At 44.7% G+C, this 58,420-nt stretch overlaps 1 protein-coding gene across 2 annotated transcripts; it reads right to left on the bottom strand.

The window, feature by feature from the left end:
- Nucleotides 1–2,861: 2,861 nt before the first annotated feature.
- Nucleotides 2,862–39,126, bottom strand: LOC123772881 (murinoglobulin-1). 2 transcript variants are annotated; one of them, XR_011228184.1, is made up of 28 exons: nt 38,988–39,126; nt 36,291–36,472; nt 35,674–35,912; nt 34,291–34,407; nt 30,033–30,190; nt 27,174–27,270; nt 26,316–26,534; nt 25,640–25,783; nt 24,933–25,136; nt 24,033–24,212; nt 22,729–22,903; nt 22,140–22,328; nt 21,522–21,577; nt 19,127–19,193; nt 17,887–18,079; nt 17,388–17,616; nt 16,085–16,293; nt 14,964–15,046; nt 13,917–14,038; nt 13,312–13,462; nt 12,526–12,659; nt 12,149–12,253; nt 10,482–10,773; nt 9,983–10,134; nt 9,270–9,482; nt 4,848–5,249; nt 3,586–3,683; nt 2,862–3,544 (listed from the first exon to the last, which is right to left on the bottom strand). XR_011228184.1 is itself a non-coding variant. In XM_045766256.2 (27 exons), exons 1-27 carry the CDS (start codon nt 39,041–39,043, stop codon nt 3,648–3,650), a joined length of 4,404 nt encoding a protein of 1,467 aa, XP_045622212.2. In that variant the 5' UTR covers nt 39,044–39,126; the 3' UTR covers nt 2,862–3,647. The 2 variants fall into 2 exon arrangements, 1 of the variants encoding a protein (XP_045622212.2); XM_045766256.2 differs by having other exon boundaries at nt 2,862–3,683.
- Between the last annotated feature and the right edge of the window lie 19,294 nt (nt 39,127–58,420).

Here is a 58,420-nt window from a genome sequence, read left to right as displayed (position 1 = left end):
TCTGGCTGGCCCACTGGGCGGGCCCTAAGCCTCTGGCTGGCCCACTGGGCGGGCCCTAAGCCTCTGGCTGGCCCACTGGGCGGGCCCTAAGCCTCTGGCTGGCCCACTGGGCGGGCCCTAAGCCTCTGGCTGGCCCACTGTGCGGGCCCTAAGCCTCTGGCTGGCCCACTGGGCGGGCCCTAAGCCTCTGGCTGGCCCACTGGGCGGGCCCTAAGCCTCTGGCTGGCCCACTGGGCGGGCCCTAAGCCTCTGGCTGGCCCACTGGGCGGGCCCTAAGCCTCTGGCTGGCCCACTGGGCGGGCCCTAAGCCTCTGGCTGGCCCACTAAGTGTTGCTTGTTTCTGTTTTACTTGGGCGAAGTATGAGTATTTATGACTCGTATGGTCGCTTCAGTAAGATTTTGTCATATGTGTTTAACAACTTCTTCTGCTCTGTTGAATCTAAGTTGAAATCTTAATGGGTTTGTAACTGTGCACTGTGTTAGATAATGTTCCAGTGGTCTGTTGTGTAACTGTGCACTGTGTTAGATAATGTCCCAGTGGTCTGTTGTGTAACTGTGCACTGTGTTAGGTAATGTTCCAGTGGTCTGTTGTGTAACTGTGCACTGTGTTAGGTAATGTTCCAGTGGTCTGTTGTGTAACTGTGCACTGTGTTAGATAATGTCCCAGTGGTCTGTTGTGTAACTGTGCACTGTGTTAGATAATGTTCCAGTGGTCTGTTGTGTAACTGTGCACTGTGTTAGGTAATGTTCCAGTGGTCTGTTGTGTAACTGTGCACTGTGTTAGGTAATGTTCCAGTGGTCTGTTGTGTAACTGTGCACTGTGTTAGGTAATGTTCCAGTGGTCTGTTGTGTAACTGTGCACTGTGTTAGATAATGTCCCAGTGGTCTGTTGTGTAACTGTGCACTGTGTTAGGTAATGTTCCAGTGGTCTGTTGTGTAACTGTGCACTGTGTTAGATAATGTTCCAGTGGTCTGTTGTGTAACTGTGCACTGTGTTAGGTAATGTTCCAGTGGTCTGTTGTGTAACTGTGCACTGTGTTAGATAATGTCCCAGTGGTCTGTTGTGTAACTGTGCACTGTGTTAGATAATGTTCCAGTGGTCTGTTGTGGCTGTAACTGTGCACTGTGTTAGGTAATGTTTCAGTGGTCTGTTGTGTAACTGTGCACAGTGTTCTGTTGTGTAACTGTGCACTGTGTTAGATAATGTTCCAGTGGTCTGTTGTGGCTGTAACTGTGCACTGTGTTTGATAATGTTCCAGTGGTCTGTTGTGTAACTGTGCACTGTGTTAGATAATGTTCCAGTGGTCTGTTGTGGCTGTAACTGTGCACTGTGTTAGATAATGTTCCAGTGGTCTGTTGTGGTTGTAACTGTGCACTGTGTTAGATAATGTTCCAGTGGTCTGTCGGGCATTTCTCCACAGTGTTGACATTTCCTCTCATCTTCCGGAACCTGTAAGCCTATTTCCCATGCACATGGGTATCCAAGCCTGATGCGATGTAAGTGTACTTCTGTTGCTCTACTGCTCCCTTTCATCAAACTAAGTAGTTCATAGTTGGTTGAATTCTTGTACCAACCCGCAGATCCTGATGTTGCAACTGCTGTGTTGTGGTCACTGTACATCACCTGCATTGCTCTGTTTCTAATTACTTTCTTAATCTGTGATAGACTCTGTGGTATGTAAATGTCTACATTTCTTCTCTTAGTTGCAAGTTTTGCAGCTTCGTCTGCAATGTCATTTCCTACTATTCCCACATGACTTGGCACCCAGTTGATAAGTACCCGTCGGCCTTGTCGTTTGAGTGTTTGCATTAATGATATGACATTTGTGATCAGATGTATGTTATCACATATGTGTTCTTGTTGCAAGGTTTCAATGGCGGTTCTCGAATCTGTATGTATGATAACATGTTGTCGGTGTTCAGCAAGAGTATGTTCCAAAGCCTTTTGAATGGCTAGCATCTCTGTTTGTAAAGTCGAACACCCATTTGAGAGCCTCCATCTATTTACAGAGTTTCCTGCTTTAACTGCAGCTCCGGTTTCTTGTCCCTGCTGGTCTACTGATCCATCTGTGAAGTAAGTGAAGCTGTCGGATGCCATGGTTGCTTCTATATGCATCTGTGCAATGTTACGTAGCAGATGAGGATTTGTCTGGTTCTTTTTTCCTTCAATAGCCTGATCAACCAGGCTGTGACTCGTACGTCAGGCTGCTAGCAGCCGCGTCCAACAGCCTGGTTGATCAGTCCGGCAACCAGGAGGCCTGGTCGACGACCGGGCCGCGGGGACGCTAAGCCCCGGAAGCACCTCAAGGTAACCTCAAGGTAAGGTAGCCATAATCTTAAAGTCTGCTGGCGGAGATTCCCAAGGGGCTTGCATAACAAAGTCTGCATGTATGTCGTCGACACCCCTCTCAGTGACTGTGTTTGTTATATCGAATGTATTTTTTTTTTTTTTTTTGAGATATATACAAGAGTTGTTACATTGTTGTAGAGCCACTAGTACGCGTAGCGTTTCGGGCAAGTCCTTAATCCTATGGTCCCTGGAATACGATCCCCGCCGCGAAGAATCGTTTTTTCATCCAAGTACACATTTTACTGTTGCGTTAAACAGAGGCTATAGTTAAGGAATTGCGCCCAGTAAATCCTCCCCGGCCAGGATACGAACCCATGACATAGCGCTCGCGGAACGCCAGGCGAGTGTCTTACCACTGCACCACGGAGACTGCACTTAATGTATTAATGGTGTTTATCGCACAATGGGTCCACCTGTTGCTATTGGAGGCTCTTCTGTCCAGAGTAAAAACTGGCAGTAACACATTATTGGGAAAGACTCGTTGGGAAAATATCAATAATTATAAAATAAAGCATTTTTTTGTTTTATTATACATTTGTTTGCATGGCGAGGCATGAAGAAAACCATTAACTTAGTTGTTTTACTAAACAAATATAGAACTTGGCAGTAAAATAAATCACAGATCTTATGTCATGTCCCCAAAAAAATGTATTTGCTAATTAAAAATATAAATTTGGTTCTCTAAGGAACTTAAATTTTATTTTTATTTTGATATTTAATATGAGAATATATAGTCAATACAGTTTTTAATATAGATGCTTCCTATCCACTTTTAGCCAGCTGAGACATGGAACATTAATTAATATAGGAACCAGGTGATATCAGTTATAATATGTGAAATTAAATATGAGAAGCAGAGTAACTGGAGAGAGAGAGAGAAAGAGAGAGAGAGTAGAAACGCTAAGAGTTGTTGTTGTTGAGTTAGGGGCGACGACGATCGTGGGATCGGATGCGCCCTAAACGCTAAGAGTGTCGGGGGAGTGTGGGATCCTTTCTTGTTGTCTCCAGATGTGATAATGTAGACATCCTGTGATGTCAGTGTCACCTTTATGGCAGACAGTTTCCTCTCGGGTCAACGTAGGCTTGTCGACAATTGTCGTTTATCGACAAGCCTACGTTAACACGAGGGGCCATTGTCTGACGCAAAGGTGGCACTGACGTAACAGGAGGACGTTGTATCCGGGTGATCCGGATTCGTTGCATCCGGGTGATCCGGTAATTCGTTGCATCCGGATCCGTTGTACCCGGTCCAATCTATGCCCCGGCTTATACGGAGGCCACCTCAACCCTGACTGTTTTAGGAGCATTCATCCACAGGCGGCAGCGTGTAACTCTGAAACCATAACATTAATAACATTAATGTACATAACATTAATTATGGCGATACTGTAAACAAATCAAATTAGATCCTGCACCATGTGGGAGGAGCAATATTATGTATGGGATATAACTTCGGCAAATCAATCACGTTTGTCTGGTCATAATATCTTATCAGGATTTGTTTTCCTGCAATTAATATATGGAACGAAAATAACTTGCAGGTGATTTTACAGCTGCCATAAACAGCGCAGTTGATTATTTGAACCGTGGAAGTAATTCCTCTTTTTTCCTAAGAGTGGGCGTCCAGCAGCCCTGGACCCGGATTCACAAAGCAGTTACGCAAGCACTTACGAACCTGTACATTTTTTCTCAATCTTTGGCGGCATTGTTTACAATTATTAAACAGTTAATGAGCTCCAAAGCGCCAGGAAGCTGTTTATAACAATAACAACAGTTAATTGGGAAGTTATCATGCTTATAAACTGTTTAATAAATGTAAACAAAGCCGTCAAAGATTGAGGAAAGATGTACACGTTCGTAAGTACTTTCGTAACTGCTTTCGTGAATCTGGCCCCCGATTGTTGGTCTTGTTTGGACGAATTTAAGCGACTAGCTACAATTACAATTACTAATTAACAATAATACAAATTCAAACTTTTGCTTTGTATAATTTCTTGGAAACAAATTTCTCTAAAATAACGGTAAATTGCCAGTTTTTAAGAACGTTGTTTGCAATTGCCATGAGAGGAAGCCTATCTAGCCATTCTTATAAGGCTGTCGATTTGCATACATTCTTCAGATAATTTATAATATTAAATTGTGTCGTGGGACAGGAAGCCAGTGTGTATTCATACATTCATACACGTTAGGCTTTTATCGAGGTCTCTCCCCAAGGTCGAATTACTGACCCCGTAAGGCTCAAACCCCCACAACATTAGCATTTTGCCGGTATATAATACAAATTTGAAACATTTTAATACTGTGTTAATACCAAGAGCAGGAGACGGGAGACATCTCCCGTCACGCAGGGTGCAGTCGCACCTCCACAGATCTCCAGTATCAGCTCTTGATACTGGTAATGGCTCAAAAGTTCCACCACTTACGGGCTATTCATGCCCGTGCCACCTTTTGGGTGGCTTAATCTTCATCAATCAATCAAGAACAGGAGTTTACTCACCTTAGAGATCTGGAACTCTGGTTGGTAGTAGTCATAGAGACGCACTGAGCCAGGCTTCACATTCTCTACCTCGATTTCTCTAATCACACGGAACTTTATACACGTGCTATTGGCCGCTAATCCTTCAATGTAGAAAGCAACCTTGCTCCCATCTACATCATATCGCTTAACGTTGATGTCCTCTCTAACCACCTTCTTCAGATCTTCTTTCTCTGGGATGTAACCGGAGACGAGATCCACCTCAGTGACGGCCATGTTGGACCTGCCGTCGGGGAGACGGTAGGCGGCGCACACAGTGATGCGTTTAGTGACGCACTTGACATCTGGCGCCGTGATGGCGGTGACTGTCATGCTGAAGGCGTCACTAGCCTCGGCCTCAGGAATGTTGTAACGCAGAACACCCTGCAAGAATGGACTCGGCTTTAATATGCCTTGGTACATAAATCTAGGTCAGCCCAAGTGCCATGCTTTAAGAAATATAGGCATCTCAAGTGCCCCCCACTTCACCCCTCTGCAAATTACAAGAATTGTCAAATATAATCATATGTTGTGTTTTCTGTAAAGGTTACATATTTACTCCGACCTCATACCCATTCATCATTTTCGTGGTTTACCCAAAAGTGATTAATGTTAAAGCATTTGGGATTCGTGATTACGTTGTGAGAGAGAGAGAGAGAGAGAGAGAGAGAGAGAGAGAGAGAGAGAGAGAGAGAGAGAGAGAGAGAGAGAGAGAGAGAGAGAGAGAGCGAGAGAGAGAGCGAGAGAGAGAGAGAGAGAGAGAGAGAGAGAGAGAGAGAGAGAGAGAGAGAGAGAGAGAGAGAGAGAGAGAGAGAGAGAGAGAGAGAGAGAGAGAGAGAGCGAGAGAGAGAGCGAGAGAGAGAGAGAGAGAGAGAGAGAGAGAGAGAGAGAGAGAGAGAGAGAGAGAGAGAGAGAGAGAGAGAGAGAGAGAGAGAGAGAGCGAGAGTGAGAGAGAGAGAGAGAGAGAGAGAGAGAGAGAGAGAGAGAGAGAGAGAGCGAGAGAGAGAGAGAGAGAGAGAGACACGCCATTAAATTACGGGCTATTCATGCCCGTGCCACCTTTTGGGTGGCTTAATCTTCATCAATCAAAATCAAGAACAGGAGTTTACTCACCTTAGAGATCTGGATTTTTATTTTTACTCTATCTAATTATTTTTATATATCTATCTTCTATCTATCTATCTAAATATTTTTACTCTATCTAAAATCTAGAGATTTTTATTTGTACTCAACGCATTTTTTTCTTTTTACCCATTAGTTTTAAGCTTTAGTCATTAGTGTTTTTTCCCGCCGGAAACGCTTTGCGTAATAGTGGCTTTAGGCATTGTATGTACTAGCTCTACCTATAAAGCCAACAAACTTTGTAAAATCTCTTTATGTATGTACCTTTACCTAAATAACAATTATTATTATCATTATCACTAGAAAATAGGCCAGAGAACGTGCTTATACGAGTTCTTATAGAACCTTCCCTACACGGACGTCGCTAGCCATAAGGTAGTGGTCTATATCAAAAAGTTCTATATCGAAGGTAGTGGTCTATATCAAAAAGTTCTATATCGAAGGTAGTGTTCTGTATCAAAAAGTTCTATATCGAAGGTAGTGTTCTGTATCAAAAAGTTCTATATCGAAGGAAGTGTTCTGTATCAAAAAGTTCTATATCGAAGGTAGTGTTCTGTATCAAAAAGTTCTATATCGAAGGTAGTGTTCTATATCAAAAAGTTCTATATCGAAGGAAGTGTTCTGTATCAAAAAGTTCTATATCGAAGGTAGTGTTCTGTATCAAAAAGTTCTATATCGAAGGAAGTGTTCTGTATCAAAAAGTTCTATATCGAAGGAAGTGTTCTGTATCAAAAAGTTCTATATCGAAGGAAGTGTTCTGTATCAAAAAGTTCTATATCGAAGGTAGTGTTCTGTATCAAAAAGTTCTATATCGAAGGAAGTGTTCTATATCAAAAAGTTCTATATCGAAGGTAGTGGTCTATATCAAAAAGTTCTATATCGAAGGTAGTGGTCTATATCAAAAAGTTCTATATCGAAGGAAGTGTTCTGTATCAAAAAGTTCTATATCGAAGGAAGTGTTCTGTATCAAAAAGTTCTATATCGAAGGTAGTGTTCTGTATCAAAAAGTTCTATATCGAAGGAAGTGTTCTATATCAAAAAGTTCTATATCGAAGGAAGTGTTCTGTATCAAAAAGTTCTATATCGAAGGAAGTGTTCTGTATCAAAAAGTTCTATATCGAAGGAAGTGTTCTGTATCAAAAAGTTCTATATCGAAGGAAGTGTTCTGTATCAAAAAGTTCTATATCGAAGGAAGTGTTCTGTATCAAAAAGTTCTATATCGAAGGAAGTGTTCTGTATCAAAAAGTTCTATATCGAAGGAAGTGTTCTGTATCAAAAAGTTCTATATCGAAGGAAGTGTTCTGTATCAAAAAGTTCTATATCGAAGGAAGTGTTCTATATCAAAAAGTTCTATATCGAAGGTAGTGTTCTGTATCAAAAAGTTCTATATCGAAGGTAGTGGTCAAAAAGTTCTATATCGAAGGAAGTGTTCTATATCAAAAAGTTCTATATCGAAGGAAGTGTTCTGTATCAAAAAGTTCTATATCGAAGGAAGTGTTCTGTATCAAAAAGTTCTATATCGAAGGTAGTGGTCAAAAAGTTCTATATCGAAGGAAGTGTTCTGTATCAAAAAGTTCTATATCGAAGGAAGTGTTCTGTATCAAAAAGTTCTATATCGAAGGAAGTGTTCTGTATCAAAAAGTTCTATATCGAAGGAAGTGTTCTGTATCAAAAAGTTCTATATCGAAGGTAGTGGTCTATATCAAAAAGTTCTATATCGAAGGAAGTGTTCTATATCAAAAAGTTCTATATCGAAGGAAGTGTTCTATATCAAAAAGTTCTATATCGAAGGTAGTGTTCTATATCAAAAAGTTCTATATCGAAGGTAGTGTTCTGTATCAAAAAGTTCCTAATTTCATCCTAATAATTTCTTACCTAGTGCTTCAAACTCGTATTGTATCTTGTGTTACCCACGCCCCCAATATGTGTACCTAAACCATATAACTTCACCATTGTAATCATTGCAATTATCTTATATAATGCTTGTTATGGGGAATGCAAATTTTGCTACAATGTACCTTGAAATAATCCTCAAATTATGCTACAATGTACCTATTGATAAGCCTCAAATGTGACTACAATGAACCTATTAATTTTCTTCAAATTTTCTGACAATGTTCCTGTTAAAATTTTTAAATTTTGCTATACAAATTATCTACTTAAATTTATCTATTAGATTAAGGCTCTGCCCGAAATGCTATGCGTGTTGGTGGCTTTACAAGAATGTAAAATTATCAGTGCTATGTATTCTCATAAACTAAATGTACCTTCTTGCATATAAATAAATAAATAAATAAATATATAGCCATCCGATTGATAGATAATTGTGGCCATATATGCTATTAAAACGATTGGTTAGGCTCACCCAAAATTGTGATTGGTGATTGAAATTGGGGTGATTAGCTACTCATCCGAAACGGGTAACAGCAACGAATTATTTGAGTCTGTACGACACATGTCCTGATGTAATGTTATTGTATACAAGAATGTAATATTCTGACACCGATATTGTTGGAACACTAGGCGACGCGGCATAGATGATAACATGACATGGCTGGATACCAAACTATAAGCTGATTTAACGTTTAACTAATCCATTTAGTTGTAGACTAACCAATTGTAGCAAAATTGATATGAGTTGATTAATTTCGATTAATCAACTCATAATTTATTATTTAATTAATTTATTTGGCAGTGACACTGCCAAATAAACTCGCCATTCGGGGAAAAATTTTTACAAATCCATTAGAGGGGGGAGTAAAAATACGGATATTCATCAAGGGGAAAATATTCTAAATATGCAATAATATTTAGATTAATATGCCCGAAACGCTGTGTGTGTGTATGTGGCTTTAATAATAAAATAAATATATAAATAAATAAATGTCTATTCAGGTAAGGTACATACATACAAGAGATTTTACAAAAATTGATAGATTTATAGAGCTAGTATATACAATGCCTAAAACCAATATTACGCAAAGCATTTCGGGCATATTAATCTAAATATTATTGCATATTTAGAATATTTTCCATAAATATTTGCATATTTAGAATATTTCCCATAAATATTTGCATATTTAGAATATTTTTTTTATATGCGGAAAGTCCACAGAGAAATATGAAAGGAAGTTAACGTTTCGGTCTGTTAAAGTCTTTGTCAACATCAGACCCAATTTTTGATATTATTAACTTTGTTAATAGTTATATGGGATAACTATTTTTTTATATATTTAGAATATTTTAGAAATGTTTACAAGTGTTTATAAGCCCATATTTTACCTGTATGACGACACACCCTTGCCCGTCCAGGGCGAAGGAGACCTTAGTGGGGAGAGAAGGAAGCTTCACCAACTGCTGAAGGAGTTTATTGTCGTCGGTGACGGTGAAGGCGTGGCTCAGGCTGCTAGCTGTCACTGTTGCTACCACGTTCAAGGCTCCCTGGTACGAGTGGGTCTCGAACACGGCCAGAGCCTGGAGGGCCACCACTGTGTCCTGGGTGCCAGACAAGCTGTAAGTGCCTTGGGTACACAAGTGTTTCATTCTACTTTTTAGCAGCAACATTTCGTTTTAACCAATAACCGATCAAAACAGAACAACAACCACGATCACACACAGAGATCACACTAACGTGATGCATCAAATGAACAAATCCACAAGGGCCGTGACGAGGATTCGAACCTAAATTCGAAGAATTTACCCTGTCGTAGCTCAGTCGATTAAGGCAGTGTCTGGGATGCTCCCGGACGCAGGTTCGAATCCTCGTCACGGCCCTTGTGGATTTGTTCATAACAACCACAATGTTGACCAATTCACACACTAGAAAATGAAGGGACGACGACGTTTCGGTCCGTCCTGGACCATTTTCAAGTCGATTGTGATACAAGAATGATCCAGGACCGAAATGTCGTCGTCCCTTCACCTTCTAGTGTGTGAATTGGTCAACATACTTCAGCCACGTTATTGTGACTCCTCGCCTGCAACAACCAGAATACCTGTGTGGAATAGAAGCCTCCCTGACCGTTCCTCTGTGAGGTGATCCACTTGATGACCTTTAGGGCTTGTTGTCTGTGGCCCTCGGGGTCAAGGGTCATCATGGCTAGGACGGCATAGCCAGCCACCTCCACTGCTATGCCCCGACTCTGTCCTGTGGTCAGATACAAAACTACATAAGAACTCCTTGAGAGTGAAGACATTATACAATGTTAAGTTTGTTTTGGTTATATGGGATAACTATTTTAAAATTATGGAGAAACCCCTACGAACCTGTCCATCTTTTCTCAATCTTTGGCGGCTTTGTTTATAATTATTACACAGTTAATGAGCTCCGAAGCACCAGGAGGCTGTTTATAACAATAACAACAGTTGATTGGCAAGTTTTCATGCTTGTAAACTGTTTAATAAATGTAACCAAAGCCGTCAAAGATTGAGGAAAGATGTACACGTTCGTAAGTACTTGCGTAAATGCTTCGTGAATCTGGCCCGAAGTCATACCTGATCCCTTAGGCAGCTGCCAGTATGTAGAGTTCTTGGCCACAACCGCCTGGTCGAGCAGTTGCTGGAGGACAACCTCGGCCTCGGGCAGCTTGGCCAAGGCGAGAGCGTAGGCCTTGAGGGCCAGGGTGTAAGGGTCCAGCGACGTGTCGGTCACAAGACAGTGGGAGATCTGGCATTTCGTAGAGTTGCAGCGGTCTTCGTCAGCTGTGAGGGCCTCGCCGGCTTCCAGGAGCGATATAGCAACGTAGGCTGTGAGAGGAACAGCGCTCTTCCTCTCACCAATGCCCCCCTGGTTGATATACAAGAATACACTATACTCTATATTAAAGATGTGTATAGAAAATTTAAGATGTGTATAGAATACATTCTAATATTAGTATATTTTGGTAGCAGTCTTTCTTGTAAACATATGTTGCTGAATATGACCGAAAAAAGTAAGATTAATAATTCTAACACGATTTTTTTCACTGTTTCTTATGTTTTTCTTCACTGTCGGTGGTAATAAAAAGAATTGATATTTTTTATTACCACCGACAGTGAAGAAAAACATAAACATTGAAAAAATTCGTGTTAGAATTATTAATTATTTTTTAATTTTATTTATTTTATGAATTTTATTAATTCTGCTAGAATTTACCTCCTTAAAATTATCTGTTAGATTAAGGACCTGCCCGAAACGCTGCGCGTACTAGTGGCTTTACAAGATTGTAAATACTCTGCTATGTATTCTCACAAACCCAATGTACCTTCTTATATATAAATCAATAAATCAATAAATTATTCTTACTTTTTCGGTCATATTCAACAACAAAAGAATACATTCTATAAACATTTAATTTTCTTAGGTAAAAATGAAATACGAATCTATTGTATCTGAGCAGGGGCAGACTATGTATCAGTTTGAGTAATTAGTGATTGGCGTGGCCTTGATTAGGCTAGTTTGTGTTGGGATTCAGACCTGCCACTCAGTGTATATATATATATACACACAGTATACTATAGTCCTGCACAACGTTCAGGGCTAAAATATACTTCTAGTTGGCCAGTACTTAGGCTATTGTGGTGGGCTTAATTACCCACCAGCGGTTGATAGGCCTTAAACCCAACACCGAACCACGTAAAATATGCTATAATTAGATTAGCTATCATCATTTATGACCAATTTATGTTTTAAAGATAAATCAATTGTCAATAACTGTCCTAATTGCATCGTTCCGCTATCTTCAATAGCAATGGCGCGCGTTCAAACTCTCACAGCGACCAGAAACCTCACCCACACCCTGCCTAATGGCACGCGCTGAAACTCACAGCGACCAGAAGCCTCACATATACCCTGCCTAATGGCGCGCGTGCAAACTCTCACAGCGACCAGAAGCCTCACATATACCCTGCCTAATGGCGCGCGTGCAAACTCTCACAGCGACCAGGAACCTCACCCACACCCTGTCTAATGGCGCGCGGGAAACTCTCACAGCGACCAGAAGCCTCACATATACCCTGCCTAATGGCGCGCGTGCAAACTCTCACAGCGACCAGGAACCTCACCCACACCCTGTCTAATGGCGCGCGGGGAAACTCTCACAGCGACCAGGAACCTCACCCACAACCAGCCTAATGGCGGGCGCTGAAACTCTCACAGCGACCAGGAACCTCACCCACCCTACCTTCATGGCTTTGCTGAAGACTGTTCCAACAGACGAAAAGCAGCCGTCAAAACCTTGATGCTTCCTGAGCCAGCTGCTGGTCTTGTTCACACGCTTCTTGTCAATCTGTAGTGGTCAAAAATGGAGAAATATACAAAATTCAAAATTCAAAAATTCAAAATACACTCAATGACCGTTAGAAGTCTAACAACCGGAAATTATTTGTAAAATAAGTATATTTCGGTATAAACGAATGGAAAGGTTTTACTAAACTGTGTATATGCTGTAGGGATGAAAGATTGCTCTGTGTGCATGTTAAAAAACCTAAGAAAGAAAACCCAGATACAGTACACAGAACACCAATAAACACCACACTGATGAAGACACAGTATACTCACAAGGATAAACTCCTCGGCCTGAGCGAATGACTTCAGGACGAAGGCAGTAAGCCACGTAGACCCTGAGGCGTCAGCATTGCCGAAGGCGCTGAAGGAGCCGTCGTACCTAAGGTACAGCAGCTCCCTCTGGTACCCTACAGACATCAACAGAGACATCAGTGATGTTTACGTATTGTTCAAGTGAAGTACCGAGATTGATGGTAAGTCATTTGTTTCATTTTGATAAATGTAAATTAATGTTTACGGAAAGTTGAAACACCCTTGAAAGCGTTCCTTGTAGGCCAGAGGAGATGATTCAGAGCTGCTGGTGTCAGCAGACGTCTCCCAGCGTCAGCAGACGTTTGCTAGCTTCAGCAGACGTCTGCCGGGGTTAGCAGACGTCTGCCAGTATCAGCTGACGTCTGCCGGTGTTAGCTGACGCCTGCCGGCGTCAGCAGAGGTCTGCCGTGTTCCAGCATAACAATCAAGGGTACCTTTGACTTGAACAGTTTACAAGCATGAAAACTTCCCACTCAATTGTTATTATTGTTATAAACAGCCTCCTGGTGCTTCGGGGCTCATTAACTGTTTAATAATTGTAAACAAAGCCGCCAAAGATTGAGGAAAGATGTACAGGTTCGTAAGTGCTTGCGTAACTGCTTCGTGAATCCAGGACCTTTGTAAACAAAGTACAGGTCGAGTATTTCAAAATTACAGCCTCGCTCCTGTGCCACTACGGGCTCACCATAGCCCGTGCTACTTGGAACTTTTTGTTCCTGAATGTTGAACAACAACAACATGGATTACCTGTCTTCATGAAAGAGAGGAGCTTGGCGGTACTCTCCGGGGTGGCTTGTCTAGACGCCTTCAGGTACTGCATGATGAAGATATTAGGCACAAAGTTGATCATATTCTGTTCCCCGCACCCGTACGGCATTCGGATCAGGTGGCCCAGGTTCTGCGTAATTGACAATAGAAAAAGGCTATTAAGACTTATTATCACTACTTATTTCCTTATTAAGACTACTCATAGCCTAGTCGATAGAATTTCGGCTTCACACACGCATGAGGGTTCATGGTTCAAATCTCCAAGAGCCCAGGCGAATGAAACTGTCAAAGAGATTTTAGCATATGTGATACAGCAGAGATACAGCAGTGTGATACATGAAACCCACTTCATTAAGTGTGACGATCCTGTAGCACAGTGGTCTACATCCTCTGCTTGCAACCAAGGCACCGGGGTTCAGTCCCTAGGCAGTATAGAAGCGGTTGTGCATTGGGAACCAGACAATCAGATCCTGGGGTCCCAGACTATCAGATCCTGGGGTAACTAATTATAAGGCCCTGGTGGGGTCTCACAGGTTATCAACAAACATAGTACTAACAGAGAGTACACAAGAGGAGGAGAGTACCTCTAGGGAGAGAGCCAGAAGGTCACCTCCAGCTGTGACCCAGGCTCGCTCTGACCCCTCCACGATGACCTCTGGGGTCACCAGCTCCCACGAGTCTAAAGAGTCCTCCCCCGTCTCCAAGTCTGGTCAGAAATAAAGGAGAAAATATCATTACATATTTCAAGTCTTAGCCCAATAAGACTGAGCTCTGTACCTGCATTTAAAAAAAATAAGGGAGGTTGGTGGTGGTATTGTAGTATAATAGAAATTGTATCCATTATCATTGTGTCATTAACCCCATTAACTGCAGGTGCAATTAGGCAAATTACCTCAATAGGTAAATTACTTGCCACTGAAATAAAAATATACTAACTAGGTTAATCAATATTTAAAAAATATTTGATATATATTGCAATTGCTTTAAGATAAATTATACATTTGCAATAGATAAATTCATAGCAATAATTAAATAATCGTGTTATTCTCTATAATTCACGTGAGGCAAGATACCAAATCAAAAGGATAGGCTAAAATAATTTGTAACCGCATCGGTGTATTATTATATAATCTCATTTTGTTTACAAAATGGTAAAGTAGTGACTTTCATTCGACAGGTAAATGAAAACAGCACCATTCCTATTGGACCATCCTTAAACTGAGTCAGTTAAAGATCACACCGAATAGATACAGTCCACTACCCCACGAATTTGAATTTTGAATTTCGAATTTGAAGAAAGCAACAGTTTCCTAGCGGCCACTGGATATGACTACTGTCACTGTAGAAAGCTAAGTTACTGTTATGTAAGTAGTTTATTTATTTATATACAAGAAGGTACATTGGGTTTGTGAGGATACATAGCATGGTATTTACAATCTTGTAAAGCCACTAGTACGCGCAGCGTTTCGGGCAGGTCCTTAATCTAACAGATAATTCTAAGTAGGTAAATTCTAAGGTAAACTTAAATATAGTTAGATCTTTAGGAAGTCAGAAAGTTTAAAAATACCACAAGGGGTGCCTCTGTCATGGAGGATCTTCCCATTTTAGTCAGGGTCTCTGATCATACTCACCTGTGGAGCAGATGTACTTGGTTAGGGCCACCTCCCTTAGGAAGCCCTCTGCCTCAACCTTGATGCCCTTGATCAGAGCGTCTCTGGAAATATATATTAGTTAACCAGTTAGTTTTGTAAACTCATTATAGCTACCAAAATTGGGCGTATTATTTTCAAAACTACAACACAGTCTTGATCACCAGGGAAGACAGCTCTCAAAACCTCACAGAAGCAATTTACAATTCAGGAAGTTATCATACTTGTCAACATACCAGGAATAAAATAAAAACGTGAGACAGTTTTGGCCATAAATGGCTTTTTGGGCCTAAGTAAAAATAATCCAGTTATGTTATTTATATATTTAACGAGGTAAAGAATATTAAACGAAAAAAATAACATGAATTGTTCAAGAACGTTGTCAAATGATGGACAATACTGTTTAATGTTATGGAATGGTCGAGGGAGTGTGAACATGCCGGTCTCTTCAAAGGAAAAAGTTATTTCAGTCTAACAGTCGCAAGACACGAGGTTTCAGGCCTTAACACAGCAACAGTGATTATTTTGCTGCCTCAAATGAATATAAAACGTCATATGACGTTAGCCGCACTCTAAGGGTTAATATGCATCGGCTGGCAAGTAACAAAGTTACTCATTTCACTGACCTGTCAATAGAGGTGTCCCCAGAGCCACAGCGACTCTGGGTACTAATTCTCCATGAACGCTGCCTCAAATGAATATAAAACATCATATGTCGTTAGCCGCACTCTAAGGGTTAATATGTCTTGGATGCCAAGTAACAAAGTTACTGATTTCACTAACCTTCTGTCGATAGAGGTGTCTCCAGAGCCACAGCGACTCTGGGTACTAATTCTCCGTGAACGCTGCCTCAAATGAATATAAAACGTCATATGTCGTTAGCCGCACTCTAAGGGTTAATATGCCTTGGCTGGCAAGTAACAAAGTTACTGATTTCACTAACCTTCTGTCGATAGAGGTGTCTCCAGAGTCACAGCGACTCTGGGTACTAATTCTCCGTGAACGCTGCCTCAAATAAATATAAAACGTCATATGACGTTAGCCGCACTCTAAGGGTTAATATGTCTTGGATGGCAACTAACAAAGTTACTGATTTCACTGACCTTCTGTCGATAGAGGTGCCCCCAGAGCCACAGGGCTCGGAGTAATCGTGGTCTACGAACGCTGCCACCGTGATGTTGACCTCCCCGATCTCCCGGGGCTTGATCCTGACGGTATGGACGACTTTGTCCTGGGCTGGTAGACAAGAGCTTCGCTTCCCTGCCTCGTCCACGATCTCGTACTCGGCACTCTCTCTCACTTCTACAGTCACCTACACGAAGACAAACAGGACCAGAAAGTACGTTAATATTAAGCAATTATAACAAAATAATGAGCGTATAAATGATTTTATTAGATATAGTAAAGTCTTGCGAATTCTTTATTTACATTTTTTCAAGCGCTTTGTGAATGATGCATTGTTTATTTTTGATCCACTGGGTAGATTGGCTTGATCTTCTCTGTACACACTGTGCACTAAAAACTGGTTTTAATAACTCACAACCCTAAAAAAACCCTGCATATACGATGACAATCTTCTTTTCCAAATCATATCAAGTGGTACTTTTAATCTGTCAATTGGTTCCTTACTTCTACTGCCATTATCATACCCACCAAGAGAGAGATAAGCAATCAGTTCCTTGTTTCTCCCAGACAAAATATTGTTCATCTTGTTCACTATGTCACCCGAAGGAAGGACATTTATCTTGTTCAATTTATCCATTGAACAGAAGGCCCTGTTCAGTTATGTCGCCTGAGAATCACTAAGGCCTTTGATTTCTGTCTTAAGTCTGGTTGAGCCAGACTTATGGGTACTGGTTGGCTGAGACAAACTTACAAGTACTGGTTGACTGAGCCAGACTTACAGCTAATGGTAGACTGAGACAGACTTACAGCTACTGGTTGACTGAGCCAGACTTACAGCTACTGGTAGAAGGACAGACTTACACCTGCTGGTTGACTGAGCCAGACTTACAGCTACTGGTAGACTGAGCCAGACTTACAGCTACTGGTTGATTGAGCCAGACTTACAGCTACTGGTTGACTGAGCCAGACTTACAGCTACTGGTTGATTGAGACAGACTTACAGCTACTGGTAGACTGAGCCAGACTTACAGCTACTGGTTGATTGAGACAGACTTACAGCTACTGGTTGACTGAGCCAGACTTACAGCTACTGGTTGATTGAGACAGACTTACAGCTACTGGTAGACTGAGCCAGACTTACAGCTACTGGTTGATTGAGCCAGACTTACAGCTACTGGTTGACTGAGCCAGACTTACAGCTACTGGTTGATTGAGACAGACTTACAGCTACTGGTTGCCTGAACCAGACTTACACCTACTGGTAGACTAAGCCAAACTTACAGGAATTGGTTGGTCGAGGTAGTTGAAGACAGACATCTTGACTGGAAGGATCTCTCCACGCTTGATAGTGGGGGGGAGGGTCAGGTCGACGAAGAAGGGAGTGAAGGAGGTGATAGTTTCCCTCTGGGACAGCCCCACGCCCTTCTGTGGGTGGGCGCACACGGCCTTGCCCACCCACTCTGTGATGGTGTCTGGAAGAGTCAGGTCCAAGGTGCTCACTCCTGAAGATCTGTTGGAATATCCATACACGTTAAACTACCCTCATAATACCACCGTAATGCACAATAAACATTATGATAGCAAAAATATATATTCTGTATGATAAATGTTAAAATCTAAATACATTTACCAGGGTTTTTACACAATTTCCCATGCACCGGAGCTCTGTCAATAGCCTATTCTACTTCTTAGCCCTTACTTCAGTAAGTGTACCAACGACCCACTGTACCGTAAACCCCATAGCGGACGGAACAACATGGTTAGAATTTATAAAACTTACGGTACTACAAGGGTATCCCAGAGCCAGGTCTCGGGGAAATCGCTCCTGGGCGCGGCCTCTACGTCTGGCGACTCCCCATGGGTCCGCTGGCTGTAACTTATACTGTCACTCGACACTGAAGCTTTCCTGTTCATACTCATGCCAGACATGCCAGATAGAGGGGCGCCGTAATGGCTCTCACTGTAATAATGTCCTGGAAAGATAGCAAGGAAAACTTATTTTCAAATTTTAAAAAGGTAAAAATGTATAGGCAGATTTATGGGTAGAATCCTAGGCTTCTACAACCCTAAAATCCTATTTTAAGTATTTCAAAGTTAAATAAAAATCTACCAGAGTTAAGCATTAGTAATAATATTATTTAACACACCACAGCTAGAAATGTTAAAAGTTAAATACTGTATTTGTTAAATGCTAGAAACAAGTTATTTCTAGACACACACATGTCGGGGGTATGATAAGCCTAACGCGTATGAATATATATACACTCTGGCTTCTTGTCCCGCTTCACGATGAATTATTATAATGAGACGAGAATTTTCGACCGTAGGACAGGGCAAAGTTAATTAAGATGCACTTAAGCATCAGTTAACACACTTAAGAGAGAGAGAGAAAGAGATTTTTTCCTCACGAATGTGTACATCTTTCCTCTATCTTTGACGGCTTTGGTTACATTTATTAAACAGTTTACAAGCATGAAAACTTGCCAATCAACTGTTGTTATTGTTATAAACAGCCTCCTGGTGCTTCGGAGCTCATTAACTGTTTAATAATTGTAAACAAAGCCGCCAAAGATTGAGAAAAGATGGACAGGTTCGTAAGTGCTTGCGTAACCGCTTCGTAAATCTGGCCCCAGGTTCGTAAGTGCTGCGTAAATGCTTCGTGAATCTGGCCCCAGGTTCGTAAGTGCTGCGTAAATGCTTCGTGAATCTGGCTCCCTGGAAACTGATTCTCACACTCCACCAATTTCATTCAAGTCAACCCAATTTATATCCAAAAATAATACCATTATGACTGCCTGGTCAAGTCCCTAGTATATATACATGTTATAATTTTTAAAGGTTATGCCACTAGAGGAAGTCAATAATAAAGTTATATACAACATGGTTAAATTATTTATAACTTGAAACCTAAGTCGTATGACGTGTTAGTTTTTTTTGTAATTGAACACGCTCAAAGGGTTTAACGCGTTAAAGTGTGTATTAATTATACAATAAAACAGGTTAAATAAGTTAATTCTTACTTGAAACTTGTTCTTCACACGGTCTTGTCTCTAGAGTTTTGTCACTAAATACATACACTCCTGCGTCCTGGAAGACATCACATTATATCAATAAATATAATTCATATATATATATATATTATATATATATATATATATATATATATATATATATATATATATATATATATATATATGTCGTACCTAGTAGCCAGAACTCACTTCTCAGCCTACTATCCAAGGCCCGATTTGCCTAATAAGCCAAGTTTTCCTGAATTAATAGATTTTCTCTAATTTTTTTCTTATGAAATGATAAAGCTACCCATTTCATTATGTATGAGGTCATTTTTTTTATTTGAGTTAAAATTAACGTAGATATATGACCGAACCTAACCAACCCTACCTAACCTAACCTAACCTATCTTTATAGGTTAGGTTGGGTTAGGTAGCCGAAAAAGTTAGGTTAGGTTAGGTTAGGTTAGGTAGGTTAGGTAGTCGAAAAACAATTAATTCATGAAAACTAGGCTTATTAGGCAAATCGGGCCTTGCATAGTAGGCTGAAAAGTGAGTTCTGGCTACTGGGTACGACATATATATATATATATATATATATATATATATATATATATATATATATATGTCGTACCTAATAGCCAGAACGCACTTCTCAGCCTACTATTCAAGGCCCGATTTGAGTAATAAGCCAAGTTTTCATGAATTAATGTTTTTTCGTCTACCTAACCTACCTAACCTAACCTAACCTAGCTTTTTTTGGCTACCTAACCTAACCTTACCTATAAATATAGGTTAGGTTAGGTTAGGTAGGGTTGGTTAGGTTCGGTCATATATCTACGTTAATTTTAACTCCAATAAAAAAAAAATTGACCTCATACATAGAGAAAAGGGTTGCTTTATCATTTCATAAGAAAAAAATTATAGTAAATATATTAATTCAGGAAAACTTGGCTTATTAGGCAAATCGGGCCTTGAATAGTAGGCTGAGAAGTGAGTTCTGGCTACTAGGTACGACATATATATATATATATATATATATATATATATATATATATATATATATATAAATATAAAATTCCTTGCCTGAAATGCTATGCGTACTGTAAATGCTAGGCTTTAGGCATTGTATGTACTATCTCTATCTTTAAATCCAACATTATCTATGTAACTCAATGCATGTGCCTTTACCTGAATAAAAAAATCTAATCTAAATATTCTCCTATTAATACATTCTTTAGTTTGGACGAAAATAATACAATGTAAAGAATGCTAACATTCTCCCATATCATGATACATTTAATCAAATTCCTAAGTCACTACAAACTGAAAAATCAATGTGACATTTTAAGAATCTTATTGTAGCATACTGATTAAAAATTCCCCAGAAATTTTATATATACTCAAACTTGCAATTTATGTGTATAAAATGCTATGTGCAGATTGTATTAAGTTAGGAACAAAACCCCACAAACTTGAATATTTGGGAAATTCATGTAAACAATTTATATCAAGTCTTTCACACTCTCCTGAGTGATTAGGACCAGACTTACATCTCAACACGTCTAATCAGACGTTATTTCCTCCTAATCAGACGTTATTTTCTCCTAATCAGACGTTATTTTCTCCTAATCAGACGTTATTTACTCCTAATCAGACGTTATTTTCTTCTAATCAGACGTTATTTCCTCCTAATCAGACGTTATTTTCTCCTAATCAGACGTTTTCTTCTAATCAGACGTTATTTTCTCCTAATCAGACGTTATTTCCTCCTAATCAGACGTTATTTACTCCTAATCATAAAATATGTAGAATTCTAATCATAAAAGAGGTAGAATCCTAATCATAAAAGAGGTATAATCCAAATAATAAAACACGTGGAATTCTAATCATAGAAGTAGATTCCTAATCATAAAAAGGTAGAATTCTAATCATAAAAAGGTAGAATTCTAATCATAAGAGTAGAATCAAAATCATAAAAAGGTAGACTCCTAATCATATGAGGTAGTCTCCTAATCATAAAAAGGTACAATCCTAATCATAAAAGAGGAAGAATCCTAATCATAAGAGGTAGAATCCTAATCATAATAGATGTAGAATCCTAATCATAAAAGAAGAAGAATCCTAATCATAAGAGGCAGAATCCTAATCATAATAGATGTAGACTCCTAATCATAAAAGAGGAAGAATCCTAATCATAAGAGGCAGAATCCTAATCAAAAAAGATGTAGAATCCTAATCATAAATGAGGCAGAATCCTAACCATAAGAGGTAGAATCCTGATCATAAAAGATGTAGAATCCTAATCGTAATAGAGGTAGACTCCTAATCATAAAAGATGTAGAATCCTACTCTACATTACCCAGACAATATAACAAAGGGGAACCACTTAGACAAGACTTACACTAAACATAGTTATCGCGTCAACGTAATCGCTGTAGTAATAGACTGGTGGACCAACTGAAACAAATAAATGCAACAGCAATCAGTGTGAACAAATAAATACAACAGTAATCAACGTGAAAATGATGTATTATTAACTTATGCAATTTTTGGGGTTTGTTAAATGCGTATTATATGAAAGTTTGAATTTTTGGGGGTTTGTTAAATGCGTATTATATGAAAGCTTGAACTTTTGGGGGTTTGTTAAATGCGTATCATATGAAAGTTTGAATTTTTGGGGGTTTGTTCAATGCGTATTATATGAAAGCTTGAACTTTTGGGGGTTTGTTAAATGCGTATCATATGAAAGTTTGAATTTTTGGGGGTTTGTTAAATGCGTATTATATGAAAGTTTGAACTTTTGGGGGTTTGTTAAATGCGTATTATATGAAAACTTGAATTTTTTGGGGTTTGTTCAATGCGTATTATATGATAGCTTGAACTTTTGGGGTTTGTTCAATACGTATATGAAACATTGAACTTTTGGTGTTTGTTCAATGTTCCTGCTACGTTTCAGTCGAACTGTTCTTGTTTGGAAAAGAACTGAATAACAGTTCCTAACAAGAGATCTGGAACTAACTTATAAGATATCGTGCCCCATCATCTGTTTCCATGTACATCTGGTTCTTCTCTTGGCAGTAAGTGCGTGTGTTGATCTGAGAGTTTACCCACGGCTGAATCTCAAATCCTGATGTGAATTGGAACAGACTCTCCAGAGTTATGGGATCATGGTTCTTCATTAGCAGTTCAGAACTCCTGTCCACCACACCTTGAGGGGTAAAAATATTTACACAAAAATGTTGGATTATATTGCTAATTTGAATGTCAAATCATTCGCAAGTCTATTTTGAAGGCTGTTTTGTGTGTGTTCTTTGACTGTTTTTACTCTATTCAACAATTATTTTTATATTTAATACTATATACATTATATTATTTTACACACACACACACACACACACACACACACACACACACACACACACACACACACACACACACACACACACACACACACACACAAAATGTTTAAAAAGTTGCTTTTACATCGCTAATTTTAATGTCAAATCATTCACAAGTGGACTGTGAAGGCTGTTTTGTGTGTTCATTAAATGATTCTACCCTAATAAACATTTATTTCTTTATATTATTATATTTCAGAGTTTACTTACCCAGGCTACAGAAGGAGTTTGGCTCCGTGGAGAGCGAGAGAGAAGCCTCATGCCCAGGCTGAGCCCGCGACGCTGACCAGGCGAGATTCACTGTATTTCCCAAGCACTTCTCCACCTCCAGCTCCCTGGTGTCCGCCACAACCTCTCCGTCCTCACGGGTGTACCACACCAGCACCTGTAACACAGTATTGTGGTAGAACATCTGCACTTAAATCTCGGAATGAACTTACGAAGGTTTTTCCACTTAGTGTAGCTATTTGAATACCGCCGTAGCCGCCACGAAGGCGCTAAGAAGGAAAACGTTCTGAGCTAAGAGGAAAAACCTTCGTAAGTACCTTCCTGAATCCGGCCCCTGGGTCTTTACACACTGAAAGTTTTCTGCGTGTAATGATGTAATGGCGAAGAGGGAGAACGGCCTATTGACATAGCTCGAGTGTAGGGGGGAGTTGTGTAAAACCCTGGTTTGTGTCTCGGAGAGGCTGCAGGATCCAGTAAGTTCAGTAGAACTTCGGTTTCAACTCTTTTTAACCCTGTCGCAGCTCAGTCGATTAATTAAGGCAGTGTCTGGGATGCTCTCGGACGCAGGTTCGAATTCTCGTCACGGCCCTTGTGGATTTGTTCATCTGTGTCTTACAGGTGTACATACGAGACAAGTGTCTCTTCTGAGGCTTTAGGATTTCTTCCTCAGGGGCCAAATTTTCTTCTTCTTCCCTCTTGGGAATATCAGCATACTACTACTGGGCATCACTGTCATCCATACATATATCAGTAGGCCATTTGAGCAGCCCGTCCGCCTAAGATTTCCCTACGTCAAGAAATTGTCGTACTAAAGTGCCCTTATCATACCCTACCAGAGGACCCAAAACAGAAAACGGGACAGTACGTCAATTTCGCGAGCCGCTTCTATTTTTCAAGTACGACGATTTTTACCCTTAGCTTGAGTATACGTCAAAATGCGACGTTCTATCAGGACAGGGCGATCCGAGAGGCTACCGCTGACTCTTTCTCAAACACAAATGACAATCAATCCTTCTGGGATATAACCTACACTGGAATTGCAACCCGTTCTCGCACTTTCTTATAGTCAATATCTTGCTTATTCATAAGTGCATATGTGACACACTAATTCATTGTGAATATTTGAGTTTACCTTGAAATGCTAAATAGAAAATCACAACCTAACCTAACCTTCTTATTATGTTAAAATTTTGTTTCCACAGATGCGAAACTGTCCTAAATATGGATGAGATGGAACAAGTGTCTTCAAACAACATTTAAAATATTTCTACGTGTGCTATACGAACCTTGACTTTTGGAGAGGCAGTTAGGGGGATGTTGACCTTGATGTTAACGACTCCCCTGGTGGTGTTAGGAAGGGGAGGGGGAAGAGGCTCCACCAGGTGCTCCACATTAATGGGCAGCTCCCCACTGCTCAGCTGGTACTCCTTGCTGCTCATGTACTGCACTTTTCCTCGCGACACAACCTGTGGCAATGGTTCGAGGTTGTTAATAGTACCGTGGCACTCAAGGCTAGTAGCCTCGTCACACAGGGGTATTTAGAGGCTAGTAGCCTCGTCACACAGGGGTATTTAGAGGCTAGTAGCCTCGTTACACGAGGTATTTAGAGGCTAGTAGCCTCGTCACACAGGGGTATTTAGAGGCTAGTAGCCTCGTCACACAAGGTATTTAGAGGCTAGTAGCCTCGTCACACAGGGGTATTTAGAAGCTAGTAGCCTCGTTACACGAGGTATTTAGAGGCTAGTAGCCTCGTCACACGAGGTATTTAGAGGCTAGGGATATTTAGACACAAGGGTTTCTATCCCTTTCACCAGCTCTGGGGTGAATTTGTTTTAGATTTTTAGATTTAGGGCTGTGTGGGGTGAAGCCTAATCTCGACTCGGGTCAGTTTTACGAAGCAGTTACGCAAACACTTACGAACCTGTCCACCTTTTCTCAATCTTTGGCGGCTTTGTTTACAATTATTAAACAGTTAATGAGCTCCGAAGCACCAGGAGGCTGTTTATAACAATAACAACAATTGATTGGCAAGTTTTCATGCTTGTAAACTGTTTAATAAATGTAACCAAAGCCGTCAAAGATTGAGGAAAGATGTACACGTTCGTAAGTACTCGCGTAGCTGCTTCGTGAATCTGGCTCGCACAGGTTTCTCTAGCCTCTGGCTGATCCTCCAGGCAGTGACATACCTGGACAGTGAAGATGGCGGACGTCTGGCCGGAGGCGGAGAAGAAGACAGGCAGGAGGAGGTCTTGGCCCTCTCCGGAGGCACATTTAAGCTTGCCCTCCGGGGCGTGGATCAACAGGGACGAGTTGGAGGGCGAGAAGTAGTGCTCCAAGTCCTTGGTGAACGATGACTGATCCATCATCGCTCGGCAGTTTATAGTTTTCATCTGAAGATATCAACAACATCATTAATCTTTCGCGATATTAACTACGGGTACAAAGGTCAGGAATATATGAATTTACAAAGTATCTCGAATGTTAAATTATATTAGCAAAAGGAGGATTTAATAACATAATTTATGAGGCTATTCAAAACGACACATATGAACGCCATAGGGGCGTTTCTCCCTTTCCCCATGATTCAATGGGTTCCAGATCCAACAGGGACAATGTTGTATCGATGATCTGTCTGCCTGTACCTGTTGGACTTGACTGTTTGCCTGTGGGCGGTCAAACGACACCTGCTTGACCGAGAGTAGGGGATAATTCAGGTATCTGCCAAGCACAGAGGCACATATTTGCCAGCTGTCTACTCTTCCTCTAATCGTTCCTTTGCTGTCTTCCTAGATACATACACACTACGTAACAACGAAATACATATACTATTTACATATACAACGAATCGTTTGTACATGGCGACATGCAGTCAGTGGTGGAAATAGAGACTTACGAAGACCCTGTTTGTGTTGTAGGAAGGCAGGATGGTTGTGAAGAGTCCGTCTGGCGCTGTTGTCATGTTGTTACACCTGCCAGATGCACACACCTCCACCGGCACACCACCTGCAGGAGAACCATCTGGCAGCTCCGCTCGTAGCTGCAGGAGAGAGAGAGAGAGAGAGATAGAGAGAGAGAGAGAGAGAGAGAGATAGAGAGAGGGGCAGGATATGCATAGGCACGTAAGGAAGGAAGCTTTGAGCCCGCCACGAAGGCATATCACGCCGCTTCATACAGTAACTAACATGATTTTCTTTGGTGTTAGGCTCGAAGCCTATGATGCAGCTTAATTTTCCTTTCCGCGATAAACAATGGACAAAATTTCCGTTGAACGCATACAGAGGATAACGAACATAATTCTCATGATTTACAACCCTTTTTTGTAAACAAATTAAACTTTACAAGCTCTAGAAAGACGCAAAAAGCTGACATGATTCTACCGTAAAAAAATTATTTGATTTTATTTAAAACGTGAACATATGAATTTAAAAAGTATCTCGGATGTTAAATTATATTAACAAAAGGAAGATTCAATAACATAGGATTTATGAGGCTATTCAAAACGTTATACACAAAATAAGAAAGATTTTTGTATACAATTTTCTATACAAAATTAGCTTGTGCCAGCTAACCTTGAGAATGTAGGGAAGGTTAGGCCTGACGTATTTGTCCTCGTAGAGTGTCTTGAAGATGACAGCCGTTCGGGTGATGGGGAAATAGGGAGATTCAGCTGTTATCTCCACTCCAGTACCCGCCTCGACCACCCGGGCGGTGGCGTCTAGGCTGTGTACTCTGCAGTTAGTAACTTTCATTTCCTCTGATGTCACCGTCACTTCACTGCAGCCGGATATCTGTGAAATTATGAACAGTGAAAACAAGCCGGTTGTGCCTTACGGGATCACCATAGCCCGTGCTACATGGACATTTCGTTCTGAGTAGCTAAATATGGGTATTGCCAGAAAGATCAGTCAGGGAACAAATCCACAAGGGCCGTGACGAGGATTCGAACCTACGTCCGAGAGCATCCCAGACGCTGCCTTAATCGCGACTGAGCTACGACATGGTCAAAAGAGTTGAAACCAGAAGCTGTGCCTAACTTACTTGGATCCTGCAGCCTCTCCGAGACACAAGCCAGGGTTAATCAGTCAAGGATATTTGCCCGAAGGATCAGTCAAGGCGGGAGTGCCCTGTTGCCCGGGAGGGGGGGGGGAAGGGTCTGTTGTCGAGGGAGTTCTCCGTTGTCCAGTGTGGGGCCCTCACAACAGCTGTCCAACGCCTAGATACATCTTTACTGATAGGTGAACAGAGGCATCAGGTGACAGAAACGTGCCAGATCTGTCTGTCCGGGAATCGAACCTGCAGCCCCCTCGATCGTGAGTCGACAACAGACTCGGGACCCCAGTTATATTAATTACAAAGTTAACTGCCTATTACATAACATTGTAGTAAAGAGGGTGGGGGGGAAGTCGTCCAATTGGGGGGCTACTTACCGCAAGATTTTTAGTCACTTTAGCGAGACATTTATTTCTGTTCTTGTTGTCGACAGTGAAGGATAAGTTACCCCGGACGGGCTGGCCGAAGGTATAGCTGTGGGAGGAAGAGGCGGAGGCTACAGTATTTGTCATTTTTTAATATTTCAAGAGCGTATGAACGCATAATTTCACACTCCAGGCGCGCACACACGTACACTCCAGCTGGGGCCAGATTCACGAAGCACTTACGAACTTGTCCATCTTTTCTCAATCTCTGGCGGCTTTGTTTACAATTATTAAACAGTTAATGAGCTCCGAAGCACCAGGAGGCTGTTTATAACAATAACAACAGTTGATTGGCAAGTTTTCATGCTTGTAAACTGTTTAATAAATGTAACTAAAGCCGTCAAAGATTGAGGAAAGATGTACACGTTCGTGAGTGCTTGCGTAACTGCTTCGTGAATCTGGCCCCAGTTCAGTACCCGTTCAGAACACGACCCGAGGGAGTCTGAGGTTGAACGACCAGCCACCACTACACAAGCAGCTGAGACAGTTTATAATTCTAACTAACCCATGTGTGTAGAATTGCTACTAACTACCTAATTACAGTTGAGTAGATAAAAATTATACAAACAGTTTCATTACAGTGTAATCAACTGAATTTATAACCCCCTCCCCCCCAAAAAAAAAATTGTATTATGGGAAGTTTACTGATAAATCACAAAAATACATCCACCCACAAGTAATACAATTAAATACATTCTAAATACTCATAAATCAACCATTGGTTTATCCCCCACACAATACAGGATGTATTAATTCAATAGCTCGTCAATTAGAGTAATTTTCCTGTATATTGTATTCTGCGTTAATTGGCTATTATACTGGTTGAATCATTAACAAGTTGTTGTTGTTAAAGATTCGCTACTTGGAACAAAAAGTTCTAAGTAGCACGGGCTATGGTGATCCCGTAGTGCCTTTGGCTTTCCCTCCCTAAAGTGACTAATACCTAGACTTGTAAACTAATTATAGAGCTTCCTTAGCCTGTGCTGAGATGGGGGGGTTCAGGCCCCATTATGGGGAGTGGAAGCTATTTGGCAACAATAAGTTTATAACATGAACTATGAAGAACATTCCTTAAAAACCCGGAATAAAGTAGAATATATTAATAACATTGGGCCACGTGAAAAGAATGCAGTTGGTGGTACAAATACAATAGATCACCTGACACATACAGTAGCTCACCTGACGCCATACAGTAGCTCACCTGACGCATACAGTAACTCACCTGATGCATACAGTAGCTCACCTGACGCATACAGTAACTCACCTGACGCATACAGTAACTCACCTGACGCATACAGTAGCTCACCTGACGCATACAGTAACTCACCTGACTCATACAGTAGCTCACCTGACACATACAGTAGCTCACCTGATGCATACAGTAGCTCACCTGACGCATACAGTAACTCACCTGACGCATACAGTAGCTCACCTGACGCATACAGTAGCTCACCTGACGCCATACAGTAGCTCACCTGACGCCATACAGTAGCTCACCTGACGCATACAATAACTCACCTGGCGCATACAATAGCTCACCTGACGCCATACAATACCTCACCTGACGCATACAGTAGCTCACCTGACGCCATACAATACCTCACCTGACGCATACAATACCTCACCTGACGCATACAATACCTCACCTGACGCATACAATACCTCACCTGACGCATACAATACCTCACCTGACGCCATACAATACCTCACCTGACGCCATACAATACCTCACCTGACGCATACAATACCTCACCTGACGCCATACAATACCTCACCTGACGCATACAATACCTCACCTGACGCATACAATACCTCACCTGACGCCATACAATACCTCACCTGACGCCATACAATACCTCACCTGACGCATACAATACCTCACCTGACGCCATACAATACCTCACCTGACGCCATACAATACCTCACCTGACGCATACAATACCTCACCTGACGCCATACAATACCTCACCTGACGCCATACAATACCTCACCTGACGCATACAATACCTCACCTGACGCATACAATACCTCACCTGACGCCATACAATACCTCACCTGACGCCATACAATACCTCACCTTGCGCATACAATACCTCACCTGGCGCCATACAATACCTCACCTGACGCCATACAATACCTCACCTGACGCATACAATACCTCACCTGGCGCCATACAATACCTCACCTGACGCCATACAATACCTCACCTGACGCCATACAATACCTCACCTTGCGCCATACAATACCTCACCTGACGCCATACAATACCTCACCTGACGCATACAATACCTCACCTGGCGCCATACAATACCTCACCTGACGCCATACAATACCTCACCTGACGCATACAATACCTCACCTGGCGCCATACAATACCTCACCTGACGCCATACAATACCTCACCTGGCGCCATACAATACCTCACCTGACGCATACAATACCTCACCTGACGCATACAATACCTCACCTGACGCCATACAATACCTCACCTGACGCATACAATACCTCACCTGACGCCATACAATACCTCACCTGTCGCCATACAATACCTCACCTGTCGCCATACAATACCTCACCTGACGCCATACAATACCTCACCTGTCGCCATACAATACCTCACCTGACGCATACAATACCTCACCTGACGCCATACAATACCTCACCTGACGCATACAATACCTCACCTGACGCATACAATACCTCACCTGACGCATACAATACCTCACCTGACGCATACAATACCTCACCTGACGCCATACAATACCTCACCTTGCGCATACAATACCTCACCTGGCGCATACAATACCTCACCTTGCGCATACAGTAAAGGTAAAAGCCTCATCTGAAGCCAAACTGTATTTAGGCGGCTTGATCTTCACTTCGAATCTTGGCAGCACAAACTCTTCCACCTTAAAGGTCTGTTGTTCAATGTTATCCTGTTGTGTCTTGACTTGTATGGTGTAAATCCCCTGAAGAACACATCAGTCATTAACGGGTGATTAACTGGGAGGGAAGGGATTAACAGGGATGAAAGCGCCAAGCCATTACGACTATATAGCACTGGGAAGGGGGTCAGACCCCAGATTCACGAAGCAGTTACGCAAGTACTTACGAACCTGGGGCCAGATTCACGAAGCAGTTACGCAAGTACTTACGAACCTGGGGCCAGATTCACGAAGCAATTACGCAAGTACTTACGAACCTGGGGCCAGATTCACGAAGCAATTACGCAAGTACTTACGAACCTGGGGCCAGATTCACGAAGCAGTTACGCAAGTACTTACGAACCTGGGGCCAGATTCACGAAGCAGTTACGCAAGTACTTACGAACCTGGGGCCAGATTCACGAAGCAGTTACGCAAGTACTTACGAACCTGGGGCCAGATTCACGAAGCAGTTACGCAAGTACTTACGAACCTGGGGCCAGATTCACGAAGCAGTTACGCAAGTACTTACGAACCTGGGGCCAGATTCACGAAGCAGTTACGCAAGCACTTACGAACCTGGGGCCAGATTCACGAAGCAGTTACGCAAGTACTTACGAACCTGGGGCCAGATTCACGAAGCAGTTACGCAAGTACTTACGAACCTGGGGCCAGATTCACGATGCAGTTACGCAAGTACTTACGAACGTGTACATCTTTCCTCAATCTTTGACGGCTTTAGTTACATTTATTAAACAGTTTACAAGCATGAAAACTTGCCAATCAACTGTTGTTATTGTTATAAACAGCCTCCTGGTGCTTCCGAGCTCATTAACTGTTTAATAATTGTAAACAAACCCGCCAAAGATTGAGAAGAGATGTACAGGTTCGTAAGTGCTTTCATGAATCCGACCCCAGGATATTTAGGATGGGATGGGATGGTGGGAAAGGAATGGTGCTCAATCACTTGTGGATGGTATCGGGGGATTGAACGCCGACCTGCATGAAGCGAAACCGTTGCTCTACCGTCTGCCTCAAGTAGCTAGGTTTGTTTTATAAGTTGTTAGAGCATATACGAGGTCTAAGATTAGTCACTTAGGCTTTAAACAGGTTGTTTAGGTTCACTAATTACCATTGACAGTAGTTAGCAAGTCATGTAGGTTCAATGATATAGGGGTTTTAAGGTACTTTTTGAGGTTATCTTGAGATGATTTCGGGGCTTTAGTGTCCCCGCGGCCCGGTCCTCGACCAGGCCTCCACCCCCCAGGAAGTAGCCTGTGACAGCTGACTAACTCCCAGGTACCTATTTTACTGCTAGGTAACAGGGGCATTGAGGGTGAAAGAAACTTTGCCCATTTGTTTCTGCCTCGTGCGGGAATCGAACCCGCGCCACAGAATTACGAGTCCTGCGCGCTATCCACCAGGCTACGAGGCCCCTCTGAGGACGGTCTCATGTCCGAAAACTCTCTTCAGGTCAATAAGTTACGGAATATATTTATTACAGCTTCTTCAGGGAGCCGGTCGGCCGAGCGGACAGCACGCTGGACTTGTGATCCTGTAGTCCCGGGGTCGATCCCAGGCGCCGGCGAGAAACAATGGGCAGAGTTTCTTTCACCCTGAATGCCCCTGTTACCTAGCAGTAAAATAGGTACCTGGGTGTTAGTCAGCTGTCACGGGCTGCTTCCTGGGGGTGGAGTCCTGGTCGAGGACCGGGCCGCGGGGACACTAAAGCCCCGAAATCATCTCAAGATAACCACCCTATGCCCCTGTTACCTAGCAGTAAAATAGGTACCTGGGTGTTAGGCAGCTGTCACGGGCTGCTTCCTGGGGGTGGAGGCCTGGTCGAGGACCGGGCCGCGGGGACACTAAAAGCCCCGAAATCATCTCAAGATATCCTCAAGAAGGGATATTTCTCTCATGTATAGACTCTAAGAAAAATTTCTTTGACATTTTGACCTATACACAAACACAACATCCATCGAGGTGTTGACCAGACCACACACTAGAAGGTGAAGGGACGACGACGTTTCGCTCCGTCCTGGACCATTCTCAAGTCGATTGTGGTCATTGAGAATGGTCCAGGACGGACCGAAACGTCGTCGTCCCTTCACCTTCTAGTGTGTGGTCTTGTCAACATACTTTAGCCACGTTATTGTGACTCCTCGCCTGCACATCGAGGTGTATTCCACTAATGGTTGTATAATACACTACCTGATTACTTTAGGCCCTGGGCGCTACCCTGGCAGTAGATAGACTCGACCTGGACAAACCGAAAATGCCATCTAATACAATAATACTAAATATTGATACATTTATATATACATTTTATATGAATATAATACATTAATACATTTTGAAGACAAAATTCAAGATTCTAAACAAATCGAACTCTGATAGACTAGCTATCTTGACCACAATAGACGCGAATCTATTAGCAGTCCCCGTGGTGTAGTGGTAAGACACTCGCCTGGCGTTCCGCGAGCGCTATGTCATGGGTTCGTATCCTGGCCGGGGAGGATTTACTGGGCGCAATTCCTTAACTGTAGCCTCTGTTTAACGCAACAGTAAAATGTGTACTTGGATGAAAAAACGATTCTTCGCGGCAGGGGATCGTATTCCAGGGACCATAGGATTAAGGACTTGCCCGTAACGCTACGCGTACTAGTGGCTCTACAAGAATGTAACAACTCTTGTATATATCTCAAAAAAAAAAAAAAAAAAAAAGAAGACCGTCAAGAGTTCCTTCAAGAATGTAGGAACTCTTGAATATACAAATAAATTAAAGTTAGATATATATACACACAAACTAAAAGAATAGGGGAAGAAAATATCAAAGTGTTCAGTGAGGATCCACAAGGTCTTCTCTGAGTGCTCATTATTTTCTTCTCCGAGGCTATGGGTCCCTAAACTAGCACCAGAGGTGGTACCCCTGTTAGTAAATGAAATAAATGTTATTATTTTCAATTTTTGTTAAAAAGTTCAAATCCGAAATGAACCAATACTTCCTCTGAAGACATGACATAGTCATGTCATGAGACTGTATCATGACACATGACACAGTCTTTCACCTTCTCTCACCTTCTCTCACCTTCTCTCACCTTCTCTCAATCTCTCTCATCTTCTCTCAATCTCTCTCACCTTCTCTCAATCTCTCTCACCTCTTAATCTCTCTCACCTTCTCTCACCTTCTCTCAATCTCTCTCACCTTCTCTCAATCTCTCTCACCTTCTCTCAATCTCTCTCACCTTCTCTCAATCTCTCTCACCTTCTCTCAATCTCTCTCACCTTCTCTCAATCTCTCTCACCTTCTCTCAATCTCTCTCACCTTCTCTCAATCTCTCACCTTCTCTCAATCTCTCTCATCTTCTCTCAACCTCTCACCTTCTCTCAATCTCTCTCACCTTCTCTCAATCTCTCTCACCTTCTCTCACCTTCTCTCAATCTCTCACCTTCTCTCACCTTCTCTCAGTCTCTCACCTTCTCTCAATCTCTCACCTTCTCTCAATCTCTCACCTTCTCTCACCTTCTCTCAGTCTCTCACCTTCTCTCAATCTCTCACCTTCTTTCAATCTCTCTCACCTACTCTCAATCTCTCTCACCTTCTCTCACCTTCTCTCAATCTCTCACCTTCTTTCACCTTCTCTCACCTTCTTTCACCTTCTCTCAATCTCTCACCTTCTCTCAATCTCTCTCATCTTCTCTCAATCTCTCTCACCTTCTCTCAATCTCTCTCATCTTCTCTCACCTTCTCTCAATCTCTCTCACCTTCTCTCACCTTCTCTCAATCTCTCTCACCTTCTCTCAATCTCTCTCATCTTCTCTTAATCTCTCTCACCTTCTCTCAATCTCTCTCACCTTCTCTCAATCTCTCACCTTCTTTCACCTTCTCTCACCTTCTTTCACCTTCTCTCAATCTCTCACCTTCTCTCAATCTCTCTCATCTTCTCTCAACCTCTCACCTTCTCTCAATCTCTCACCTTCTCTCAGTCTCTCACCTTCTCTCAATCTCTCACCTTCTCTCACCTTCTCTGACCTTCTCTCAATCTCTCACCTTCTCTCAGTCTCTCACCTTCTCTCACCTTCTCTGACCTTCTCTCAGTCTCTCACCTTCTCTCACCTTCTCTCACCTTCTCTCAGTCTCTCACCTTCTCTGGCTCATCTGCCAGGTGGAAGTCAAGGTGCAGGAGACCAGCCGTGTTGTCGACGTTCTTCCACTGGGCGATGCGAGTGCGGGTCGGGGATGTAACCCACACAGACACGTACTGGCCCAATACACAACAGAGGTTGACGATCAATTAAACTATGTACATTAACCATTGGGTCATTACGAAGTGCTTTAACCACTGATTCATAATATAACACAGTTAATTGACTTAAAAAAAGGCACTTAAATAATTTCTTACTTAATTTTAAGCCAAAAAAGTATTTATTTTATTTATCAAATAAGATCTAAATAGTCATTTACCGTTCCAATATATCAACCCGTTCTCGCACTTTCGTATAGTCAATATTGACTTATTAAATACGTGCATATGTGACATACTAAACATACTAGTTTACCTTAAAAAGCTTCATAGAAAACACCGTAAAGTCGGTGTTTTCTATGAAGGTTTTCAAGGTAAACTATTATGTTTAGTATGTCACATATGCACTTATTTAATAAGTCAATATTGACTGTAAGAAAGTGCGAGAACGGGTTGAATATATATGTACTTTACTTGAGATACAGGTATATATAATAATATATCTATCATATGTATACCAGAACTTATCAGTATATTTGCCCACATGTGTTATACCCCAACTATGCTACTGTCATTATGGTCAGACGCTATGAGGCGCGTTTCCCTAACTTGTCAACATTACCAAAGGCGGATTTCAAGCTGAGAAACGTTCTTGAGCATCCGGATCTATAGCCGGGGGGCCGAGGTGCAGGTGAAAACCCTCATTCATGGACCAATAGGCCAACTGAACTTTACCAATTCCTTATGGTGATCAAACTACACGTCAGAAAGTGAAGAAACATCGACGTTTCGGTCCGTACTGGACCATTATCATGTGTGGTCCAGGATGGACCGAAACGTCGGCGTCTCTTTAGCTGATGTGTGTGTGGTCTGGTCGCTAGTGATGTGGGGGCTTGTAGATCGTCGCCATATCCACATCCAGTGATGTGGGGGCTTGTAGATTGCCGCCATATCCACACCCAGTGATGTGAGGGCTAGTAGATTGTTGCCATATCCACATCCAGTGATGTGGGGGCTTGTAGATTGCCGCCATATCCACACCCAGTGATGTGGGGCTTGTAGACTGTTGCCATATCCACATCCAGTGATGTGGGGGCTTGTAGATTGTCGGAGATGTGAAGGTCTTAGACTACATTTGTCTCTTTCAAAGCGTTTCGTATGGTGTCAAAAGTTCTTAATGAACATGAACAAACCCACAAGGGCCGTGACGAGGATTCGAACCTGCGTATAGCGTCTCAATGCACATATTGCTCGATCCACTAAACTATTGTGGTTAGAACTCACCTGCCGTGTCGAAACCTTCATCTCCGGTCCCTGTAAGGTCAGGACCCTGAACTTGACATTCTGACCGGGTTTGTACAGGTATTTGTCCGTCTGAATAAAGGTGATTTCGTGGGTCTTTTTGAGGCTAAGTGGCACTGTTCGGTTGATTGCGGCACCAGCGACAGTGCCAAGCAGCTGTAATTGTACGCTATAGCGGTCTGTACTTGGCACTTCGACGTCGAAGCACTTGTCTCTCGTCCCTGCAAGAGTCGAAGCTGTTAGAATGGTTTTAAACGAGGGAAATATCGTTTGACGAGAACTAACCTGTCCTCCCACGAACTCATCAGAAACCTACGAACTCAACACCCACTCACTCACCAAACACTCACTCACCAAACACCCACTCACTCACCAAACACTCACTCACCACCCACCAAACACCCACTCACTCACCAAACACTCACTCACCACCCACCAAACACCCACGAACTCACCAAACACCCACGAACTCACCAAACACCCACTCACTCACCAAACACTCACTCACCACCCACCAAACACCCACTCACTCACCAAACACTCACTCACCACCCACCAAACACCCACGAACTCACCAAACACCCACGAACTCAACTAACCTTCTGGAACATCGATGGTGGAGTTGGCCAAAGAGACAACATCGTCGAACTTCGGGGACCCCCAGTCCTTGTAGCTTAACTTGAGATCGAGTGCCCCTGCGGGTGCCGAAGGGTCGGTAATGGAAATGCACACTTGGGACGTCTCGCTGGTCCAAGATCGAGGCGTTGTAATCACGTAGCTCCTGAAGGATGGGAAGATAATGTGAGTCTACACCAGATGAAGATGTGAGTCTACACCAGATGAAGATGTGAGTCTACACCAGATGAAGATGTGAGTCTACACCAGATGAAGATGTGAGTCTACACCAGATGTAGCTGTGAGTCTACACCAGATGAAGATGTGAGTCTACACCAGATGTAGCTGTGAGTCTACACCAGATGTAGCTGGGAGTCTACACCAGAAGAAGCTGTAAGTCTACACCAGATGAAGCTTTAAGTCTACACCTAATGAAGCTGTGAGTCTACACCAGATGAAACTGAGTCTACACCAGATGAAGCTTTGAGTCTACACCAAATGAAGCTGTGAGTCTACACCAGATGAAGCTGAGTCTACACCAGATGAAACTGAGTCTACACCAGATGAAGCTTTGAGTCTACACCAAATGAAGCTGTGAGTCTACACCAGATGAAGCTGAGTCTACACCAGATGAAACTGAGTCTACACCAGATGAAGCTGTGAGTCTACACCAGATGAAGCTTTGAGTCTACACCAGAAGAAGCTTTGAGTCTACACCAGATGAAGCTGTAAGTCTACACCAGATGAAGCTGTAAGTCTACACCAGATGAAGCTTTAAGTCTACACCTAATGAAGCTGTGAGTCTACACCAGATGAAACTGAGTCTACACTAGATGAAGCTTTGAGTCTACACCAAATGAAGCTCTGAGTCTACACCAGATGAAGCTGAGTCTACACCAGATGAAACTGAGTCTACACCAGATGAAGCTTTGAGTCTACACCAAATGAAGCTGTGAGTCTACACCAGATGAAGCTTTGAGTCTACACCAAATGAAGCTGTGAGTCTACACCAGATGAAGCTTTAAGTCTACACCAGATGAAACTGAGTCTACACCAGATGAAGCTGAGTCTACACCAGATGAAGCTGTGAGTCTACACCAGATGAAGCTGTGAGTCTACACCAGATGAAGCTGAGTCTACACCAGATGAAGCTGTGAGTCTACACCAGATGAAGCTTTAAGTCTACACCAGATGAAGCTGAGTCTACACCAGATGAAACTGAGTCTACACCAGATGAAGCTTTAAGTCTACACCAGATGAAGCTGTGAGTCTACACCAGATGAAGCTGTGAGTCTACACCAGATGAAGCTTTAAGTCTACACCAGATGAAACTGAGTCTACACCAGATGAAGCTGAGTCTACACCAGATGAAGCTGTGAGTCTACACCAGATGAAGCTGTGAGTCTACACCAGATGAAGCTGAGTCTACACCAGATGAAGCTGTGAGTCTACACCAGATGAAGCTTTAAGTCTACACCAGATGAAGCTGAGTCTACACCAGATGAAACTGAGTCTACACCAGATGAAGCTTTAAGTCTACACCAGATGAAGCTGTGAGTCTACACCAGATGAAGCTGTGAGTCTACACCAGATGAAGCTTTAAGTCTACACCAGATGAAGCTGAGTCTACACCAGATGAAGCTTTAAGTCTACACCAGATGAAGCTGAGTCTACACCAGATGAAACTGAGCCTACACCAGATGAAGCTGTGAGTACACCAGATGAAGCTGTGAGTCTACACCAGATGAAGCTGAGTCTACACCAGATGAAGCTGAGTCTACACCAGATGAAGCTGAGTCTACACCAGATGAAGCTTTAAGTCTACACCAGATGAAACTGAGTCTACACCAGATGAAGCTGAGTCTACACCAGATGAAGCTGTGAGTCTACACCAGATGAAGCTGAGTCTACACCAGATGAAGCTGTGAGTCTACACCAGATGAAACTGAGTCTACACCAGATGAAGCTGAGTCTACACCAGATGAAGCTGTGAGTCTACACCAGATGAAGCTGAGTCTACACCAGATGAAGCTGTGAGTCTACACCAGATGAAGCTGTGAGTCTACACCAGATGAAGCTGTAAGTCTACACCAGATGAAGCTTTAAGTCTACACCAGATGAAGCTGTGAGTCTACACCAGATGAAGCTGAGTCTACACCAGATGAAGCTGAGTCTACACCAGATGAAGCTGTGAGTCTACACCAGATGAAGCTGAGTCTACACCAGATGAAGCTGTGAGTCTACACCACATGAAGCTGTAAGTCTACACCAGATGAAGCTTTGAGTCTACACCAGATGAAGCTGTGAGTCTACACCAGATGAAGCTGTGAGTCTACACCAGATGAAGCTGTGAGTCTACACCAGATGAAGCTGTGAGTCTACACCAGATGAAGCTGTGAGTCTACACCAGCTGCCATGAGGAACTGTTCCGTTTGGATCAACAGAACTTATTGTTCATTTTGTTCATCTCTGTTCAGCAACGAGAAGTTCAGTTCAGGTTCCGTTTCTGTTCAGCCTCTGTTCTAAAAGTTGATTTTAAGGTCTAACTAATGAAATTTCGACACTTCCTCTGACTGCGTCATTTTGACGTCTTCTGCGCGCCATTTTGACGTCTCCTGCGCGTTATTTTGACGTCTTATTCGCGTTATTTTGACTTCTATGCGTGCTAGAAGGATACTCACCCACATCCCAACGTGAGGACGCAAGCTAGGACGCAAAACAGCTGAAGCAAAGCCATTGCAACGCGAGGCTTGTCCCAGCTGTGTTGACGGGACAAGGAGTGAGGAGCGAGTGACGGCTCGTCCACGGCTGGCTATCCCAGCTGGCTATACTGAAGCTGGCTGCTGAAGCTGGCCACTGAAGCTGGCTACGCAAGATTCCGGGCCTCACCCCTCTCTGTTTAGTCTGCCTCTGCTTAAGTCCTGCAGCTTGCAAGCTGATTTTGCTTCATTGAGCTCATTTAAGCTGTTGCGTCAACTATAGGTCCTGGGGGTCCTGGGGGGGGGGGGTCCTGGGGGTGGTGGTACTGAGGGAGGGGGTCCTGGGGTGTCCTGGGGGTGGTGGTAGTGAGGGAGGGTGTCCTGGGGGTGGTGGTAGTGAGGGAGGGTGTCCTGGGGTGTCCTGGGGGTGGTGGTAGTGAGGGAGGGTGTCCTGGGGTGTCCTGGGGGTGGTGGTAGTGAGGGAGGGTGTCCTGGGGTGTCCTGGGGTGTCCTGGGGGTGGTGGTAGTGAGGGAGGGTGTCCTGGGTGTCCTGGGGGTGGTGGTAGTGAGGGAGGGTGTCCTGGGGTGTCCTGGGGGTGGTGGTAGTGAGGGAGGGGGTCCTGGGGTGTCCTGGGGGTGGTGGTAGTGAGGGAGGGGGTCCTGGGGTGTCCTGGGGTGTCCTGGGGTGTCCTGGGGGGGTGGTAGTAAGGGAAAGGGTCCTGGGGTGTCCTGGGGTGTCCTGGAGGTGGTGGTACTGAGGGAGGGGGTCCTGGGGTGTCCTGGGGTGGTGGTAGTGAGGGAGGGGGTCCTGGGGTGTCCTGGGGGTGGTGGTAGTGAGGGAGGGTGTCCTGGGGTGTCCTGGGGGTGGTGGTAGTGAAGGAGGGGGTCCTGGGGTGTCCTGGGGTGTCCTGGAGGTGGTGGTAGTGAGGGAGGGGGTCCTGGGGTGTCCTGGGGTGGTGGTAGTGAGGGAGGGGGTCCTGGGGTGTCCTGGGGGTGGTGGTAGTGAGGGAGGGTGTCCTGGGGTGTCCTGGGGGTGGTGGTAGTGAGGGAGGGGGTCCTGGGGTGTCCTGGGGTGTCCTGGGGGTGGTGGTAGTGAGGGAGGGTGTCCTGGGGTGTCCTGGGGGTGGTGGTAGTGAGGGAGGGGGTCCTGGGGTGTCCTGGGGGTGGTGGTAGTGAGGGAGGGGGTCCTGGGGTGTCCTGGGGTGTCCTGGGGTGTCCTGGGGTGTCCTGGGGTGGTGGTAGTGAGGGAGGGGGTCCTGGGGTGTCCTGGGGTGGTGGTAGTTAGGGAGGGTGTCCTGGGGTGTCCTGGGGTGTCCTGGGGTGTTCTGGGGGTGGTGGTAGTGAGGGAGGGTGTCCTGGGGTGTCCTGGGGTGTCCTGGGGTGTCCTGGGGGTGGTGGTAGTGAGGGAGGGGGTCCTGGGGTGTCCTGGGGGTGGTGGTAGTGAGGGTGGGTGTCCTGGGGTGTCCTGGGGGTGGTGGTAGTGAGGGAGGGTGTCCTGGGGTGTCCTGGGGGTGGTGGTAGTGAGGGAGGGGGTCCTGGGGTGTCCTGGGGGTGGTGGTAGTGAGGGAGGGGGTCCTGGGGTGTCCTGGGGGTGGTGGTAGTGAGGGAGGGTGTCCTGGGGTGTCCTGGGGGTGGTGGTAGTGAGGGAGGGGGTCCTGGGGTGTCCTGGGGGTGGTGGTAGTGAGGGAGGGTGTCCTGGGGTGTCCTGGGGGTAGTGGTAGTGAGGGAGGGTGTCCTGGGGTGTCCTGGGGGTGGTGGTAGTGAGGGAGGGGGTCCTGGGGTGTCCTGGGGTGGTGGTAGTGAGGGAGGGGGTCCTGGGGTGTCCTGGGGGTGGTGGTAGTGAGGGAGGGTGTCCTGGGGTGTCCTGGGGGTGGTGGTAGTGAGGGAGGGGGTCCTGGGGTGTCCTGGGGTGGTGGTAGTGAGGGAGGGGGTCCTGGGGTGTCCTGGGGGTGGTGGTAGTGAGGGAGGGTGTCCTGGGGTGTCCTAGGGTGTCCTGGGGGTGGTGGTAGTGAGGGAGGGTGTCCTGGGGTGTCCTGGGGGTGGTGGTAGTGAGGGAGGGGGTCCTGGGGTGTCCTGGGGGTGGTGGTAGTGAGGGAGGGGGTCCTGGGGTGTCCTGGGGGTGGTGGTAGTGAGGGAGGGGGTCCTGGGGTGCCCTGGGGTGTCCTGGGGTGTCCTAGGGGTGGTGGTAGTGAGGGAGGGTGTCCTGGGGTGTCCTGGGGTGTCCTGGGGGTGGTGGTAGTGACGGAGGGTGTCCTGGGGTGTCCTGGGGTGTCCTGGGGGTGGTGGTAGTGAGGGCGGGTGTCCTGGGGTGCCCTGGGGGTGGTGGTAGTGAGGGAGGGGGTCCTGGGGTGTCCTGGGGGTGGTGGTAGTGAGGGAGGGTGTCCTGGGGTGTCCTGGGGGTGGTGGTAGTGAGGGAGGGTGTCCTGGGGTGTCCTGGGGTGTCGTGGGGGTGGTGGTAGTGAGGGAGGGGGTCCTGGGGTGTCCTGAGGGTGGTGGTAGTGAGGGAGGGGGTCCTGGGGTGCCCTGGGGTGTCCTGGGGTGCCCTGGGGTGTACTGGGGGTGGTGGTAGTGAGGGAGGGGGTCCTCGGGTGTCCTGGGGGTGGTGGTAGTGAGGGAGGGTGTCCTGGGGTGTCCTGGGGTGTCCTGGGGTGTCCTGGGGGTGGTGGTAGTGAGGGAGGGGGTCCTGGGGTGTCCTGGGGTGTCCTGGGGGTGGTGGTAGTGAGGGAGGGTGTCCTGGGGTGTCCTGGGGGTGGTGGTAGTGAGGGAGGGTGTCCTGGGGTGTCCTGGGGTGTCCTGGGGGGTGGTGGTAGTGAGGGAGGGTGTCCTGGGGTGTCCTGGAAGGTCCTGGGGGTGGTGGTAGTGAGGGAGGGGGTCCTGGGGTGTCCTGGGGGTGGTGGTAGTGAGGGAGGGTGTCCTGGGGTGTCCTGGGGGTGTCGTGGGGGTGGTGGTAGTGAGGGAGGGGGTCCTGGGGTGTCCTGGGGGTGGTGGTAGTGAGGGAGGGGGTCCTGGGGTGTCCTGGGGGTGGTGGTAGTGAGGGAGGGTGTCCTGGGGTGTCCTGGGGTGTCCTGGGGGTGGTGGTAGTGAGGGAGGGGGTCCTGGGGTGTACTGGGGGTGGTGGTAGTGAGGGAGGGTGTCCTGGGGTGTCCTGGGGTGTCCTGGGGGTGGTGGTAGTGAGGGAGGGTGTCCTGGGGTGTCCTGGGGTGTCCTGGGGGTGGTGGTAGTGAGGGAGGGTGTCCTGGGGTGTCCTGGGGTGTCCTGGGGGTGGTGGTAGTGAGGGAGGGTGTCCTGGGGTGTCCTGGGGTGTCCTGGGGTGTCCTGGGGTGTCCTGGGGGTGGTGGTAGTGAGGGAGGGTGTCCTGGGGTGTCCTGGGGGTGGTGGTAGTGAGGGAGGGGGTCCTGGGGTGTCCTGGGGGTGGTGGTAGTGAGGGAGGGTGTCCTGGGGTGTCCTGGGGGTGGTGGTAGTGAGGGAGGGGGTCCTGGGGTGTCCTGGGGGTGGTGGTAGTGAGGGAGGGGGTCCTGGGGTGTCCTGGGGGTGTTGTAGTGAGGGAGGGCGTCCTGGGGTGTCCTGGGGGTGGTGGTAGTGAGGGAGGGGGTCCTGGGGTGTCCTGGGGTGTCCTGGGGGTGGTGGTAGTGAGGGAGGGTGTCCTGGGGTGTCCTGGGGGTGGTGGTAGTGAGGGAGGGTGTCCTGGGGTGTCCTGGGGGTGGTGGTACTGAGGGAGGGTGTCCTGGGGTGTCCTGGGGGTGGTGGTAGTGAGGGAGGGGGTCCTGGGGTGTCCTGGGGGTGGTGGTAGTGAGGGAGGGGGTCCTGGGGTGTCCTGGGGTGTCCTGGGGGTGGTGGTAGTGAGGGAGGGTGTCCTGGGGTGTCCTGGGGGTGGTGGTAGTGAGGGAGGGTGTCCTGGGGTGTCCTGGGGTGTCCTGGGGGTGGTGGTAGTGAGGGAGGGTGTCCTGGGGTGTCCTGGGGGTGGTGGTAGTGAGGGAGGGTGTCCTGGGGTGTCCTGGGGTGTCCTGGGGGTGGTGGTAGTGAGGGAGGGTGTCCTGGGGTGTCCTGGGGTGTCCTGGGGGTGGTGGTAGTGAGGGAGGGTGTCCTGGGGTGTCCTGGGGTGTCCTGGGGGTGGTGGTAGTGAGGGAGGGGGTCCTGGGGTGTCCTGGGGGTGGTGGTAGTGAGGGAGGGGGTCCTGGGGTGTCCTGGGGGTGGTGGTAGTGAGGGAGGGTGTCCTGGGGTGTCCTGGGGGTGGTGGTAGTGAGGGAGGGTGTCCTGGGGTGTCCTGGGGTGTCCTGGGGGTGGTGGTAGTGAGGGAGGGGGTCCTGGGGTGTCCTGGGGGTGGTGGTAGAGAGGGAGGGGGTCCTGGGGTGTCCTGGGGGTGGTGGTAGTGAGGGAGGGTGTCCTGGGGTGTCCTGGGGGTGGTGGTAGTGAGGGAGGGGGTCCTGGGGTGTCCTGGGGGTGGTGGTAGTGAGGGAGGGTGTCCTGGGGTGTCCTGGGGGTGGTGGTAGTGAGGGAGGGGGTCCTGGGGTGTCCTGGGGGTGGTGGTAGTGAGGGAGGGGGTCCTGGGGTGTCCTGGGGGTAGTGGTAGTGAGGGAGGGGGTCCTGGGGTGTCCTGGGGGGTCCTGGGGGTGGTGTTAGTGAGGGAGGGTGTCCTGGGGTGTCCTGGGGGTGGTGTTAGTGAGGGAGGGTGTCCTGGGGTGTCCTGGGGGTGGTGGTAGTGAGGGAGGGTGTCCTGGGGTGTCCTGGGGGTGGTGGTAGTGAGGGAGGGGGTCCTGGGGTGTCCTGGGGGTGTTGTAGTGAGGGAGGGTGTCCTGGGGTGTCCTGGGGGTGGTGGTAGTGAGGGAGGTGTCCTGGGGTGTCCTGGGGGTGGTGGTAGTGAGGGAGGGTGTCCTGGGGGTGGTGGTAGTGAGGGTGGGTGTCCTGGGGTGTCCTGGGGGTGGTGGTAGTGAGAGAGGGGGTCCTGGGGTGTCCTGGGGGTGGTGGTAGTGAGGGAGGGGGTCCTGGGGTGTCCTGGGGTGTCCTGGGGGTGCTGGTATCTGGGGCTCACCCAGCAGTGTGGGTGCACTAACTTATCACAGAGCTCTGATACCTCTCATAGTGACGCCACTCCTCGTATCCCAACACATGAAAGTGTTCATTTTTGCTTCATTTGAACATGAAGGGAAGACATCTTCCAACTCCTGAAAATGAGAGAGACTCAGGAGTGGTCATACCTTGGGATCTATCACCAGAATCCCCACATCAGCAGGATAACGAGGGCAGGATATACAATAATATTGAGTACGCAGCACCGACATGGAAGCCCCACGGGCCTAAAGCAGCAAGAAACATGACTAGAAAATGTCCTCAAATTGGGAGCCGGTCGGTCGAGCGGATAGCACGCTGGACTTGTGATCCTGTGGTCCTGGGTTCGATCCCAGGCGCCGGCGAGAAACAATAGGCAGAGTTTCTTTCACCCTATGCCCCTGTTACCTAGCAGTAAAATAGGTACCTGGGTGTTAGTCAGCTGTCACGGGCTGCTTCCTGGGGGTGGAGGCCTGGTCGAGGACCGGGCCGCGGGGACACTAAAGCCCCGAAATCATCTCAAGATAACCTCAAGATGCAACGCGACTCGTTGCTGAGCTGTGAGGAAAGACTGAGGGAACTGAACCTCTATACACTGTAGGAAAGTAGCATTAGAGCAGACATGATAGCGACATCCAAGATACCACAGGAAGGATTGGCAAAGTAGATATAGAACAATGTCCATATTGAGGAACGAGAGGATATAATTGGAAATTGGACCCATATTATTGTTGTTGTTTAAGATTCGCTACTTGGAACAAAAAGTTCCAAGTAGCACGGGCTATGGTGAGCCCGTAGTGGACTTAAGGAGCCACAGAGATGTGTTAAAGGCTTCCAATCAGACTAGACGAGGAAGGTGTTGATGCTAATATAATGGACAAACTTTAAATGTAAATATATTAAAATTGAGTGAAATTAATTACTGCATTGAGTTAATGATTGTCGATATTAAGAGTACATGCTCGACACTGTAAGCACAACTAGGTGAGTACACACACACACACACACACACACACACACACACACACACACACACACACACACACACACACACACTGCATATTTTTGGATTGTCAGAAAGCCTTTGATACAGTGCCACACAAGAGGCTAGTGCGAAAGTTGGAGATGCAGGCTGGAGTGAGAGGGAAGGTACTCCGGTGGATAGAGGAGTACCTAAGCAACAGGAGACAACGAGTCAGTGTGAGGGGTGAGGTCTCAGATTGGCGAGACGTTACAAGTGGAGTCCCGCAGGGGTCAGTCCTTGGACCTATACTGTTTCTGGTATATGTAAATGATCTCCCAGAGGGTATAGATTCGTTCCTCTCAATGTTTGCCGACGATGCAAAAATTATGAGGAGGATTGAAACAGAGGATGATAGTAGGAGGCTACAAGATGACCTGGATAGACTGAGTGAATGGTCCAACAAATGGCTGTTGAAGTTCAATCCGAGTAAATGCAAAGTAATGAAACTAGGCAGTGGAAACAGGAGGCCAGGCACAGGATACAGAATAGGAGATGAAGTACTTAATGAAACAGACAGAGAGAAAGATCTAGGAGTTGATATCACACCAAACCTGTCTCCTGAAGCCCACATAAAGAGAATAACGTCTGCGGCATATGCGAGGCTGGCTAACATCAGAACGGCGTTCAGGAACCTGTGTAAGGAATCATTCAGAATCTTGTTCACCACATATGTAAGACCAATCCTGGAGTATGCGGCCCCAGCATGGAGCCCGTACCTTGTCAAGCACAAGACGAAGCTGGAAAAAGTCCAAAGGTATGCCACTAGACTAGTCCCAGAACTAAGAGGCATGAGTTACGAGGAAAGGCTGCGGGAAATGCACCTTACGACACTGGAAGACAGAAGAGTAAGGGGAGACATGATCACTACCTACAAAATTCTCAGAGGAATTGACAGGGTAGATAAGGATAAACTTTTTAACACTGGTGGTACGCGAACAAGGGGACACAGGTGGAAACTGAGTACCCACATGAGCCACAGAGACGTTAGAAGGAACTTCTTCAGTGTCAGAGTAGTTAGTAAATGGAATGCATTAGGCAGTGATGTGGTGGAGGCTGACTCCATACACAGTTTCAAGTGTACATATGATAGAGCCCAATAGGCTCAGGAACCTGTACACCAGTTGATTGACAGTTGAGAGGCGGGACCAAAGAGCCAGAGCTCAACCCCCACAAGCACAACTAGGTGAATACAACTAGGTAAGTACATCTAGTGTATATATGTGTGTGTGTGTACTCACCTAGATGTGCTTACAGGTCGAGCTAGGCCCCAGCCCCGCCTTATATTAAGGCAATGACGCAATTCTCACGCTTGTGTGACCTCAATTATTTCATAATTACATTTAAAACTTTGAATCGAATTAGCTTCAACGACTTATGCGCCTAACCAGTTCCACTTATTAACAACTCTTAACACTGAAAAAGTTCTTTCTGACGCCTCTATGTCTCATTTGCGTCACCAGTTTCTGTCTGTGACTCTTCGGTCAGTAGCTCCTGGCTTTGAACTAGGCTGCTTTGTCTATTTTGTTAATTTTCCTTAGAATCTTCAATGTTGTTATGTCTCTACTCATGTCAGTCGTGTGTGTGTGTGTGTGTGTGTGTGTGTGTGTGTGTGTGTGTGTGTGTATGTGTGTGTGTGTGTGTGTGTGTGTGTGTGTGTGTGTGTGTGTGTGTGTGTGTGTATGTGTGTGTGTGTGTGTGTGTGTGTGTGTGTGTGTGTGTGTGTGTGTGTGTGTGTGTGTGTGTGTGTGGGTGTGTGTGTGGGTGTGTGTGTGTGTGTGTGTGTGTGTGGGTGTGTGTGTGGGTGTGTGTGTGTGTGTGTGTGGGTGTGTGTGTGTGTGTGTGGGTGTGTGTGTGTGTGTGTGTGTGTGTGGGTGTGTGTGTGTGTGTGTGTGTGTGTGTGTGTGTGTGTGTGTGTGTGTGTGTGTGTGTGTGTGTGTGTGTGTGTGTGTGTGTGTGTGTGTGTGTGTGTGGGTGTGTGTGTGTGTGTGTGTGTGTGTGTGTGCGTGTGTGTGTGTGTGTGTGTGTGTGTGTGTGTGTGTGTGTGTGTGTACTCACCTAATTGTACTCACCTAATTGTGCTTGCGGGGGTTGAGCTCTGGGTCTTTGGTCCCGCCTCTCAACCGTCAATCAACTGGTGTACAGATTCCTGAGCCTATTGGGCTCTATCATATCTACATTTGAAACTGTGTATGGAGTCAGCCGCCACCACATCACTTCCTAATGCATTCCGTTTACTAACTACTCTGACACTGAAAAAGTTCTTTCTAACGTCTCTGTGGCTCATTTGGGTACTCAGCTTCCACCTGTGTCCCCTTGTTCGCGTCCCTCCATTGTTGAATAGTTCATCCTTGTTTACCCGGTCGATTCCCCTGAGGATTTTGTAGGTTGTGATCATGTCCCCCCTTACTCTTCTGTCTTCCAGTGTCGTAAGGTGCATTTCCCGCAGCCTTTCCTCATAACTCATGCCTCTTAGTTCTGGGACTAGTCTAGTGGCATACCTTTGGACTTTTTCCAGCTTCGTCTTGTGCTTGACAAGGTACGGGCTCCATGCTGGGGCCGCATACTCCAGGATTGGTCTTACATATGTGGTGTACAAGATTCTGAATGATTCCTTACACAGGTTCCTGAACGCCGTTCTGATGTTAGCCAGCCTCGCATATGCCGCAGACGTTATTCTCTTTATGTGGGCTTCAGGAGACAGGTTTGGTGTGATATCAACTCCTAGATCTTTCTCTCTGTCTGTTTCATTAAGTACTTCATCTCCTATTCTGTATCCTGTGCCTGGCCTCCTGTTTCCACTGCCTAGTTTCATTACTTTGCATTTACTCGGGTTGAACTTCAACAGCCATTTGTTGGACCATTCACTCAGTCTATCCAGGTCATCTTGTAGCCTCCTACTATCATCCTCTGTTTCAATCCTCCTCATAATTTTTGCATCGTCGGCAAACATTGAGAGGAACGAATCTATACCCTCTGGGAGATCATTTACATATACCAGAAACAGTATAGGTCCAAGGACTGACCCCTGCGGGACTCCACTTGTAACGTCTCGCCAATCTGAGACCTCACCCCTCACACTGACTCGTTGTCTCCTGTTGCTTAGGTACTCCTGTATCCACCGGAGTACCTTCCCTCTCACTCCAGCCTGCATCTCCAACTTTCGCACTAGCCTCTTGTGTGGCACTGTATCAAAGGCTTTCTGACAATCCAAAAATATGCAGTCTGCCCACCCTTCTCTTTCTTGCCTTATTTTTGTTGCCTGGTCGTAGAATTCAAGTAACCCTGTGAGGCAGGACCTGCCATCCCTGAACCCATGTTGATGCTGTGTTACAAAGTTCCTTCGCTCCAGATGCTCCACTAGTTTTCTTCGCACAATCTTCTCCATCAGCTTGCATGGTATGCAGGTTAGGGACACTGGCCTGTAGTTCAGTGCCTCCTGTCTATCCCCTTTCTTGTATATCGGGACTACGTTAGCTGCTTTCCAAATATCTGGCAGTTCCCCTGTTGCCAGTGATTTGTTATACACTATGGAGAGTGGTAGGCTCAGTTCTCTTGCTCCTTCCTTTAGAACCCAAGGGGAGATTCCATCTGGGCCTATAGCCTTCGTCACGTCCAATTCTAGTAAACACTTCCTTACTTCCCCGCTGGTAATCTCAAACTCTTCCAGTGGTTCCTGGTTAGCTATTCCCTCACTTACCTCTGGAATTTCTCCTTGCTCTAAGGTGAAGACCTCCTGGAATTTCTTATTCAATTCCTCACACACTTCCTTGTCATTTGTAGTGAATCCTTCCGCCCCTATCCTTAATCTCATAACCTGTTCCTTTACTGTTGTTTTTCTCCTAATGTGGCTATGCAACAATTTAGGCTGAGTCTTTGCCTTGCTTGCGATGTCATTTTCGTATTGTCTTTCTGCCTCTCTTCTCATCCTAACATATTCATTCCTGGCATTCTGGTATCTTTCTCTGCTCTCCAGTGTCCTGTTATTCCTATAGTTTCTCCATGCCCTTTTACTTTGCTGCTTAGCTAGCCTACATCTCTGATTAAACCATGGGTTTCTCATCTTCATTTCTCTGTTTTCCTTTTGGACTGGGACAAACTTGTTTGCTGCGTCCTTGCACTTCTGCGTGATGCAGTCCATCATATCTTGGGCCGTCTTTTCCCTGAGCTCTGTTTCCCATGCTATATCTGTTAGGAATTTTCTTATCTCCTAACTTTTTTTTTTTTTTTTTTTTTTGTGTGTGTGTGTGTGTGTGTGTGTATGTGTGTGTGTGTGTGTGTGTGTGTGTGTGTGTGTGTGTGTGTGTGTGTGTGTGTGTGTGTGTGTGTGTGTGTGTGTGTGTGTGTGTGTGTGTGTGTGTGTGTGTGTGTGTGTGCGTGCGTGCGTGTGTGTGTGTGCGTGTGTGTGTGTGTGTGTGTGTGTGTGTGTGTGTGTGTGTGTGTGTGTGTGTGTGTGTGTGTGTGTGTGTGTGTGTGTGTGTGTGTGTGTGTGTGTGTGTGTGTGTGTGTGTGCGTGCGTGCGTGTGTGTGTGTGCGTGTGTGTGTGTGTGTGTGTGTGTGTGTGTGTGTGTGTGTGTGTGTGTGTGTGTGTGTGTGTGTGTGTGTGTGTGTGTGTGTGTGTGTGTGTGTGTGTGTGTAATTACCTAAGTGTAAACGCACACACACACATTTACAATGAGAAAGCTGAAGCAGTTAAAATTCCTGATTTCTGGAGAGGACACTATGGGGAACTTCGAAATTTCTTTAATGAATTTGATTGGAAAGACTTGCTGTTAGACGAAAAAGTAAATGAGATGTATTTCACGTTTTCTGAAACATACGATGAAGGCACAAAACAATATACCAAAACAGAGATACAGTGCCAGAAAACAGGATTGGTTCAACAGAAATTGTGAAAGGGGGCCAGAGAGGAAATGACAAGAAAATGGGTTCAATATAGGAAGAGACCAAACCCACACACACACCAGTACTACAAGCAAATAAGAAACAATTACTCAACAGTGATGAGAGAGGCAAAAAGGAACTTTGACAAAGGTATAAACTTTTCTATAAATTCATTAAAAGCAAGCTGCATGTCAAGGATAAAATCCAGAGATTGAGAACGGGGGAACAGGACTACCGAGAATGAAATAGAAATGTGTGAAACGCTAAATGAACAATTCCAAAGTGCGTCTGTGCAAAATGAGGATTTCAGAGAGCCGGAGCAAACACCAATCCCAGAACACGCCCTAGAATACACAGAGGCATCTCAAACCCAAGTGGAACAGTTACTCAAGGAACTAGGACGAAATAACGCAGTTAGACCTGATAGAGTTTCACCCTGGGTGCTGAGAGAATGTGCAACTGAGCTGAGCATTCCACTCCAATAAATATTCCAAACATCCGTGTGCACAGGACTCTGAGCAGATATATAGAAGACAAACATAGTATCAATCTACAAAAATAGCAGCAGAGAAAACCTCTAAATAATAGACCATAAATGACTCTACAAGAGATTAACTATGAAGCCTAACAGGTCATTATTCCTGTCTGAGAAAACGCGAGGGGCGCCCCCTGGAAGGGACGTGGGGTCTTCGCAAGGGCCCCGCGGTAGAGGATCAGGGGAACCTAGATCACAGTACCGACGCCAAGAGGCCAGGGGGGCCCTCCATCAATGGCGGAGACTAGTCCCTGGCTAGGGACTGTACTACAGTAAGGCCGCCTGCCCAGAGTAGCGACAATACATGAGGCTAGCAACAGCCCCTTCTATGTATACCAACCCTGAAGCCCTCTATGTATACTGCCCCGGAAGCCCCCTGTGTATACCAGCCCCAGAAACCCCCGCCCCTGCATGTAAGCAAATTTTCCGAAGGAATCTATTATTCTGGGCATAGATGAAAGTATACAAAGTATTATTTTTTACGATAGATAACACACAAACACGTGACCAATTGACGTGATTTATGACAGGCAAATAATGCAAAAGAGACGGGATACGAGACCATTGGACTTGGGTGATCATGGTTGACAGTCAGACGAAGTTCACTGCAAATTATCTCAAGCCTATCATCACCCAATATAGAGGGAGGGAGGGAGGGAGGGAGCCGGTCGGCCGAGCGGACAGCACGCTGGACTTGTGATCCTGTGGTTCTGGGTTCGATTCCAGGCTCCGGCGAGAAACAATGGGCAGGAGTTTCTTTCACCCTATGCCCCTGTTACCTAGCAGTATAATAGGTACCTGGGTGTTAGTCATCTGTCACGGGTTGCTTCCTGGAGGTGGAGGCCTGGTCGAGGACCGGGCCGCAGGGACACTAAAAGCCCCGAAATCATCTCAAGATAACCCAGGAAATATCTGCTATCAGAACGATAACAAACTCTGTTTTCAGACAACACTCAGCCCCTTTGTTTAAATCCCTAAACATGCTAAACATAACCTCACTCCACACATTCTCTTATCTCATTTACATTTACAAAACCTTGTTTCTAAATGCAAACCCTAAAATCTGAAACTCTCCTTTGACATATGTAACAGAACCCATTATCACCACACCAGGAGTAAATATCTCTTTGATATCCCCAGAGTCAAACTTAATCTGTGTAAACACTCTATGTAAATAAAGGAACCTAGTCTATGGAACTCTCTAACGAGTTGAAAAGTTTTCCAACTTTTGCCTTATTCAAAACTAAAACTAAAAAGTACCTAATTTCATCTTCAAAGTTTCCTACCCAATGCTTTAAAGCATTTTAAATTAAAAGTTTAAATTTAAATTCGCACTTGAGATATATACAAGAGTTATTACATTCTTGTAGAGCCACTAGTACGCGTAGCGTTTCGGGCAAGTCCTTAATCCTATGGTCCCTGGAATACGATCCCCTGCCGCGAAGAATCGTTTTTTCATCCAAGTACACATTTTACTGTTGCGTTAAACAGAGGCTACAGTTAAGGAATTGCGCCCAGTAAATCCTCCCCGGCCAGGATACGAACCCATGACATAGCGCTCGCGGAACGCCAGGCGAGTGTCTTACCACTACACCACGGAGACTGCACTTGTATCTAGCGCTATCCAATCCCCTAATATATGTACCTAAGCCATACAACTATCTTTGTATGGCTACTTATTTATCTTTGGCAAATTTTTTTTACAATGTACCAGTTAATTTTTATTTTTGATAAATGACCTACTTGAAATTAAGAAGGATTAAATTAGATTATAAGGACCTGCCCGGAACGCTCTGCGTATTAGTGGCTTTACAAGAATGTAAAAGCATCAATGCTATGTACTCACATAAACCCAATGTACCTTCTTGTATATAAATAAATAAATACATAAATAAATTAATAAATATATACAATAACTGCTACTCACAAGAGAAAACGTATAGATTTGCAACCAAAGAAAATGGTAAATATTACCATTTTGCTTATGGTAAACTATAGCAATAAAGAATGATGGTAGCAGGCGAATAACCAGTTAAACTTCTTCCAATTGTCTCATTGGGTCAAACTTGCCGATTCTCTCCTTTTTACAGCAACTTGCAGACATGTTTACGAAGCTTCTCACATCACAAGATATAGGTCGAACAATATTGTAAATCAGCTAATCACACCGATTAAAATCAGTAACCAGGAGACATGGGATTAGGAGGGTAGAAATAGCCTAAGCTACTCTATCCCTTTGAGATGTATCTCTTTCTTATCTCAATAAACGAACTTGAACTTGAGACAGAGGATTAAATATCATAGTAACCCCCCCTTTATCAAACTTAATTTATTGAATACACTTTAATACAGTGATAGTTCTGAGCTGGGAATCGGTAGTCAGTTATCATAGAGGCTCCTGGACCTTACAAAGCTCTTGTAGAACACCTGGACCGGACTCTAGAGCGCTCGTAGAGCCCTCTAGTATGGCGTAGAGTACTAGAGGTATAGAACACCTCGACCGGACTCTAGAGCGCTCGTAGAGCCCTCTAGTATGGCGTAGAGTACTAGAGGTATAGAACACCTAGACCGGACTCTAGAGCGCCCGTAGAGCCCTCTAGTATGGCGTAGAGTACTAGAAGTATAGAACACCTAGACCGGACTCTAGAGCGCTCGTAGAACCCTCTAGTATGGCGTAGAGTACTAGAAGTATAGAACACCTAGACCGGACTCTAGAGCGCTCGTAGAGCCCTCTAGTATGGCGTAGAGTACTAGAAGTATAGAACACCTCGACCGGACTCTAGAGCGCTCGTAGAGCCCTCTAGTATGACGTAGAGTATATAGAGCATAATAAGTCTCCACCACCAACCTTGTAACACTAAAATTGGTGAGAGAAGAACAGATGATGGAACATAAACTGCTTATCTCGTTGATAAGAACAAATGATAAAATGCTTTACGGTCCGGGTAGTACACTCGGGTTTGTTCTAGACGCTCACTCCAGAATTCCGGGTTCGAATGCCAGGCGGGACAGAAATGGTTGGGCACGTTGCTTTCCACCTAATGCATCTGTTCACCCAGCAATGAGTAGGTACTGAGGAGTTAGTCAGCTTCTTGGTGGGTTCCATCCTGGGCGGGGTCAGTAATTCGACCTTGGAGGGTTATCTTGAGATGATTTCGGGGCTTAGTGTCCCCGCGGGCCGGTCCTCGACCAGGCCTCCACCCCCAGGAAGCAGCCCGTGACAGCTGACTAACACTCAGGTACCTATTTTACTGCTAGGTAACAGGGGCATAGGGTGAAAGAAACTCTGCCCATTGTGTCTCGCCGGCGCCCGGGATCGAACCCGGGACTACAGGATCACAAGTCCAGTGTGCTGTTCGCTCGGCCGGGTAGCACTAGATATAATGCAATGTTAAAGCAACATGGTAGAAAACTATAAAGATGAAATTAGGTACTTTTTGGTTTTATTTTTGAATAAGTCAAAAGTTGGACAGCTTTTCAATTCATTAGGGAGTGAGTTCCATAGACTGGATCCCTTTATTTGCAAAGAGTGTTTACATAGATTAAGTTTGACTCTGGGGATATCAAAGAGATATTTATGTCTGGTGTGGTGATAATGGGTCCAATTACATCTGTCCAGGGAGAGTTTCAGAACAGGGTTTGCACTTAAGAAAAGGGTTTTGTAAATTGGCACAAGAGAATGTATGGAGTGAGATTATGTTTAGCATGTTTAAGGATTTAAACACGGGAGCTGAGTGTTGTCTGAAAGCAGAATTTGTTATTGTCCTGAAAGCAGACTTTTACTGGGTGATGATAGGCTTGAGGTAGTTTGTAGAGGTTGAACCCCAAGAACAGATACCATAAGTAAGATAGGGATAGATAAGTGCATAATATAGAGATGAGAGCAGAGTTAGGTACATAATATCTGATCTTAGAGAGTATACCAACTGTTTTAGAAACTTTTTTAGTTATGTTTTGTATGTGGGTGATGAAGTTGAGTCTCTTGTCTAAGTACAGTGTGGGAACCGACCTGTGAGATTTATATTTATTTAATTTATATAAATTTATATTTACGTTAATTTATATACTTCGATAGCAATTTGTATAATGATAAGTGGACTGTATTTCTGCAATAATCTCATAATCTCACAAATCGATCCTCTACACATTAGGGGGGTTTATATTTATATGTATGCAGCCAATCAAACTACAGTAACTACATACATTGAAGAGGTTCCTTATCTTATAGTACAGCAGGTTAGTCCACCAGGTATAACTAGGGTGTAGACACCAAATTATCCTCTTTGAGGTAGCTTCCATATCACCCAGTAACTGGTGCACAAATCTTGCATCCTCGTCTTGACCTTTAGTATGAGGCGATTTCGCGTTCTAACCGGGTCACCCTATATAATGACATTAATGGCCACTAATGATAGATAATGGGTTTCGGAAAGAACACTTAACTTGATTTGTTGACAGCGTGTTGACAGATGGTACACCTTTGGTATCCATAACACTACGTCCAAGTAAAATTAACAGGAGCCGAATTTGCTCCCGTGTGAGCCTCTGGTCTCTATATAAACAACAATGGCTGCCCTCCTTCCTCCACTCTGACGCCTGGCTTACATTGTCCAGATTTCAGAACGTGATAGAAGGGTCACATTTACTCTACTTTAATATTGATAATTAAGTTAATTTATATAAGATGTTTTTATGATGGTAAAGTCCAAAGACTAATGTATTTAAGAACAATTCCCAGCAGAATAGCTGGTGAATTATAATAGTATGTGGTGATGATATCCCGTTTTCTTTAGATGGTAATTCCACTACAAGTTACGTTTTCTATGGGTAACTTGTTGGTAATACAGCTATTATCTGTATGATTATTAAATGGTGTCGGATTTTCCGACATAATTCCCCAGGGGCTGCTCACGGGTCGAAGTCCTATTTAGAACAGACGAACACCGATACTCCTCCTTCGAATTATTAGATTAATTTGATGTTAGTAGTTAGTAATCACACATTTGTGCGTCTGTTCGTACAGGACGGATGTCCCGTATTAGAGTTGCAGGGGTTAGAAGTCTAATGCGATTTCATTTCCCTGTCAACTCTTGAAAGGCTAATATTCAAGCCTTATTACATATTATTTAACCCAGAAGACTGAATGTGATCAAGTACTACAGTCAAGTATGATTCAGGGACTGCAGTGAGATCAGTGACATTAGATATAACTTGAAGTTTCTTCAGATAACTGGTCACTGATATATAAACACTGAGGCCCATGGAATACATCTTGATTAAATAATAAATGTATCAAATCAGTCATCAGATTTATTGGGGTTTAATTTAGTTAATTGTTTCAGAAGATTGAATAGCTCATCATTAAAGTAAAGTATGGTTCTGAGACTGCAGTGGGTCCAGTGACATTGGTCGCAGTGACTTGTAGCTGTTTTAGGCTACTGTTCACTGATTTGCCACTGAGGCCTCATGAACTCTTCTTCAGCTTTATATGATGATACTAACATCAACCTCTGTTGGTATAGTCAACTGTAATCTCCTTAGTATAATGCTACTGGAGAAATATAATCAGCTGACAAATTTAGATTTCTATTGGTATTGTTTATCTGCAGGCATAGGTCTCCTCAGGCTTGTTACTGGGCCTGAGATTAATTTACCTCCTGCAGAGTTTAACATGGTTATACCCTGATATTTAGTAGGGCTACCAATGAATCGATGGCAATAGTCTGTCCCTACAAGGAGACCGAAGTCGGTGAGGTGATCAGACTTAATATTATCTGCCAATTTTATTCCTCTATTTCTCAGGAATTTGGCTGTTGCTCTCAGACCTTGAACTTGTAGGTCTACTGGTATTTTGTCCACCACAATGGCTTGTACTCGACAGACGTACCTGCCTAAGCGTACTGATGGTTGCACCACCTGGTAGACTTGAGGTCCTGCATCTGTTACAAACCCTGAGATGTTGAACGACATCTGGGCTACAGGCCTTAATTGTAATTCATCTGCCAGCTTTTTAGTGATATATGTTCTCTGGGATCCTTGGTCAAACAACCCACGGGTATGGACCTTGGCCCTCTTATTCAGGATGGTAATTTGGGCAGTAGGCAAAGTCGTATTACCTTTAGACTTTGCCGATTGGACACTCTTTGTTTGTTGCACCTTGCAGTACTGTACTGTGGTGGGAATGCTATCTTCCACCTTGGGGTTTGGAGACGTTGTTTTGGTGTCTCTGCACAATGCTGCATGGTGCTGACCTTTGTTACACCTATTACAGGTGTGTAATTGGGTATCACAGTCGTTGATGTTATGTTTCCTGAGGCACCTCGTGCAATGTTGCAAATCTTTGAGTCGCTCAACACGGGCGTCACTATCAGGAAAATTAGGGCAGTGGTACATTGAATGTTTCTCATTGCAGAACAAACATGTTCCATAGCTTCCAGTACCCTTTGGTGTCACGTTCTTGGGTGACACAGTAACTATAGGCTTGGAGGGTCCAACTGCATATACGCCCACACTGCCACTGTTCCACTTTGGTGTTGAATTATATTGTCTAGATTGATTTGGAGTACCTTTGGTACTCTGTGGTTTACTATTATTGGTTTCTGAGGGTTTACTTGGTGGTTTTAATTTGTCATGTGTTCGTAATTGATGAACTACTGACTTTAAACCTTCAGATATTTCATTCATGGATAAGATGCTTTTATTGTAATGAGCACTCATTTGTCTCAATATGTCCCTAGGTATTTTCTCCTGGACAATTATTTTCCAGACCCACTCAGCCCCGTTTGTGTCTGCTGTCAGGCTGAGGGCATTGATCAATGATTCTACCTCCAGCTTGAATACTTGGAGTGAATCAGCTGAAGCCTCCGGTGGGGGTAAATGCAACAGCTCATGAACTAAATGTGATGTTCTTACTTCTGGATCAGCATAATTATCCTTGAGGAGTTTTACTGCCAGATCATAGCCGTCATTAGTTAATCTCAGATGGGATACTACTGTTTTAGCCTCACCTGATAATTGGCCTTGCAAATAAGAGAATTTACTACTCTTTGGTAAAGATTGTTTTGAGTCTACAAGGTCAACGAATTTGTTCCAAAATTCATCCCAATCTTCCTCATCTTTTCCTGAGAAAGTGGGTAAATTAATTGGAGGGAGTCGAACTTCTGCTTGACTCGTATTAGATGCAACTGGTGTTGTTGTTGTTGTTGCCTTGTTCTGGGCAATTAATTTGACATAAGGCTGTAACGTGGCCTGAGTGTGATCTTCATAATTCGCAAGATCAACCATAATGTCGTCTATTTCTGTTTCTGATAAATTGGTGTTGGCAAGTTCAGCCACATATGTTGCTATTTGACATTTGATTTGCTCAAATTTACCTGCAGCTGCTTGATAATAGCTTTCCAGGTCAGCATAATCAACTGTTGATTGTTGTGACAAATCTTCACATTTCTTGATCTGTCTTGTTAAGTGGCCTTTAAGACCTGCAAGGGTTCTTTTCATTCTCCCTGCATTATCCATACTGGCTCGTTGGTGAAGCCTTGTGGGGCTTGTACTTGGGCTGCTCATAATACTGAACAAGCTCTAATGGTAGCCTAGGGTAAATTCTGAACTCACTAGGCAATAATCCTACCTCTACTAGAGGTTAGCACTTAAAATTAATACACATTATATATATGCAATCATACACACTAATGATTTGAGTGATAAACCAGTGTCACTGGAAGTACCTTTAGGTTAGCTCTTCTATATCACCCTAGGATGGTAGAGACACTAATTAATCACTCAAAGGTGTAATGATCATAAGTAAATTATTATATACACAACTCAACTCGAGTTGATAAAAATTACACCCAAAATAGGGTCTGGACCATGCATTAATGGTGTTAGGTTGTTCAATATAGTACAACTGACTATAGTAATAATGGGACTAGG

This window comes from Procambarus clarkii, chromosome 12 (genome assembly GCF_040958095.1).
Source record: "Procambarus clarkii isolate CNS0578487 chromosome 12, FALCON_Pclarkii_2.0, whole genome shotgun sequence".
NCBI lineage: Eukaryota > Metazoa > Arthropoda > Malacostraca > Decapoda > Cambaridae > Procambarus > Procambarus clarkii.
The sequence above is the reverse complement of the archived record's forward strand: the minus strand, read 5'-3'. Positions and strand labels throughout refer to the sequence as shown.

Coding starts and splice junctions, on each gene's coding strand:
- LOC123772881 (XM_045766256.2), bottom strand. CDS start 39,043: ATGGCTTTGCTTCAGCTGTTTTGCGTCCTAGCTTGCGTCCTCACGTTG. Junction 24,213..24,932: donor CCGCCATCTTCACTGTCCAG/GTATGTCACTGC, acceptor CCATTGCCACAG/GTTGTGTCGCGAGGAAAAGT. Junction 12,254..12,525: donor AGGCCGAGGAGTTTATCCTT/GTGAGTATACTG, acceptor TGACCACTACAG/ATTGACAAGAAGCGTGTGAA.